Source organism: Conger conger, chromosome 3 (genome assembly GCF_963514075.1).
Source record: "Conger conger chromosome 3, fConCon1.1, whole genome shotgun sequence".
Taxonomy (NCBI): Eukaryota; Metazoa; Chordata; class Actinopteri; order Anguilliformes; family Congridae; genus Conger; species Conger conger.
In genome coordinates this window covers 50,088,290-50,160,378 of record NC_083762.1, presented here as the reverse complement: position 1 = coordinate 50,160,378, position 72,089 = coordinate 50,088,290, and positions in this window count along the sequence as shown.

Genomic DNA, 72,089 nt, shown 5'->3' with positions numbered 1-72,089 from the left:
TTTATTTTGCTTGTCATTAAACACGAATTAAGAGAACATACAATTTCGCTTGGAATTTTTGACTTAATATGAAAATACCGGATTGAGGGCAGAGACTTGGCATCTCCTTTAGATTTGGCTGAACAAATGCGTTTCAGGCAGCATAATTACCGGTGAAATGGAAAAGAATGATGCTGGCTAACTAGACGTTTAATGCAATATTGTCCGACACTTCGGAGAGAAATTATTTAACCAAGATAAAAGGAAACATACAACTTTTGGCCAATAGATGGCGGACGTGTATAAGAGGGCAGTATAGCTTAATGGTTCAGACAGTGGATTAAGACATGCAAGGTCCTCGGTTCCATCCCCGGTGCGGCCACAATAAAGTTGAATAGTTTCTTTACGCCAATGGTTTTATTTTGAGTGCATATTTATAACCGAATGACTTCTCAAGCGTAAATTGTGCCTCCCGCTGTAAAATCTATTGAAATTAATTCATCTCTGCTCTCCATACAGGACTGGAGCATATTATTACAATGTGCAAGCAAGAAGTAATTTTTGTTTCATTCTACATTGTCTGATGTGGCAGAAACTTCACACATGTTCATTTTAGGAGTGTAATCTCATCCATATACCAAGAACGGCTCAATATTATAGCGCCACCATCTGGCAACAGGAAGTGGCTTAAATTTTACTTGACATCTTCCAATTTGGCTGAAAATGTACAAATATGTTCATTATTGGAGTGTAATCAAATCCATGAACCATACACGGTTCAATATTATAGCGCCACCATCTGGCAATAGGAAGTGAGGTTTATATCATTGATGCATTCCAATAGCAGCAGCAACATCTTCATTGATCAAAGGGGAATTCCTGTGCACACTATATGTTGTCCAGGAAGGTGATTATTTCCAAAGTGTGTACATATTGTGAAAAATGTCATTGGCACAACTATGCCACCAAGCCGGTTGCGCCCATGGTGCTTGGGCCCGTTCATTGCTGCTTGCAGCTATATTTAGGGCCCAAGCACCGTAGGGTGCGAAGGACCCTATTGTTATTGGAAGGATTATTATTAGGGCCCAAGCACCGTAGGGTGCGAAGGACCCTATTGTTATTGGAAGGATTATTATTATTATTATTATTATTATTATTATTCTTTTTTTTTCAATGTTTTGTGCATTTTTGAGGTGCTTGCCATGGATGAAAACTCACAGAATTTTGCACACACATCAGAAGTGGTGGCTGTCAGGTTGGGTCAGATGCTCAGACCTGGGCGTGGCTGAGGGACTCCACAGCGCCCCCTATCGCATTGTCATCTATTGTGGGCAGGCACTTTGAGCTACCTTCACAAAATTTAGTACGCATATAGCACTCCTCGGTCCAAACACATTTCTCATTCGCATCTAATCAAATATACAAACAGGAAGTCAGCCATTTTGGATTTTGTGCGTTTTACACGTACTGCACTTTTAAGTACTCCTCCTAGGGGGTTCATCACATTCACACCACCTGTGGTCAGAATGGTCTCAGGATATTCATGATGCTAAATTGCCAGGATATTTTTGATAGCTCAAACGGGACGGTCCTGGGGAGGCGTAGAATTTTTATGTCACGCCACGCCAACAGGAAGTGGCCGTAATTTCATGGTTTACATCGTCTGATCTGGCTGATATTTTAGAAATACGTTTATTTTTGGAGTATAATCACATCCATATCCCAAGAACGGGTCAATGTTATAGCGCCACCATCTGGCAACAGGAAGTGAGGTCTTTATCATATTTGTATGCCTTCCTGCTAGGGCATTCATCACATTCACACGAAATGTGGTCCGCATGATCTTAGGATAGTCATGACCATAAGCTGTGAAGGGATTTTTGATATCTCAAACGGTATGGATATGGCGAGTCGTACAGTACACATATTGCGTGCAAAAAAATGACTTTTTTTTTGACATCGTCCGATCTGGCTGATATTTTACAAATATGTTCACTGTTGGAGTACAATATTAAATATATACATATCATTCGGGGCGTGGCTAGACAGCGCCCCCTATAATTATTATTCTCTTTTTTTTCAATGTATTTTGCATTTTTGAGGTGCTTGCCATGGATAAAAACTCACAGAATTTTGCACACACATGAGAAGTGTTGGCTGTCAGGATGTATCAGATGCTCAGACCTGGGCGTGGCCGAGGGACACCACAGCGCCCCCTAATGCTTTGTCTTTTATTGTGGACAGGCACTTTGAGCTACCTTCACCTAATTTGGTATGCATGTGGGCCTCCTCTGGACAAACACATTTCTCATTCGCATCGAATAAAATATGTGAACAGGAAGTCAGCCATTTTGAATTTTGTGCATTTTACACGTACTACACTTTTAAGTACTCCTCCTAGGGGGTTCATTGCATTCACACGAAATGTGGTCAAAGTGGTCTCACGATAGTCATGATACTAATTCCAAAGGATAATTTTGATATCTCAAACGGTATGGTCATGGCGAGGCGTAAAATTTTCATGTCACGCCGCGCCAACAGGAAGTAGCCATAAATTCATGGTCTACATTGTCTGATCTGGCTGATATTTTACAAATATGTTCACTGTTAGAGTGTAATCACATCCATATACCAAGAAGAAATCAATGTTATAGCGCCACCATCTGGCAACGGAAGTGTGGTTTTTATCATGTTTGTATGCGTTCCTGCTAGAGTATTCATCACATTCACACCAAATGTAGTCATCACGATCTGAGAATAGTCCTGACCCTACATGACGAAAGGATTTTTGATATCTCAAACGGTTTGGCAATGGCGAGGCGTATAATACACACGTTACACCCAAAAACAGGAAGTGGGCTTAATTCCGTTCTACATCATCTGATCGGGCTGATATTTTACAAATATATTCACTTTTGGAGTGCAATCACATCCATATCCACATTCATCTGGGCGTGGCTACACAGCGCCCCCTATGGCTTTTTTCTAATATTGTGGACATATACTTTCACGTAAATGCACCATGTCTGGTTGGCATAAGGGTCTCCTCAAGACAGACACATTTCTCATTTGCATCCCTTAACTTTTCCCAACAGGAAGTGAGCTATTTTGGATTTTGTGTGTTTTTAAGTGTTTTTTCACATACCAAACTTTGAAATACTCTTCCTAGGGGGTTCATCACATTCACACAAAATGTGGTCAGCATGATATTATAGCCCTGACACACAACTATGAACTGATTTTTAATATCTTGGAATGGTATGGCTATGGTCAGCCTTAAAATTAACTTGTAATGCTGCCCAAACAGGAAAATTATGTATTAAATCATTTCAAAAAGGTATTGAATTCTACATTGCCTGATTTTGAGGCTACAACTTTTCACATATGTTCATTGTTGGAGTGTCATCACATGCATTAAGCAATAATAGTTCACTATTTTCGCTGGAGACCCATTATATCCAGTCTTAAAACTTCAACGCAAGTCGCAACTGACTCTCCCATTTCTAATACGCGACTGCCATCTACTGGCAAAGGTTGGTATTGTTTCTCTTTTTCTTGGATAAAGTGATTGTTTCTTTTTGCGAGCCAGTAACCATAACGATGTATGAGTAACAGCGGCAGCCTACGTGACAAAATGTACTGACATCACCCAGCCCACAGCAACGTTTTTTCTCATCTACCTTAATTATATGGATTGAATAACTAAAATAAAAGACAGGCTTTTACTGGCAGGAAAGAATTATATATTTAAAAGATTAACACATATAATGCATATCTTGCATTGACGTTCAATGTTATTTGGTTTAAAAAAAAACGTAGTGTAGCATTTTAAGGACTCAACACAAAACAGCTTTTCGGAAAGTTGGCTAGAAAACCAAGAACCCTTATAAAGGAATTCGAGCCGTTTCTATTTGACTTCATTCGATTGAAGTGAATGCCGTAACCCAATTAAATGTAATTCGCGTCGGAATACACATAATAGCCTACACTGTCAACGTGAAATAAAAATATATAGATGTTTAAATCGATCCTATATTAGGACATCTGTTATGATGGCTGGGGCAACGGGCATTTTCGGTACCGTTGACCATAATCGAATGCTAGCATTTATATCATTACACTGACCAATTCCTGTTAAAAAGCACATTTTTGGTTCATTTGTGGAAACAGTGAATTTGTCTACACAATCTATTCTACTCACAGACTAACTGCGTCGCTGTAACTCCCCCCTATTTCTGATACGGGGATTCCATTTATCTGCAAAAAGTGGTACTTTGATTTTTTTCTTCATTCAAGTGATTTTTCAACGATAGGTTTTTGTTTTTTTCTAGCGAACCAATAGGCAGACCGATGTATGATTTACAGCTGCACCCTACGTGACAAAATGTATTGACAACACCCAGCCCGACGTTTCTTTGCATCTATTTTCATTATATGAATTGAATAACTAAAATAAATATTAAAGACATTTAAAGACTTAAAGACAGGCTTTAACTGGCAGGAAAGTATCATATATTTAAAAGATTAACACATATAATGCATATCTTGCATTGACGTTCAATGTTATTTGGTTTAAAAAAAAACGTAGTGTAGCATTTTAAGGACTCAACACAAAACAGCTGTTCGGAAAGTTGGCTTGAAAACCAAGAACCCTTATAAAGGAATTCGAGCCGTTTCTATTTGACTTCATTCGATTGAAGTGAATGCCGTAACCCAATTAAATGTAATTCGCGTCGGAATACACATAATAGCCTACACTGTCAACGTGAAATAAAAATATATAGATGTTTAAATCGATCCTATATTAGGACATCTGTTATGATGGCTGGGGCAACGGGCATTTTCGGTACCGTTGACCATAATCGAATGCTAGCATTTATATCATTACACTGACCAATTCCTGTTAAAAAGCACATTTTTGGTTCATTTGTGGAAACAGTGAATTTGTCTACACAATCTATTCTACTCACAGACTAACTGCGTCGCTGTAACTCCCCCCCATTTCTGATACGGGGATTCCATTTATCTGCAAAAAGTGGTACTTTGATTTTTTTCTTCATTCAAGTGATTTTTTCAACGATAGGTTTTTGTTTTTTTCTAGCGAACCAATAGGCAGACCGATGTATGATTTACAGCTGCACCCTACGTGACAAAATGTATTGACAACACCCAGCCCGACGTTTCTTTGCATCTATTTTCATTATATGAATTGAATAACTAAAATAAATATTAAAGACATTTAAAGACTTAAAGACAGGCTTTAACTGGCAGGAAAGTATCATATATTTAAAAGATTAACACATATAATGCATATCTTGCATTGACGTTCAATGTTATTTGGTTTAAAAAAAAACGTAGTGTAGCATTTTAAGGACTCAACACAAAACAGCTGTTCGGAAAGTTAGCTTGAAAACCAAGAAGCCTTATTAAGGAATTCGAGCCGTTTCTATTTGACTTCATTCGATTGAAGTGAATGCCGTAACCCAATGCAATGGAATTCGCGTCGGAATACACATAATAGCCTACACTGTCAACGTGAAATAAAAATATATAGAGGTTTAAATCGATCCTATATTGGGACATTTGTTATGATGGCTGGTGCAACGGGCGTTTTCGGTACCGTTGACCATAATCGAATGCTAGCATTTATATCATTACACTGACCAAGTCCTGTTAAAAAGCACATTTTTGGTTCATTTGTGGAAACAGTGAAGTTGTCTACACAATCTATTCTACTCACAGACTAACTGCGTCGCTGTAACTTCCCCCCATTTCTGATCCGGGGATTCCATTTATTGGCAGAAAGTGGAACTTTTATATTTTTCTTCCTTCAAGTGATTTTTCAACGATAGGTTTTTTTTTTTTTTTCTAGCAAGCCAGTAGGCATAACGATGTATGATTTACAGCTGCAGCCTACGTGACAAAATGTATTGACAACACCCAGCCCGACGTTTCTTTGCATCTATTTTCATTTTTGAATAGAATATCTGAAATAAATATTAAAGACATTTAATGACTGTCTTTAACTGGCAGGAGAGTAGCATGTATTTAAAAGAGTCAAAAGTCAAAAAGAAACGTTAACGTTTGAGATGGCTCTGGTCGAACTCTGTGTTAACATGAGACCGTTATGTTCAACAAAGGTATGGCATGCAGGTCGTTGCGAGATGACGCGCATTGGCTAACAGCAGCCAGCCTGTCCACTGTCTATGTGAGTCAAAAAACAGGTCAGCTACGTTTGTTTACATGAATAGAAAACTTTCAGTTAAATCGCCAGATATGTAAGTTTATTTTGCTTGTCATTAAACACGAATTAAGAGAACATACAATTTCGCTAGGAAATTTTGACTTAATATGAAAATACTGGATTGAGGGCAGAGACTTGGCATCTCCTTTAGATTTGGCTGAACAAATGCATTTCAGGCAGCATAATTACCGGTGAAATGGAAAAGAATGATGCTGGCTAACTCGACGTTTAATGCAATATTATCCGACACTTCGGAGAGAAATTATTTAACCAGGATTAAAGGAAACATACAACTTTTGGCCAATAGATGGCGTACGTGTATAAGAGGGCAGTATAGCTTAATGGTTCAGACAGTGGATTAAGACATGCAAGGTCCGCGGTTCCATCCCCGGTGCGGCCACAATAAAGTTGAATAGTTTCTTTACGCCAATGGTTTTATTTTGAGTGCATATTTATAACCGAATGACTTCTCAAGCGTAAATTGTGCCTCCCGCTGTAAAATCTATTGAAATTAATTCATCTCTGCTCTCCATACAGGACTGGAGCATATTATTACACTGTGCAAGCAAGAAGTAATTTTTGTTTCATTCTACATTGTCTGATGTGGCAGAAACTTCACACATTTTCATTTTTGGAGTGTAATCTCATCCATATACCAAGAAAGGCTCAATGGCATAGCGCCACCATCTGGGAACAGGAAGTGATTTTAATTTTACTTGACATCTTCCAATTTGGCTGAAAATGTACAAATATGTTAATTATTGGAGTGTAATCAAATCCATAAACCATACACGGCTAAATATTATAGCGCCACCATCTGGCAACAGGAAGTGGCTTAAATTTTACTTGACATCTTTCAATTTGGCTGAAAATGTACAAATATGTTAATTATTGGAGTGTAATCAAATCCATGAACCATACACGGCTCAATATTATAGCGCCACCATCTGGCTATAGGAAGTGAGGCTTATATCATTGATGCATTCCAATAGCAGCAGCAACATCTTCATTGATCAAAGGGGAATTCCTGTGCACACTATACGTTGTCCTGGAAGGTGATTATTTCCAAAGTGTGTACATATTGTGAAACATGTCATTGGCACAACTATGCCACCAAGGCGGTTGCGCCCATGGTGCTTGGGCCCGTTCATTGCTGCTTGCAGCTATATTTATTATTATTATTCTTTTTCTTCAGGCAAATGGGCTTTTTTGAGGGCCTTGCCATGCGTAAAAAGTCTTGACATTTTGTCCACACATCAGAAGTGGTTGCTGTCAGGAGCTCTCAGATGCTCAGACCTGGGCGTGGCCGAGGGACTCCACAGCGCCCCCTATCGCATTGTCTTCTATTGTGGGCAGGCACTTTGAGCTACCTGCACCTAATTTGGTGGCCAAATAGCGCTCCTCGGTCCAAACACATTTCTCATTCGGATCTAATCAAATATCCAAACAGGAAGTCAGCCATTTTGGATTTTCTGAGTTTTACACGTACTACACTTTTAAGTACTCCTCCTAGGGGGTTCATCGCATTCACACCAACTGTGGTCAGAATGGTCTCAGGATAGTCATGATGCTAAATTGCCAGGATATTTTTGATAGCTCAAACGGGACAGTCACGGGGAGGATTACAATTTTTATGTCACGCCACGCCAACAGGAAGTGGCCATAATTTCATGGTCTACATTGTCTGATCTGGCTGATATTTTAGAAATTTGTTTATTGTTGGAGTGTAATCACATCCATATCCCAAGAACAGGTCAGTGTTATAGCGCCACCATCTGGCAATAGGAAGTGAGGTCTTTAACATATTTGTATGCATTCCTGCTAGGGCATTCAGCACATTCACACCAAATGCGGTCAGCATGATCGTAAGATAGTCCTTACACTAAGTTGTGAAGGGATTTTTGATATCTCAAACGGTATGGAAATGGCGAGTCGTACAGTACACATATTGCGTGCAAAAAAATGACTTTTTTTTCGACATCGTCCGATCTGGCTGATATTTTACAAATATGTTCACTGTAGCAGTACAATATCAGATATATACATATCAATCGGGGCGTGGCTAGACAGCGCCCCCTATAATTATTATTCTCTTTTTTTTCAATGTATTTTGCATTTTTGAGGTGCTTGCCATGGATGGAAACTCACAGAATTTTGCACACACATGAGAAGTGTTGGCTGTCAGGATGTATCAGATGCTCAGACCTGGGCGTGGCCAAGGGACTCCACAGCGCCCCCTAATGCTTTGTCTTCTATTGTGGACAGGCACTTTGAGCTACCTTCACCTAATTTGGTATGCATGTGGGACTCCTCTGGACAAACACATTTCTCATTCGCATCAAATCAAATATGTAAACAGGAAGTCAGCCATTTTGAATTTTGTGCATTTTACACGTACTACACTTTTAAGTACTCCTCCTAGGGGGTTCATTGCATTCACACCAAATGTGGGCAAATTGGTCTCAGGATAGTCATGATACTAATTCCAAAGGATATTTTTGATATCTCAAACGGTATGGTCATGGCGAGGCGTATAATTTTCATGTCACGCCGCGCCAACAGGAAGTTGCCATAAATTCATGGTCTACATTGTCTGATCTGGCTGATATTTTACAAATATGTTCACTGTTAGAGTGTAATCACATCCAAATACCAAGAAGAAATCAATGTTATAGCGCCACCATCTGGCAACGGACGTGAGGTTTTTATCATGTTTGTATGCGTTCCTGCTAAGGTATTCATCACATTCACACCAAATGTAGTCATCATGATCTTAGAATAGTCCTGACCCTAAATGACGAAAGGATTTTTGATATCTCAAACGGTTTGGCAATGGCGAGGCGTATAATACACACGTTACGCCCAAAAACAGGAAGTGGGCTTAATTCCGTTCTACATCATCTGATCGGGCTGATATTTTACAAATATATTCACTTTTGGAGTGCAATCACATCCATATCCACATTCATCTGGGCGTGGCTACACAGCGCCCCCTATGGCTTTTTTCTAATATTGTGGACATATACTTTCACGTAAATGCACCACGTCTGGTAGGCATAAGGGTCTCCTCAAGACACACACATTTATCATTTGCATCCCTTAACTTTTCCCAACAGGAAGTGAGCTATTTTGGATTTTGTGTGTTTTTAAGTGTTTTTTCACGTACCAAACTTTGAAATACTCTTCCTAGGGGGTTCATCACATTCACACAAAATGTGGTCAGCATGATATTATAGCACTGACACACAACTATGAACTGATTTTTAATATCTTGGAATGGTATGGCTATGGTCAGCCTTAAAATTAACTTGTAATGCTGCCCAAATAGAAAAATTATATATTAAATAATTTCAAAAAGGTATTAAATTCTACATTGCCTGATTTTGAGGCTACATCTTTTCACATATGTTCATTGTTGGAGTGTCATCACATCCATTAAGCAATAATAGTTTACTATTTTCGCTGGAGACTCATTATCTCCAGTCTTAAAACTTCAACTCAAGTCGCAACTGACTCTCCCATTTCTAATACGCGACTGCCATCTAGTGGCAAAGGTTAGTATTCTTTCTAATTTTCTCTTTTTCTTGGATAAAGTGATTTCTCAACGACAAGTTTTGTTTCTTTTTGCGAGCCAGTAACCATAACGATGTATGAGTAACAGCGGCAGCCTACATGACAAAATGTACTGAAAACACCCAGCCCACAGCAACGTTTTTTCTCATCTATCTTAATTAACTCGATTGAATAACTAAAATAAAAAACAGGCTTTTACTGGCAGGAAAGTATCATATATTTTAAAGATTAACACATATAATGCAAAAATTGCTTTGACGTTCAATGTTATTTGGATTTTAAAAAAACCGTATTGTAGCATTTTAAGGACTCAATACAAAACAGCTGTTCGGAAAGTTGGCTTGAAAACCAAGAAGCCTTATTAAGGAATTCGAGCCGTTTCTATTTGACTTCATTCGATTGAAGTGAATGCCGTAACCCAATTAAATGTAATTCGCGTCGGAATACACATAATAGCCTACACTGTCAACGTGAAATAAAAATATATAGAGGTTTAAATCGATCCTGTATTGGGACATTTGTTATGATGGCTGGTGCAACGGGCATTTTCGGTACCGTTGGCCATAATCGAATGCTAGCATTTATATCATTACACTGACCAAGTCCTGTTAAAAAGCACATTTTTGGTTCCTTTGTGGAAACAGTGAAGTTGTCTACACAATCTGTTCTACTCACAGACTAACTGCGTCGCTGTAACTTCCCCCCATTTCTGATACGGCGATTCAATTTATTGGCAGAAAGTGGTACTTTCATTTTTTTCTTCCTTCAAGTGATTTTTCAACGATAGGTTTTTGTTTTTTTCTAGCGAGCCAGTAGGCATAACGATGTATGATTTACAGCTGCAGCCTACGTGACAAAATGTATTGACAACACCCAGCCCGACGTTTCTTTGCATCTATTTTCATTACATGAATTGAATAACTAAAATAAATATTAAAGACATTTAAAGACTTAAAGACAGGCTTTAACTGGCAGGAGAGTATCATATTTTTAAAAGATTAACACATGAAGTCAAAAAGAAACTTTAGCGTCTGAGGTGGCTCTGCTCGAACGCTGTGTTAACATGAGACCGTTTTGTTCAACAAAGGTATCACATGCAGGTCGTGCGAGATGACACGCACGGGCTAACAGCTGCCAGCCAGTCCACTGTCTGTGTGAGTCAAAAAACAGGTCAGCTACGTTGGTTTACATGAATAGAAAACTTTCAGTTAAATCGCCAGCTATGTTAGTTTATTTTGCTTGTCATTAAACACGAATTAAGAGAACATACAATTTCGCTAGGAATGGTAAATTAATATGAAAATACTGTATTGAGGGCAGAGAGTTTGGCATCTCTTTTAGATTTGGCTGAACAAATACGTTTCAGGCAGCATAATTACCAGTGAAATGGAAAAGAATGATGCTGGTTAACTAGACGTTTCGTGCAGTATTATCCGACACTTCGTAGAGAAATTATTAAACCAAGATAAAAGGAGACATTTGGCCAATAGATGGCACCCGTGTATAAGCGGGCAGTATAGCGTAATGGTTAGGGCGGTGGATTAAGGCACGCAAATTCAGCCATTCGATCCCCGCTGCAGTCACAATGAATTTGAACAGTTTCTTGAAGCCAATTGTTTTCATTTTGAGTGCATATTTATGGCCTAATGACTTTTCAAGCATAAATTGTGCCTCCCCGTGTAAAAACTATGGAAATTAATTAATCTCTGCTCTCCATACAGGACTGTAGCATGTTATCACAATGTGCAAGCAAGACGTTATTTTTATTTCATTCTACATTGTCTGATGTGGCTGAAACTTCACACGTTCATTTTTGGAGTGTAATCTCATCCATTTTCCAATAAAGGCTAAATGGCAAAGCGCCACCCGCTGGCAACAGGAAGTGAGCCTTATATTGCATTCTTAAGCATTATTTTTCAATGGGTTCATGACATTCACGGTAAATGTGGTCAGCATGATGCTAGGATGGTCCTGACAAAACAGATTTTTGATTTACTGGGATGATATAGCTATGGTCAGGCACATAAAAAACACATCATGCCAGACAAACAGGAAGTGGTCATACTTAAATTTTCCATTGTCTGATGTGACTGCAACTTTACACAGATGCTCAGTGTTGGAGTGTAATCAAATCCATATTCCAAAAACGACTCAATGTTATAGCAGCATCATCTGGAAACAGGAATTGACCTCAATTTCGCTGAACATCTTCCGATGTGGCTGAAAATGTACAAATATGTTTATTTCTGGAGTGTAATCAAATTAAAAAAACATACACGGATCAATAATATAGCGCCACCATCTGGCAACAGGAAGTGAGGCTTATATCATTGATGCATTCCAATAGCAGCGCCAACATCTTCATTGATCAAAGGGAAATTCCTGTGCACACTATACGTTGTCCAGGAAGGTGATTATTTCCAAAGTGTGTACATGTTGTGAAACATGTCATTGGCAGAACTATGCCACCAAGGCGGTTGCCCCCATGGGGCTTGGGCCCGTTCATTGCTGCTTGCAGCTATATTTATTATTATTATTATTATTATTATTCTTTTTTTTTCAATGTTTTGTGCATTTTTGAGGTGCTTGCCATGGATGAAAACTCACAGAATTTTGCACACACATCAGAAGTGGTGGCTGTCAGGTTGTCTCAGATGCTCAGACCTGGGCGTGGCTGAGGGACTCCACAGCGCCCCCTATCGCATTGTCATCTATTGTGGGCAGGCACTTTGAGCTACTTTTACAAAATTTAGTACGCATATAGCACTCCTCGGTCCAAACACATTTCTCATTCGCATCTAATCAAATATACAAACAGGAAGTCAGCCATTTTGGATTTTGTGCGTTTTACACGTACTGCACTTTTAAGTACTCCTCCTAGGGCGTTCATCACATTCACACCACCTGTGGTCAGAATGGTCTCAGGATAGTCATGAATCTAAATTGCCAGGATATTTTTGATAGCTCAAACGGGACGGTCCTGGGGAGGCGTAGAATTTTTATGTCACGCCATGCCAACAGGAAGTGGCCGTAATTTCATGGTCTACATTGTCTGATCTGGCTGATATTTTAGAAATACGTTTATTGTTGGAGTATAATCACATACATATCCCAAGAATGGGTCAATGTTATAGCGCCACCATCTGGCAACAGGAAGTGTGGTCTTTATCATATTTGTATGCCTTCCTGCTAGGGCATTCATCACATTCACACGAAATGTGGTCCGCATGATCTTAAAAAAGTCATGACCATAAGCTGTGAAGGGATTTTTGATATCTCAAACGGTATGGAAATGGCGAGTCGTACAGTACACATATTGCGTGCAAAAAAATGACTTTTTTTTTGACATCGTCCGATCTGGCTGATATTTTAGAAATATGTTCACTGTTGGAGTACAATATGAAATATATACATATCAATCGGGGCGTGGCTAGACAGCGCCCCCTATAATTATTATTCTCTTTTTTTTCAATGTATTTTGCATTTTTGAGGTGCTTGCCATGCATGAAAACTCACAGAACTTTGCACACACATGAGAAGTGTTGGCTGTCAGGATGTATCAGATGCTCAGACCTGGGCGTGGCCGAGGGACTTTACAGCGCCCCCTAATGCTTTGTCTTCTTTTGTGGACAGGCACTTTGAGCTACCTTCACCTAATTTGGTAGGCATGTGGGACTCCTCTGGACAAACACATTTTTCATTCGCATCGAATGAAATATGTGAACAGGAAGTCAGCCATTTTGAATTTTGTGCATTTTACACGTACTACACTTTTAAGTACTCCTCCTAGGGGGTTAATTGCATTAACACGAAATATGGTCAAAGTGGTCTCAGGATAGTGATGATACTAATTCCAAAGGATATTTTTGATATATCAAACGGTATGGTCATGGCGAGGCGTAAAATTTTCATGTCACGCCGCGCCAACAGGAAGTAGCCATAAATTCATGCTCTACATTGTCTGATCTGGCTGATATTTTACAAATATGTTCACTGTTAGAGTGTAATCACATCCAAATACCAAGAAGAAATCAATGTTATAGCGCCACCATCTGGCAACGGAAGTGAGGTTTTTATCATGTTTGTATGCGTTACTGCTAGGGTATTCATCACATTCACACCAAATGTAGTCATCATGATCTTAGAATAGTCCTGACCCTAAATGACGAAAGGATTTTTGATATCTCAAACGGTTTGGCAATGGCGAGGCGTATAATACACACGTTACGCCCAAAAACAGGAAGTGGGCTTAATTCCGTTCTACATCATCTGATCGGGCTGATATTTTACAAATATATTCACTTTTGGAGTGCAATCACATCCATATCCGCATTCATCTGGGCGTGGCTACACAGCGCCCCCTATGGCTTTTTTCTAATATTGTGGACATATACTTTCACGTAAATGCACCACGTCTGGTAGGCATAAGGGTCTCCTCAAGACACACACATTTCTCATTTGCATCCCTTAAGTTTTCCCAACAGGAAGTGAGCTATTTTGGATTTTGTGTGTTTTTAAGTGTTTTTTCACGTACCAAACTTTGAAATACTCTTCCTAGGGGGTTCATCACATTCACACAAAATGTGGTCAGCATGATATTATAGCCCTGACACACAACTATGAACTAATTTTTAATATCTTGGAATGGTATGGCTATGGTCAGCCTTAAAATTAACTTGTAATGCTGCCCAAATAGGAAAATTATATATTAAATAATTTCAAAAAGGTATTAAATTCTACATTGCCTGATTTTGAGGCTACATCTTTTCACATATGTTCATTGTTGGAGTGTCATCACATCCATTAAGCAATAATAGTTTACTATTTTCGCTGGAGACTCAATATCTCCAGTCTTAAAACTTCAACTCAAGTCGCAACTGACTCTCCCATTTCTAATACGCGACTGCCATCTAGTGGCAAAGGTTAGTATTCTTTCTAATTGTCGGTATTGTTTCTCTTTTTCTTGGATAAAGTGATTTCTCAACGACAAGTTTTGTTTCTTTTTCCGAGCCAGTAACCATAACGATGTATGAGTAACAGCGGCAGCCTACATGACAAAATGTACTGAAAACACCCAGCCCACAGCAACGTTTTTTCTCATCTATCTTAATTAACTCGATTGAATAACTAAAATAAAAAACAGGCTTTTACTGGCAGGAAAGTATCATATATTGAAAAGATTAACACATATAATGCATATATTGCTTTGACGTTCAATGTTATTTGGATTAAAAAAAAACCGTATTGTAGCATTTTAAGGACTCAATACAAAACAGCTGTTCGGAAAGTTGGCTTGAAAACCAAGAAACCTTATTAAGGAATTCGAGCCGTTTCTATTTGACTTCATTCGATTGAAGTGAATGCCGTAACCCAATTAAATGTAATTCGCGTCGGAATACACGTAATAGCCTACACTGTCAACGTGAAATAAAAATATATAGAGGTTTAAATCGATCCTGTATTGGGACATTTGTTATGATGGCTGGTGCAACGGGCATTTTCGGTACCGTTGACCATAATCGAATGCTAGCATTTATATCATTACACTGACCAAGTACCGTTAAAAAGCATATTTTAAGCTCCCTTCTGGAATCAGTGAAGTTGTCTACACGGTCTACTCTAATCACAGACTAACTGCATCGCTGTAACTTCCCCCATTTCTGATACGGGGATTCCATTCATTGGCAAAAAATGGTACTTTCATTTTTTTCTTCCTTCAAGTGATTTTTCAACGATAGGTTTTTTTTATTTTCATAGCGTGCCAGTATGCATAACGATGTATGATTTACAGCTGCAGCCTACGTGACAAAATGTAATGACAACACCCAGCCCGACGTTTCTTTGCATCTATTTTCATTATATGAATTGAATAACTAAAATAAATATTAAACACATTTAAAGACTTAAAGACAGGCTTTAACTGGCACGAGAGTATCATATATTTAAAAGATGAACACATGAAGTCAAAAAGAAACGTCAGCGTTTGAGGTGTCTCTGCTCGAACGCTGTGTTAACATGAGACCGTTATGTTCAACAAAGGTATCGCATGCAGGTCGTTGCCAGATGACACGCACGGGGTAACAGCAGCCAACCTGTCCACTGTTTGTGTGAGTCAAAAAACAGGTCAACTACGTTGGTTTACATGAATATAAAACTTTCAGTTAAATCGCCAGCTATGTTAGTTTATTAGGCTTGTCATTAAACACGAATTAAGAGAACATACAATTTCGCTAGGAATGGTAACTTAATATGAAAATACTGTATTGAGGGCAGAGAGTTGGCATCTCTTTTAGATTTGGCTGAACAAATGCGTTTCAGGCAGCATAATTACCGGTGAAATGGAAAAGAATGATGCTGGCTAACGAGACGTTTCATGCAATATTATCCGACACTTCGAAGAGAAATAATTTAACCAAGATAAAAGGAAACATACAACTTTTGGCCAATAGATGGCACCCGTGTATCAGCGTGCAGTGCAGCGTAATGGTTCGGGCGGTGGATTAAGGCACGCAAATTCAGCGGTTCCATCCCCGGTGCAGCCACAATAAAATTGAACAGTTTCTTGAAGGTAATGGTTTTATTTTGAGTGCATATCTATAGCCTAATGACTTTTCAAGCATAAATTGTGCCTCCCCGTGTAAAAACTATGGAAATTAATTAATCTCTGCTCTCCATACATGACTGTAGCATGTTATCACAATGTTCAAGCTAGAAGTTATTTTTGTTTCATTCTACATTGTCTCATGTGGCTGAAACTTCACTCATGTTCATTTTTGGAGTGTAATCTCATCCATATCCCAATAAAGGCTCAATGGCATAGCACCACCTCCTGGGATCAGGAAGTGTGGCTTCATTTCATTTCACATCGTCTGATTTTGCTGACGCTTTAGAGCAGGGGTCACCAACCTTTTTGAAACTGAGAGCTACTTCATGGGTACTGAGTCATACTAAGCGCTACCAGTTTGTTTTGTCACGTGCACAATACTGACCTTTGAACTAGAGTAGGTCAGAGTTCACCTAAACTTTTCAACTTCATGGATAGTAAACATATTTTTAAGATATTGTCATTTTTAAATCTATATAAATGCAAGTGTGATTAAAAAAAAATAGCAACAGAATAAAATTAAATTTTAGATGCAGCTCACTAGTGAGTTGCTATTTTTAGAACCGGCCTGCGGGCGACTCATGTGGTCCTTGGGGGCGACCTGGTGCCCGTGGGCACCGTGTTGGTGACCCCTGCTTTAGAGATATGTTCCATGTTGGATTATAATCACATCCATGTTCCAATAAATGCTCAATGTCACATCGCCACCTGCTGGCAACAGGAAGCGGCCTTAATTTCACTCAACATCTTCTGATGTGGCTTAGAATTTAGAAATAGGTTTATTATTGGAGTGTAATCAAATTCAAAAACCATACATGGTTCAATATTATAGCGCCAGCATCTGGCAACAGGAAGTGAGGCTTATATCATTGATGCATTCCAATAGCAGCACCAACATCTTCATTGATCAAAGGGGAATTCCTGTGCACACTATACGTTGTCCAGGAAGGTGATTATTTCCAAAGTGTGTACATGTTGTGAAACATGTCATTGGCACAACTATGCCACCAAGGCGGATGCGCCCATTGTGCTTGGGCCCGTTCATTGCTGCTTGCAGCTATATTTATTATTATTATTGTTATTATTATTCTTTCTCTTCCGTCAAATGGGCATTTTTGAGGGCCTTGCCATTGCTAAAAAGTCTTGAAATTTTGCAGACACATCAGAAGTGGTGGCCGTCAGGATCTATCAGATGCTCAGACCTGGGTGTGGCCGAGGGACTCCACAGCGCCCCCTATTGCGCTGACCCCCCCCCCCCCCTTCATTGTTGTCTATTGTGGGCAGGCACTTTGAGCTACATGAACCTAATTTGGTATGCATGTGTGGCTCCTCAATTGAAACACATTCCTAATTCGCATTGCTGCAAAAATGCGAACAGGAAGTCAGCCATTTTGAATTTTGTGCGTTTTCACATGTACTACACTTTTAAGTACTCCTCCTAGGCGGTTCATCGCATTCACACCAAATGGGGTAAGAATGGTCTCAAGATAGTCATGATTCTAAATTGCCAGGATATTTTTGATATCTGAAACGGTATGGTCATGGCGAGGCGTACAATTTTTATGTCACGCCGCGCCAAAAGGAAGTGGCCATAATTTTGTGGTTTACATCGTCTGATCTGGCTGATATTTTACAAATATGTTCATTATGTGAGTATACTCACATCCATGTCCCAAGAAAAAGTCAATGTTATAGCGCCACCATCTGGCAACAGGAAGTGAGGTTTTTATCATATTTGTATGCGTTCCTGCTAGGGTATTCATCACATTCACACCAAATGTAGTCAGCATGATCTTAGGATAGTCCTGACTCTAAAAGCCAAAGGGATTTTTGATATCTCAAACGGTTTGGCAATGGCGAGGCGTACAATACACACGTTACGAGCGAAAACAGGAAGTGGGCTTAATTCCGTTGTACATCGTCTGATTGGGCTGATATTTTACAGATATATTCACTGTTGGAGTGCAATCACATCCATATCCACATACATCTGGGCGTGGCTACGCAGCGCCCCCTATGGTTCTTTTCTAACATTGTGGACATATACTTTCACGTAAATTCACCGAATATTTTATGCATATGCGTCTCCTCAAGACACACACATTTCTCATTTGCATCCCTTAACTTTTCCAAACAGGAAGTGAGCTATTCTGGATTTTGTGTGTTTTTAAGTGTTTTTACACGTACCAAACTCTGAAATACTCCTCCTAGGGAGTTCATCACATTCACACAAAATGTGGTCAGCATGATATTATAGCCCTGACACACAACTATCAACTGATTTTTAATATCTTGGAATGGTATGGCTAAGGTCAGCCTTAAAATTAACTTGTAATGCTGCCCAAACAGTTCATGTTTTAATACAATTATGTATTAAATAATTTCAAAAAGGTATTAAATTCTACATTGCCTGATTTTGAGGCTACAACTTTTCACATATGTTCATTGTTGGAGTGTCATCACATCCATTAAGCAATAATAGTTCACTATTTTCGCTGGAGACTCATTATATCCAGTCTTAAAACTTCAACTCAAGTCGCAAATGACTCTCCCATTTCTAATACGCGACTGCCATCTACTGGCAAAAGTTGGTATTGCATATATCTTGCAATGACGTTCAATGTTATTTGGTTTTAAAAAAAACCGTGTTGTAGCATTTTAAGGACTCAATACAAAACAGCTGTTCGGAAAGTTGGCTTGAAAACCAAGAAGCCTTATTAAGGAATTCGAGCCGTTTCTATTTGACTTCATTCGGTTGAAGTGAATGCCGTAATGCCGAATGCCGGAATACACATAATAGCCTACACTGTCAACGTGAAATAAAAATATATAGAGGTTTAAATCGATCCTATATTGGGACATTTGTTATGATGGCTGGTGCAACGGGCATTTTCGGTACCGTTGACCATAATCGAATGCTAGCATTTGTATCATTACACTGACCAAGTCCTGTTAAAAAGCACATCACCTTTGTGGAAAAAGTGAAGTTGTCTACACAATCTATTCTACTCACAGACTAACTGCGTCGCTGTAACTTCCCCCCATTTCTGATACGGGGATTCCATTTATTGGCAGAAAGTGGAACTTTTATATTTTTCTTCCTTCAACAGATTTTTCAACGATAGGTTTTTGTTTTTTTTCTAGCGAGCCAGTAGGCATAACGATGTATGATTTACAGCTGCAGCCGACGTGACAAAATGTATTGACAACACCCAGCCCGACGTTTCTTTGCATCTATTTTCATTTTTGAATAGAATATCTGAAATAAATATTAAAGACATTTAATGACTGTCTTTAACTGGCAGGAGAGTAGCATTTATTTAAAAGAGTCAAAAGTCAAAAAGAAACGTTAACGTTTGAGATGGCTCTGGTCGAACTCTGTGTTAACATGAGACCGTTATGTTCAACAAAGGTATGGCATGCAGGTCGTTGCGAGATGACGCGCATTGGCTAACAGCAGCCAGCCTGTCCACTGTCTGTGTGAGTCAAAAAAACAGGTCAGCTACGTTTGTTTACATGAATAGAAAACTTTCAGTTAAATCGCCAGATATGTTAGTTTATTTTGCTTGTCATTAAACACGAATTAAGAGAACATACAATTTCGCTAGGAATTTTTGACTTAATATGAAAATACCGGATTGAGGGCAGAGACTTGGCATCTCCTTTAGATTTGGCTGAACAAATGCGTTTCAGGCAGCATAATTACCGGTGAAATGGAAAAGAATGATGCTGGCTAACTCGACGTTTAATGCAATATTATCCGACACTTCGGAGAGAAATTATTTAACCAGGATTAAAGGAAACATACAACTTTTGGCCAATAGATAACGTACGTGTATAAGAGGGCAGTATAGATTAATGGTTCAGACAGTGGATTAAGACATGCAAGGTCCGCGGTTCCATCCCCGGTGCGGCCACAATAAAGATGAATAGTTTCTTTACGCCAATGGTTCTATTTTGAGTGCATATTTATAACCGAATGACTTCTCAAGCGTAAATTGTGCCTCCCGCTGTAAAATCTATTGAAATTAATTAATCTCTGCTCTCCATACAGGACTGGAGCATATTATTACACTGTGCAAGCAAGAAGTAATTTTTGTTTCATTCTACATTGTCTGATGTGGCAGAAACTTCACACATGTTCATTTTTGGAGTGTAATCTCATCCATATACCAAGAAAGGCTCAATGGCATAGCGCCACCATCTGGCAACAGGAAGTGGATTTAATTTTACTTGACATCTTCCAATTTGGCTGAAAATGTACAAATATGTTAATTATTGGAGTGTAATCAAATCCATGAACCATACACGGCTCAATATTATAGTGCCACCGTCTGGCAACAGGAAGTGGCTTAAATTTTACTCGACATCTTCCAATTTGGCTGAAAATGTACAAATATGTTCATTTTTGGAGTGAAATCAAATCCATAAACCATACACAGCTCAATATTATAGCGCCACCATCTGGCAATAGGAAGTGAGGCTTATATCATTGATGCATTCCAATAGCAGCAGCAACATCTTCATTGATCAAAGGGGAATTCCTGTGCACACTATACGTTGTCCAGGAAGGTGATTATTTCCAAAGTGTGTACATATTGTGAAACATGTCATTGGCACAACTATGCCACCAAGGCGGTTGCGCCCATGGTGCTTGGGCCCGTTCATTGCTGCTTGCAGCTATATTTATTATTATTATTCTTTTTTTTTCAATGTTTTGTGCATTTTTGAGGTGCTTGCCATGAATGAAAACTCACGGAATTTTGCACACACATCAGAAGTGGTGGCTGTCAGGATATCTCAGATGCTCAGACCTGGGCGTCGCTGAGGGACTCCACAGCGCCCCCTATCGCATTGTCTTCTATTGTGGGCAGGCACTTTGAGCTACCTGCACCATATTTAGTATGCATATAGCACTCCTCAGGCCAAACACATTTTAAATTCGCATCTAATCAAATATGCGAACAGGAAGTCAGCCATTTTGGATTTTGTGCGTTTTACACGTTCTACACTTTTAAGTACTCCTCCTAGGGGGTTCATCGCATTCACACCAACTGTGGTCAGAATGGTCTCAGGATAGTCATGATACTAAATTGCCAGGATATTTTTGATAGCTCAAACGGGACAGTCACGGGGAGGATTACAATTTTTATGTCACGCCACGCCAACAGGAAGTGGCCGTAATTTCATGGTCGACATCGTCTGATCTGGCTGATATTTTAGAAATACGTTTATTGTTGGAGTATAAACACATCCATATCCCAAGAACGGGTCAATGTTATAGCGCCACCATCTGGCAACAGGAAGTGTGGTCTTCATCATATTTGTATGCCTTCCTGCTAGGGCATTGATCACATTCACACCAAATGTGGTCAGCATGATCTTAAGATAGTCCTTACACTAAATTGCGAAGGGATTTTTGATATCTCAAACAGTATGGAAATGGCGAGTCGTAGAGTAGACATAGTGCGTGCAAAAAAATGACTTTTTTTTTGATATCGTCCGATCAGGCTGATATTTTAGAAATATGTTCACTCTTGGAATACAATATCAAATATATACATATCAATCGGGGCGTGGTTAGACAGCGCCCCCTATAATTATTATAATCTTTTTTTTCTATGTTTTGTGCATTTTTGAGGTGCTTGCCATGGATGAAAACTCACGGAATTTTGCACACACATGAGAAGTGGTGTCTCTCAGGAACTGTCAGATGCTCAGACCTGGGCGTAGCCAAGGGACTCCACAGCGCCCCCTATTGCTTTGTCTTCTATTGTGGACAGGCACTTTGAGCTACCTTCACCTAATTTTGTAGGGTTGAGGGGCTCCTCTGCCCAAACACAATTCTCATTCGCATCGAATCAAATATGTAAACAGGAAGTCAGCCATTTTGAATTTTGTGCGTTTTACACGTACTACACTTTTAAGTACTCCTCCTAGGAGGTTCATCACATTCACACCACATGTGGTCAAAGTGGTCTGAGGATAGTTATGATACTAATTCCGAAGGATATTTTTGATATCTCAAACGGTATGGTCATGGCGAGGAGTACAATTTTCATGTCACGCCACGCCAACAGGAAGTAGCCATAAATTCATGGTCTACATTGTCTGATCTGGCTGATATTTTACAAATATGTTCACTGTTAGAGTGTAATCACATCCATATACCAAGAAGAAGTCAATGTTATAGCGCCACCATCTGGCAACAAAAAGTGAGGTTTTTATCATATTTGTATGCCTTCCTGCTAGGGTATTCTTCACATTCACACCAAATGGAGTAATCATGATCTGAGAATAGTCCTGACCCTAAATGACGAAAGGATTTTTGATATCTCAAACGGTTTGGCAATGGCGAGGCGTATAATACACACGTTACGCCCAAAAACAGGAAGTGGGCTTAATTCCGTTCTACATCATCTGATCGGGCTGATATTTTACAAATATATTCACTTTTGGAGTGCAATCACATCCATATCCACATTCATCTGGGCGTGGCTACACAGCGCCCCCTATGGCTCTTTTCTAATATTGTGGACATATACTTTCACATAAATGCACCACGTCTGGTAGGCATAAGGGTCTCCTCAAGACACACACATTTCTCATTTGCATCCCTTAACTTTTCCCAACAGGAAGTGAGCTATTTTGGATTTTGTGTGTTTTTAAGTGTTTTTTCACGTACCAAACTTTGAAATACTCTTCCTAGGGGGTTCATCACATTCACACAAAATGTGGTCAGCATGATATTATAGCCCTGACACACAACTGTGAACAGATTTTTAATAACTTGGAATGGAATGGCTATGGTCAGCCTTAAAATTAACTTGTAATGCTGCCCAAACAGGAAAATTATGTATTAAATCATTTCAAAAAGGTATTAAATTCTACATTGCCTGATTTTGAGGCTACAACTTTTCACATATGTTCATTGTTGGAGTGTCATCACATCCATTAAGCAATAATAGTTCACTATTTTCGCTGGAGACTCATTATATCCAGTCTTAAAACTTCAACGCAAGTCGCAACTGGCTCTCAAATTTATAATACGCGACTGCCATCTACTGGCAAAAGTTGGTATTGTTTCTCAAGTAATTCATCAATGACAAGTTTTGTTTCTTTTTGCGAGCCAGTAACCATAACGATGTATGAGTAACAGCGGCAGCCTACGTGAGAAAATGTACTGACAACACCCAGCCCATAGCAACGTTTTTTTCATCTACCTTAATTATATGGATTGAATAACTAAAATAAAAGACAGGCTTTTACTGGCAGGAAAGTATCATATATTTAAAAGATTAACACATATAATGCAGATCTTGCATTGAAGTTCAATGTTATTTGGTTTAAAAAAAAACGTAGTGTAGCATTTTAAGGACTCAACACAAAACAGCTGTTCGGAAAGTTGGGTTGAAAACCAAGAAGCCTTATTAAGGAATTCGAGCCGTTTCTATTTGACTTCATTCGATTGAAGTGAATGCCGTAACCCAATTAAATGTAATTCGCGTCGCAATACACACAATCGCCTATACTGTCAACGTGAAATAAAAATATATAGAGGTTTAAATCGATCCTATATTGGGACATTTGTTATGATGGCTGGTGCAACGGGCATTTTCGGTACCGTTGACCATAATCGAATGCTAGCATTTATATCATTAAACTGACCAAGTCCTGTTAAAAAGCACATTTTAGACTCCTTTGTGGAAACAGTGAAGTTGTCTACACAATATATTCTACTCACAGACTAACTGCGTCGCTGTAACTTCCCCCCCATTTCTGAAACGGGGATTCCATTTATTGGCAAAAAGTGGTACTTTCATTTTTTTCTTCCTTCTAGTGATTTTTCAACGATAGGTTTTCGTTTTTTATATCGAGCCAGTAGGCATAACGATGTATGATTTACAGCTGCAGCCTACGTGACAAAATGTATTGACAACACCCAGCCCGACGTTTCTTTGCATCTATTTTCATTATTTTAATTGAATATCTAAAATAAATATTAAAGACATTTAATGACTGTCTTTAACTGGCAGGAGAGTGTCATATATTTAAAAGAGTAACACATGAAGTCAAAAAGAAACGGTAGCGTTTGAGGTGGCTCTGCTCGAACGCTGTGTTAACAAGAGACCGTTATGTTCAACAAAGGTATCGCATGCACGTGGTTGCGTAGCCTTTCCACTGTCTGTGTGAGTCAAAAAACAGGTCAGCTACGTTGGTTTACATGAATAGAAAACTTTCAGTTAAATCGCCAGCTATGTTCGTTTATTTTGCTTGTCATTAAACACGAATTAAGAGAACATACAATTTCGCTAGGAATTTTTGACTTAATATGAAAATACCGGATTGAGGGCAGAGACTTGGCATCTCCTTTAGATTTGGCTGAACAAATGCGTTTCAGGCAGCATAATTACCGGTGAAATGGAAAAGAATGATGCTGGCTAACTAGACTTTTAATGCAATATTATCCGACACTTCGGCGAGAAATTATTTAACCAAGATGAAAGGAAACATACAACATTTGGCCAGTAGATGACGCCCGTGTATAAGAGGGCAGTATACCTTAATGGTTTAGGCAGTGGATTAAGACATGCAAGGTCGGCGGTTCTATCCCCAGTGCGGTCACAATGAAGTTGAATAGTTTGTTTAAGCCAATGGTTTTATTTTGAGTGCATATTTATAACCGAATGACTTTTCAAGCATAAAATGTGCCTCTCGCTGTAAAATCTATGGAAATTAATTCATCTCTGCTCTCCATACAGGACTGTAGCACGTTATCACAATGTGTTTGTTGTTTTTGTTTCATTCTACATTGTCTGATGTGGCTGAAACTTCACACATGTTCATTTTTGGAGTGTAATCTAATCCATATACCAATAAAGGCTCAATGGCATAGCGCCACCATCTGGCAACAGGAAGTGGCCTTAATTTCACTCGACATCTTCCGATGTGGCTGAAAATGTAGAAATATTTTTATTATTGGAGTGTAATTAAATCCTTATACCAAAAATGGCTCAATGTTATAGCTCCACCATCTGGCAAAAGGAAGTGACTTTAATTTTACTCGACATCTTCCAATTTGGCTGAAAATGTACAAATATGTTAATTATTGGAGTGTAATCAAATCCATAAACCATACACGGCTCAATATTATAGCGCCACCATCTGGCAACAGGAAGTGAGGCTTATATCATTGATGCATTCCAATAGCAGCAGCAACATCTTCATTGATCAAAGGAGAATTCCTGTGCACACTATACGTTGTCCAGGAAGGTGATTATTTCCAAAGTGTGTACATATTGTGAAACATGTCATTGGCACAACTATGCCACCAAGGCGGTTGCGCCCCTGGTGCTTGGGCCCGTTCATTGCTGCTTGCAGCTATATTTAGGGCCCAAGCACCGTAGGGTGCGAAGGACCCTATTGTTATTGGAAGGATTATTATTATTATTATTATTATTATTATTATTATTAGGGCCCAAGCACCGTAGGGTGCGAAGGACCCTATTGTTATTGTAAAGATTATTATTATTATTATTATTATTATTATTATTATTAGGGCCCAAGCACCGTAGGGTGCGAAGGACCCTATTGTTATTGGAAGGATTATTATTATTATTATTATTATTAGGGCCCAAGCACCGTAGGGTGCGAAGGACCCTATTGTTATTGGAAGGATTATTATTATTATTATTATTATTATTATTATTATTATTATTATTCTTTTTTTTTCAATGTTTTGTGCATTTTTGAGGTGCTTGCCATGGATGAAAACTCACAGAATTTTGCACACACATCAGAAGTGGTGGCTGTCAGGTTTTCTCAGATGCTCAGACCTGGGCGTGGCTGAGGGACTCCACAGCGCCCCCTATCGCATTGTCATCTATTGTGGACAGGCACTTTGAGCTACCTTCACAAAATTTAGTACACATATAGCACTCCTCGGTCCAAACACATTTCTCATTCGCATCTAATCAAATATACAAACAGGAAGTCAGCCATTTTGGATTTTGTGCGTTTTACACGTACTGCACTTTTAAGTACTCCTCCTAGGGGGTTCATCCCATTCACACCACCTGTGGTCAGAATGGTCTCAGGATATTCATGATGCTAAATTGCCAGGATATTTTTGATAGCTCAAACGGGACGGTCCTGGGGAGGCGTAGAATTTTTATGTCACGCCACGCCAACAGGAAGTGGCCGTAATTTCATGGTTTACATGGTCTGATCTGGCTGATAATTTAGAAATACGTTTATTGTTGGAGTATAATCACATCCATATCCCAAGAACGGGTCAATGTTATAGCGCCACCATCTGGCAACAGGAAGTGAGGTCTTTATCATATTTGTATGCCTTCCTGCTAGGGCATTCATCACATTCACACGAAATGTGGTCCGCATGATCTTAGGATAGTCATGACCATAAGCTGTGAAGGGATTTTTGATATCTCAAACGGTATGGAAATGGCGAGTCGTACAGTACACATATTGCGTGCAAAAAAATGACTTTTTTTTTGACATCGTCCGATCTGGCTGATATTTTACAAATATGTTCAGTGTTGGAGTACAATATGAAATATATACATATCAATCGGGGCGTGGCTAGACAGCGCCCCCTATAATTATTATTCTCTTTTTTTTCAATGTATTTTGCATTTTTGAGGTGCTTGCCATGGATGAAAACTCACAGAACTTTGCACACACATGAGAAGTGTTGGCTGTCAGGATGTATCAGATGCTCAGACCTGGGCGTGGCCGAGGGACTCCACAGCGCCCCCTAATGCTTTGTCTTCTATTGTGGACAGGCACTTTGAGCTACCTTCACCTAATTTGGTATGCATGTGAGCCTCCTCTGGACAAACACATTTTTCATTCGCATCGAATGAAATATGTGAACAGGAAGTCAGCCATTTTGAATTTTGTGCATTTTACACGTACTACACTTTTAAGTACTCCTCCTAGGGGGTTCATTGCATTCACACGAAATATGGTCAAAGTGGTCTCAGGATAGTCATGATACTAATTCCAAAGGATATTTTTGATATCTCAAACGGTATGGTCATGGCGAGGCGTAAAATTTTCATGTCACGCCGCGCCAACAGGAAGTAGCCATAAATTCATGGTCTACATTGTCTGATCTGGCTGATATTTTACAAATATGTTCACTGTTAGAGTGTAATCACATCCAAATACCAAGAAGAAATCAATGTTATAGCGCCACCATCTGGCAACGGAAGTGAGGTTTTTATCATGTTTGTATGCGTTACTGCTAGGGTATTCATCACATTCACACCAAATGTAGTCATCATGATCTTAGAATAGTCCTGACCCTAAATGACGAAAGGATTTTTGATATCTCAAACGGTTTGGCAATGGCGGGGCGTATAATACACACGTTACGCCCAAAAACAGGAAGTGGGCTTAATTCCGTTCTACATCATCTGATCGGGCTGATATTTTACAAATATATTCACTTTTGGAGTGCAATCACATCCATATCCACATTCATCTTGGCGTGGCTACACAGCGCCCCCTATGGCTTTTTTCTAATATTGTGGACATATACTTTCACGTAAATGCACCACGTCTGGTAGGCATAAGGGTCTCCTCAAGACACACACATTTCTCATTTGCATCCCTTAACTTTTCCCAACAGGAAGTGAGCTATTTTAGATTTTGTGTGTTTTTAAGTGTTTTTTCACGTACCAAACTTTGAAATACTCTTCCTAGGGGGTTCATCACATTCACACAAAATGTGGTCAGCATGATATTATAGCCCTGACACACAACTATGAACTGATTTTTAATATCTTGGAATGGTATGGCTATGGTCAGCCTTAAAATTAACTTGTAATGCTGCCCAAATAGGAAAATTATATATTAAATAATTTCAAAAAGGTATTAAATTCTACATTGCCTGATTTTGAGGCTACATCTTTTCACATATGTTCATTGTTAGAGTGTCATCACATACATTAAGCAATAATAGTTTACTATTTTCGCTGGAGACTCATTATCTCCAGTCTTAAAACTTCAACTCAAGTCGCAACTGACTCTCCCATTTCTAATACGCGACTGCCATCTAGTGGCAAAGGTTAGTATTCTTTCTAATTTTCGGTATTGTTTCTCTTTTTCTTGGATAAAGTGATTTCTCAACGACAAGTTTTGTTTCTTTTTGCGAGCCAGTAACCATAACGATGTATGAGTAACAGCGGCAGCCTACGTGACAAAATGTACTGAAAACACCCAGCCCACAGCAACGTTTTTTCTCATCTATCTTAATTAACTCGATTGAATAACTAAAATAAAAAACAGGCTTTTACTGGCAGGAAAGTATCATATATTTAAAAGATTAACACATATAATGCATATATTGCTTTGACGTTCAATGTTATTTGGATTTTGAAAAAACCGTATTGTAACATTTTAAGGACTCAATACAAAACAGCTGTTCGGAAAGTTGGCTTGAAAACCAAGAAGCCTTATTAAGGAATTCGAGCCGTTTCTATTTGACTTCATTCGATTGAAGTGAATGCCGTAACCCAATTAAATGTAATTCGCGTCGGAATACACATAATAGCCTACACTGTCAACGTGAAATAAAAATATATAGAGGTTTAAATCGATCCTGTATTGGGACATTTGTTATGATGGCTGGTGCAACGGGCATTTTCGGTACCGTTGACCATAATCGAATGCTAGCATTTATATCATTACACTGACCAAGTCCTGTTAAAAAGCACATTTTTGGTTCCTTTGTGGAAACAGTGAAGTTGTCTACACAATCTGTTCTACTCACAGACTAACTGCGTCGCTGTAACTTCCCCCCATTTCTGATACGGCGATTCAATTTATTGGCAGAAAGTGGTACTTTCATTTTTTTCTTCCTTCAAGTGATTTTTCAACGATAGGTTTTTGTTTTTTTCTAGCGAGCCAGTAGGCATAACGATGTATGATTTACAGCTGCAGCCTACGTGACAAAATGTATTGACAACACCCAGCCCGACGTTTCTTTGCATCTATTTTCATTACATGAATTGAATAACTAAAATAAATATTAAAGACATTTAAAGACTTAAAGACAGGCTTTAACTGGCAGGAGAGTATCATATTTTTAAAAGATTAACACAAGAAGTCAAAAAGAAACTTTAGCGTCTGAGGTGGCTCTGCTCGAACGCTGTGTTAACATGAGACCGTTTTGTTCAACAAAGGTATCACATGCAGGTCGTTGCGAGATGACACGCACGGGCTAACAGCAGCCAGCCAGTCCACTGTCTGTGTGAGTCAAAAAACAGGTCAGCTACGTTGGTTTACATGAATAGAAAACTTTCAGTTAAATCGCCAGCTATGTTAGTTTATTAGGCTTGTCATTAAACACGAATTAAGAGAACATACAATTTCGCTAGGAATGGTAAATTAATATGAAAATACTGTATTGAGGGCAGAGAGTTGGCATCTCTTTTAGATTTGGCTGAACAAATGCGTTTCAGGCAGCATAATTACCAGTGAAATGGAAAAGAATGATGCTGGTTAACTAGACGTTTCGTGCAATATTATCCGACACTTCGTAGAGAAATTATTAAACCAAGATAAAAGGAAACATACAACTTTTGGCCAATAAATGGCGTACGTGTATAAGAGGGCAGTATATTTTAATGGTTCAGGCAGTGGATTAAGACATGCAAGGTCCGTGGTTCCATCCCCGGTGCGGCCACAATAAAGTTGAATAGTTTCTTTAAGCCAATGGTTTTATTTTGAGTGCATATTTATAACCGAATGACTTTTCAAGCATAAATTGTGCCTCCCGCTGTAAAATCTATGGAAATTAATTCATCTCTGCTCTCCATACAGGACTGTAGCATGTTATCACAATGTGCAAGCAAGAAGTTGTTTTTGTTTCATTCTACATTGTCTGATGTGGCTGAAACTTCACACCTGTTCATTTTTGGAGTGTAATCTCATCCATATACCAAGAACGGCTCAATGGCATAGCGCCACCATCTGGCAACAGGAAGTGGCCTTAATTTCACTCGACATCTTCCGATGTGGCTGAAAATGTAGAAATATTTTTATGATTGGAGTGTAATTAAATCCATAAACCATACACGGCTCAATATTATACCGCCACCATCCGGCAACAGGAAGTGACTTAAATTTTACTTGACATCTTCCAATTTGGCTGAAAAAGTACAAATATGTTAATTTTTGGAGTGAAATCAAATACATAAACCATACCCGGCTCAATATTATAGCGCCACCATCTGGAAATAGGAAGTGAGGCTTATATCATTGATGCATTCCAATAGCAGCAGCAACATCTTCATTGATCAAAGGGGAATTCCTGTGCACACTATACATTGTCCAGGAAGGTGATTATTTCCAAAGTGTGTACATATTGTGAAACATGTCATTGGCACAACTATGCCACCAAGGCGGTTGCGCCCATGGTGCTTGGGCCCGTTCATTGCTGCTTGCAGCTATATTTATTATTATTATTCTTTTTCTTCAGGCAAATGGGCTTTTTTGAGGGCCTTGCCATGCGTAAAAAGTCTTGACATTTTGCACACACATCAGAAGTGGTTGCTGTCAGGAGCTCTCAGATGCTCAGACTTGGGCGTGGCCGAGGGACTCCACAGCGCCCCCTATTGCATTGTCTTCTATTGTGGGCAGGCACTTTGAGCTACCTGCACCTAATTTGGTGGCCAAATAGCGCTCCTCGGTCCAAACACATTTCTCATTCGGATCTAATCAAATATCCAAACAGGAAGTCAGCCATTTTGGATTTTCTGAGTTTTACACGTACTACACTTTTAAGTACTCCTCCTAGGGGGTTCATCGCATTCACACCAACTGTGGTCAGAATGGTCTCAGAATAGTCATGATGCTAAATTGCCAGGATATTTTTGATAGCTCAAACGGGACAGTCACGGGGAGGATTACAATTTTTATGTCACGCCACGCCAACAGGAAGTGGCCATAATTTCATGGTCTACATTGTCTGATCTGGCTGATATTTTAGAAATTTGTTTATTGTTGGAGTGTAATCACATCCATATCCCAAGAACAGGTCAGTGTTATAGCGCCACCATCTGGCAATAGGAAGTGAGGTCTTTAACATATTTCTATGCATTCCTGCTAGGGCATTCAGCACATTCACACCAAATGCGGTCAGCATGATCGTAAGATAGTCCTTACACTAAGTTGTGAAGGGATTTTTGATATCTCAAACGGTATGGAAATGGCGAGTCGTACAGTACACATATTGCGTGCAAAAAAATGACTTTTTTTTCGACATCGTCCAATCTGGCTGATATTTTACAAATATGTTCACTGTTGCAGTACAATATCAGATATATACATATCAATCGGGGCGTGGCTAGACAGCGCCCCCTATAATTATTATTCTCTTTTTTTTTAATGTATTTTGCATTTTTGAGGTGCTTGCCATGGATGGAAACTCACAGAATTTTGCACACAGATGAGAAGTGTTGGCTGTCAGGATGTATCAGATGCTCAGACCTGGGCGTGGCCAAGGGACTCCACAGCGCCCCCTAATGCTTTGTCTTCTATTGTGGACAGGCACTTTGAGCTACCTTCACCTAATTTGGTATGCATGTGGGGCTCCTCTGGACAAACACATATCTCATTCGCATCGAATCAAATATGTGAACAGGAAGTCAGCCATTTTGAATTTTGTGCGTTTTACACGTACTACACTTTTAAGTACTCCTCCTAGGGGGTTCATCGCATTCACACCACATGTGGTCAAAGTGGTCTGAGGATAGTTATGATACTAATTCCGAAGGATATTTTTGATATCTCAAACGGTATGGTCATGGCGAGGAGTACAATTTTCATGTCACGCCACGCCAACAGGAAGTAGCCATAAATTCATGGTCTACATTGTCTGATCTGGCTGATATTTTACAAATATGTTCACTGTTAGAGTGTAATCACATCCATATACCAAGAAAAAGTCAATGTTATAGCGCCACCATCTGGCAACAGGAAGTGAGGTTTTTATCATATTTGTATGCCTTCCTGCTAGGGTATTCTTCACATTCACACCAAATGGAGTCATCATGATCTGAGAATAGTCCTGACCCTAAATGACAAAAGGATTTTTGATATCTCAAACGGTTTGGCAATGGCGAGGCGTATAATACACACGTTACGCCCAAAAACAGGAAGTGGGCTTAATTCCGTTCTACATCATCTGATCGGGCTGATATTTTACAAATATATTCACTTTTGGAGTGCAATCACATCCATATCCACATTCATCTGGGCGTGGCTACACAGCGCCCCCTATGGCTCTTTTCTAATATTGTGGACATATACTTTCACGTAAATGCACCACGTCTGGTAGGCATAAGGGTCTCCTCAAGACACACACATTTTTCATTTGCATCCCTTAACTTTTCCCAACAGGAAGTGAGCTATTTTGGATTTTGTGTGTTTTTAAGTGTTTTTTCACGTACCAAACTTTGAAATACTCTTCCTAGGGGGTTCATCACAGTCACACAAAATGTGGTCAGCATGATATTATAGCCCTGACACACAACTGTGAACTGATTTTTAATAACTTGGAATGGAATGGCTATGGTCAGCCTTAAAATTAACTTGTAATGCTGCCCAAACAGGAAAATTATGTATTAAATCATTTCAAAAAGGTATTAAATTCTACATTGCCTGATTTTGAGGCTACAACTTTTCACATATGTTCATTGTTGGAGTGTCATCACATCCATTAAGCAATAATAGTTCACTATTTTCGCTGGAGACTCATTATATCCAGTCTTAAAACTTCAACGCAAGTCGCAACTGACTCTCCCATTTCTAATACGCGCCTGCCATCTAGTGGTAAAGGTTAGTATTCTTTCTAATTTTCTTGGATAAAGTGATTTCTCAATGACAAGTTTTGTTTCTTTTTGCGAGCCAGTAACCATAACGATGTATGAGTAACAGCGGCAGCCTACGTGAGAAAATGTACTGACAACACCCAGCCCATAGCAACGTTTTTTTCATCTACCTTAATTATATGGATTGAATAACTAAAATAAAACACAGGCTTTTACTGGCAGGAAAGTATCATATATTTAAAAGATTAACACATATAATGCAGATCTTGCATTGAAGTTCAATGTTATTTGGTTTAAAAAAAAACGTAGTGTAGCATTTTAAGGACTCAACAAAAAAACAGCTGTTCGGAAAGTTGGGTTGAAAACCAAGAAGCCTTATTAAGGAATTCGAGCCGTTTCTATTTGACTTCATTCGATTGAAGTGAATGCCGTAACCCAATTAAATGTAATTCGCGTCGCAATACACACAATCGCCTACACTGTCAACGTGAAATAAAAATATATAGAGGTTTAAATCGATCCTATATTGGGACATTTGTTATGATGGCTGGTGCAACGGGCATTTTCGGTACCGTTGACCATAATCGAATGCTAGCAATTATATCATTACACTGACCAAGTCCTGTTAAAAAGCACATTTTTGGTTCCTTTGTGGAAACAGTGAAGTTGTCTACATAATCTATTCTACTCACAGACTAACTGCGTCGCTGTAACTTCCCCCCATTTCTGATACGGGGATTCCATTTATTGGCAGAAATTGGTACTTTTATTTTTTTCTTCATTCAAGTGATTTTTCAACGATAGGTTTTTGTTTTTTTCTAGCGAGCCAGTAGGCATAACGATGTATGATTTACAGCTGCAGCCTACGTGACAAAATGTATTGACAACACCCAGCCCGACGTTTCTTTGCATCTATTTTCATTATATGAATTGAATATCTAAAATAAATATTAAAGACATTTAAAGACTTAAAGACAGGCTTTAACTGGCAGGAGAGTATCATATATTTAAAAGATTTACATATATAATGCATATCTTGCATTGACGTTAAATGGTATTTTGTTAAAAAAAAACGTATTGTAGCATTTTCAGGACTCAATACAAAACTGCTGTTCGGAAAGTTAGCTTGAAAACCAAGAAGCCTTATTAAGGAATTCGCGCCGTTTCTATTTGACTTCATTCGATTGAAGTGAATGCCGTAACCCAATTAAATGGAATTCGCGTCGGAATACACATAATAGCCTACATTGTCAACGTGAAATAAAAATATATAGAGGTTTAAATCGATCCTATATTGGGACTTTTGTTATCATGGCTGGTGCAACGGGCATTTTCGGTACCATTGACCATAATCGAATGCTAGCATTTATATCATTAAACTGACCAAGTCCTGTTAAAAAGCACATTTTTGACTCCTTTGTGGAAACAGTGAAGTTGTCTACACAATATATTCTACTCACAGACTAACTGCGTCGCTGTAACTTCCCCCCATTTCTGAAACGGGGATTCCATTTATTGGCAAAAAGTGGTACTTTGATTTTTTTCTTCCTTCTAGTGATTTTTCAATGATAGGTTTTCGTTTTTTATATCGAGCCAGTAGGCATAACGATGTATGATTTACAGCTGCAGCCTACGTGACAAAATGTATTGACAACACCCAGCCCGACGTTTCTTTGCATCTATTTTCATTATTTTAATTGAATATCTAAAATAAATATTAAAGACATTTAATGACTGTCTTTAACTAGCAGGAGAGTGTCATATATTTAAAAGAGTAACACATGAAGTCAAAAAGAAACGGTAGCGTTTGAGGTGGCTCTGCTCGAACGCTGTGTTAACAAGAGACCGTTATGTTCAACAAAGGTATCGCATGCACGTCGTTGCGTAGCCTTTCCACTGTCTGTGTGAGTCAAAAAACCGGTCAGCTACGTTGGTTTACATGAATAGAAAACTTTCAGTTAAATCGCCAGCTATGTTCGTTTATTTTGCTTGTCATTAAACACGAATTAAGAGAACATACAATTTCGCTAGGAATTTTTGACTTAATATGAAAATACCGGATTGAGGGCAGAGACTTGGCATCTCCTTTAGATTTGGCTGAACAAATGCGTTTCAGGCAGCATAATTACCGGTGAAATGGAAAAGAATGATGCTGGCTAACTAGACTTTTAATGCAATATTATCCGACACTTCGGCGAGAAATTATTTAACCAAGATGAAAGGAAACATACAACATTTGGCCAATAGATGGCGCCCGTGTATAAGAGGGCAGTATACCCTAATGGTTTAGGCAGTGGATTAAGACATGCAAAGTCGGCGGTTCTATCCCCAGTGCGGTCACAATGAAGTTGAATAGTTTGTTTAAGCCAATGGTTTTATTTTGAGTGCATATTTATAACCGAATGACTTTTCAAGCATAAAATGTGCCTCTCGCTGTAAAATCTATGGAAATTAATTCATCTCTGCTCTCCATACAGGACTGTAGCACGTTATCACAATGTGTTTGTTGTTTTTGTTTCATTCTACATTGTCTGATGTGGCTGAAACTTCACACATGTTCATTTTTGGAGTGTAATCTCATCCATATACCAATAAAGGCTCAATGGCATAGCGCCACCATCTGGCAACAGGAAGTGGCCTTCATTTCACTCGACATCTTCCGATGTGGCTGAAAATGTAGAAATATTTTTATTATTGGAGTGTAATTAAATCCATATACCAAAAATGGCTCAATGTTATAGCTCCACCATCTGGCAAAAGGAAGTGACTTTAATTTTACTCGACATCTTCCAATTTGGCTGAAAATGTAAAAATATGTTAATTATTGGAGTGTAATCAAATCCATAAACCATACACGGCTCAATATTATAGCGCCACCATCTGGCAACAGGAAGTGAGGCTTATATCATTGATGCATTCCAATAGCAGCAGCAACATCTTCATTGATCAAAGGAGAATTCCTGTGCACACTATACGTTGTCCAGGAAGGTGATTATTTCCAAAGTGTGTAAATATTGTGAAACATGTCATTGGCACAACTATGCCACCAAGGCGGTTGCGCCCCTGGTGCTTGGGCCCGTTCATTGCTGCTTGCAGCTATATTTAGGGCCCAAGCACCGTAGGGTGCGAAGGACCCTATTGTTATTGGAAGGATTATTATTATTATTATTATTATTATTATTATTATTCTTTTTCATCAGGCAAATGGGCTTTTTTGAGGGCCTTGCCATGCGTAAAAAGTCTTGACATTTTGCACACACATCAGAAGTGGTTGCTGTCAGGAGCTCTCAGATGCTCAGACCTGGGCGTGGCCGAGGGACTCCACAGCGCCCCCTATCGCATTGTCTTCTATTGTGGGCAGGCACTTTGAGCTACCTGCACCTAATTTGGTGGCCAAATAGCGCTCCTCGGTCCAAACACATTTCTCATTCGGATCTAATCAAATATCCAAACAGGAAGTCAGCCATTTTGGATTTTCTGAGTTTTACACGTACTACACTTTTAAGTACTCCTCCTAGGGGGTTCATCGCATTCACACCAACTGTGGTCACAATGGTCTCAGGATAGTCATGATGCTAAATTGCCAGGATATTTTTGATAGCTCAAACGGGACAGTCACGGGGAGGATTACAATTTTTATGTCACGCCACGCCAACAGGAAGTGGCCATAATTTCATGGTCTACATTGTCTGATCTGGCTGATATTTTAGAAATTTGTTTATTGTTGGAGTGTAATCACATCCATATCCCAAGAACAGGTCAGTGTTATAGCGCCACCATCTGGCAATAGGAAGTGAGGTCTTTAACATATTTGTATGCCTTCCTGCTAGGGCATTCAGCACATTCACACCAAATGCGGTCAGCATGATCGTAAGATAGTCCTTACGCTGAGTTGTGAAGGGATTTTTGATATCTCAAACGGTATGGAAATGGCGAGTCGTACAGTACACATATTGCGTGCAAAAAAATGACTTTTTTTTCGACATCGTCCGATCTGGCTGATATTTTACAAATATGTTCATTGTAGCAGTACAATATCAGATATATACATATCAATCGGGGCGTGGCTAGACAGCGCCCCCTATAATTATTATTCTCTTTTTTTTCAATGTATTTTGCATTTTTGAGGTGCTTGCCATGGATGGAAACTCACAGAATTTTGCACACACATGAGAAGTGTTGGCTTTCAGGATGTATCAGATGCTCAGACCTGGGCGTGGCCAAGGGACTCCACAGCGCCCCCTAATGCTTTGTCTTCTATTGTGGACAGGCACTTTGAGCTACCTTCACCTAATTTGGTATGCATGTGGGACTCCTCTGGACAAACACATTTCTCATTCGCATCGAATCAAATATGTAAACAGGAAGTCAGCCATTTTGAATTTTGTGCATTTTACACGTACTACACTTTTAAGTACTCCTCCTAGGGGGTTCATTGCATTCACACGAAATGTGGTCAAATTGGTCTCAGGATAGTCATGATACTAATTCCAAAGGATATTTTTGATATCTCAAACGGTATGGTCATGGCGAGGCGTACAATTTTCATGTCACGCCGCGCCAACAGGAAGTTGCCATAAATTCATGGTCTACATTGTCTGATCTGGCTGATATTTTACAAATATGTTCACTGTTAGAGTGTAATCACATCCAAATACCAAGAAGAAATCAATGTTATAGCGCCACCATCTGGCAACGGACGTGAGGTTTTTATCATGTTTGTATGCGTTCCTGCTAAGGTATTCATCACATTCACACCAAATGTAGAGATCATGATCGTAGAATAGTCCTGACCCTAAATGACGAAAGGATTTTTGATATCTCAAACGGTTTGGCAATGGCGAGGCGTATAATACACACGTTACGCCCAAAAACAGGAAGTGGGCTTAATTCCGTTCTACATCATCTGATCGGGCTGATATTTTACAAATATATTCACGTTTGGAGTGCAATCACATCCATATCCACATTCATCTGGGCGTGGCTACACAGCGCCCCCTATGGCTTTTTTCTAATATTGTGGACATATACTTTCACGTAAATGCACCACGTCTGGTAGACATAAGGGTCTCCTCAAGACACACACATTTCTCATTTGCATCCCTTAACTTTTCCCAACAGGAAGTGAGCTATTTTGGATTTTGTGTGTTTTTAAGTGTTTTTTCACGTACCAAAGTTTGAAATACTCTTCCTAGGGGGTTCATCACATTCACACAAAATGTGGTCAGCATGATATTATAGCCCTGACACACAACTATGAACTGATTTTTAATATCTTGGAATGGTATGGCTATGGTCAGCCTTAAAATTAACTTGTAATGCTGCCCAAACAGTTCATGTTTTAATACAATTATGTATTAAATAATTTCAAAAAGGTATTAAATTCTACATTGCCTGATTTTGAGGCTACAACTTTTCACATATGTTCCTTGATTGAGTGTCATCACATCCATTAAGCAATAATAGTTCACTATTTTCGCTGGAGACTCATTATATCCAGTCTTAAAACTTCAACGCAAGTCGCAAATGACTCTCCCATTTCTAATACGCGACTGCCATCTACTGGCAAAAGTTGGTATTGTATATATCTTGCAATGACGTTCAATGTTATTTGGTTTATAAAAAACCGTGTTGTAGCATTTTAAGGACTCAATACAAAACAGCTGTTCGGAAAGTTGGCTTGAAAACCAAGAAGCGTTATTAAAGAATTCGAGCCGTTTCTATTTGACTTCATTCGATTGAAGTGAATGCCGTAACCCAATTAAATGTAATTCGCGTCGGAATACACACAATCGCCTACACTGTGAACGTGAAATAAAAATATATAGAGGTTTAAATCGATCCTATATTGGGACATTTGTTATGATGGCTGGTGCAACGGGCATTTTCGGTACCGTTGACCATAATCGAATGCTAGCATTTATATCATTACACTGACCAAGTCCTGTTAAAAAGCACATTTTTGGTTCCTTTGTGGAAACAGTGAAGTTGTCTACATAATCTATTCTACTCACAGACTAACTGCGTCGCTGTAACTTCCCCCCATTTCTGATACGGGGATTCCATTTATTTGCTGAAAGTGGTACTTTTTTTTTTTCTTCCTTCAAGTGATTTTTCAACGATAGGTTTTTGTTTTTTTCTAGCAGCAGTAGGCATAACGATGTATGATTTACAGCTGCAGCCTACGTGACAAAATGTATTGACAACACCCAGCCCGACGTTTCTTTGCATCTATTTTCATTATATGAATTGAATATCTGAAATAAATATTAAAGACATTTAATGACTGTCTTTAACTGGCAGGAGAGTAGCATATATTTAAAAGAGTCAAAAGTCAAAAAGAAACGTTAACGTTTGAGATGGCTCTGGTCGAACTCTGTGTTAACATGAGACCGTTATGTTCAACAAAGGTATGGCATGCAGGTCGTTGCGAGATGACGCGCATTGGCTAACAGCAGCCAGCCTGTCCACTGTCTGTGTGAGTCAAAAAAACAGGTCAGCTACGTTTGTTTACATGAATAGAAAACTTTCAGTTAAATCGCCAGATATGTTAGTTTATTAGGCTTGTCATTAAACACGAATTAAGAGAACATACAATTTCGCTAGGAATTTTTGACTTAATATGAAAATACCGGATTGAGGGCAGAGACTTGGCATCTCCTTTAGATTTGGCTGAACAAATGCGTTTCAGGCAGCATAATTACCAGTGAAATGGAAAAGAATGATGCTGGCTAACTCGACGTTTAATGCAATATTATCCGACACTTCGGAGAGAAATTATTTAACCAGGATGAAAGGAAACATACAACTTTTGGCCAATAGATAACGTACGTGTATAAGAGGGCAGTATAGCTTAATGGTTCAGACAGTGGATTAAGACATGCAAGGTCCGCGGTTCCATCCCCGGTGCGGCCACAATAAAGTTGAATAGTTTCTTTACGCCAATGGTTTTATTTTGAGTGCATATTTATAACCGAATGACTTCTCAAGCGTAAATTGTGCCTCCCGCTGTAAAATCTATTGAAATTAATTAATCTCTGCTCTCCATACAGGACTGGAGCATATTATTACACTGTGCAAGCAAGAAGTATTTTTTGTTTCATTCGACATTGTCTGATGTGGCAGAAACTTCACACATGTTCATTTTTGGAGTGTAATCTCATCCATATACCAAGAAAGGCTCAATGGCATAGCGCCACCATCTGGCAACAGGAAGTGGCTTTAATTTTACTTGACATCTTCCAATTTGGCTGAAAATGGACAAATATGTTAATAATTGGAGTGTAATCAAATCCATGAACCATACACGGCTCAATATTATACCGCCACCATCTGGCAACAGGAAGTGGCTTAAATTTTACTTGACATCTTCCAATTTGGCTGAAAATGTACAAATATGTTAATTATTGGAGTGAAATCAAATCCATGAACCATACACGGCTCAATATTATAGCGCCACCATCTGGCAATAGGAAGTGAGGCTTATATCATTGATGCATTCCAATAGCAGCAGAAACATCTTCATTGATCAAAGGGGAATTCCTGTGCACACTATACGTTGTCCAGGAAGGTGATTATTTCCAAAGTGTGTACATGTTGTGAAACATGTCATTGGCAGAACTATGCCACCAAGGCGGTTGCGCCCATGGTGCTTGGGCCCGTTCATTGCTGCTTGCAGCTATATTTATTATTATTATTCTTTTTTCTATATGCAAATGGGCCTTTTTGAGGTGCTTGCCATGCATAAAAAGTCTGGGAATTTTGCACACACATCAGAAATGAGGACCTTCAGGATCGATTAGATGCTCAGACCTGGGCGTGGCCGAGGGACTCCACAGCGCCCCCTATCGCATTGTCATCTATTGTGGGCAGGCACTTTGTGCTACCTTCACCAAATTTAGTACGCATATAGCACTCCTCGGACCAAACACAATTCTAATTTGCATCTAATCAAATATACAAACAGGAAGTCAGCCATTTTGGATTTTGTGCGTTTTACACGTACTGCACTTTTAAGTACTCCTCCTAGGGGGTTCATCACATTCACACCACCTGTGGTCAGAATGGTCTCCGGATATTCATGATGCTAAATTGCCAGGATATTTTTGATAGCTCAAACGGGACAGTCATGGGGAGGAGTACAATTTTTATGTCACGCCGCGCCAACAGGAAGTGGCCGTAATTTCATGGTCAACATTGTCTGATCTGGCTGATATTTTAGAAATACGTTTATTGTTGGAGTATAATCACATCCATATCCCAAGAACGAGTCAATGTTATAGCGTCACCATCTGGCAACAGGAAGTGAGGTCTTTATCATATTTGTATGCCTTCCTGCTAGGGCTTTCATCACATTCACACGAAATGTGGTCAGCATGATCTTAGGATAGTTATGACCATAAGCTGTGAAGGGATTTTTGATATCTCAAACGGTATGGAAATGGCGAGTCGTACAGTACACATATTGCGTGCAAAAAAAAGACTTTTTTTTCGACATCGTCCGATCTGGCTGATATTTTATAAATATGTTCACTGTTGGAGTACAATATGAAATGTATACATATCAATCGGGGCGTGGCTAGACAGCGCCCCCTATAATTATTATTCTCTTTTTTTTCAATGAATTTTGCATTTTTGAGGTGCTTGCCATGGATGAAATCTCACGGAATTTTGCACACACATGAGAAGTTTTGGCTGTCAGGATGTATCAGATGCTCAGACCTGGGCGTGGCCGAGGAACTCCACAGCGCCCCCTAATGCTTTGTCTTCTATTGTGGACAGGCACTTTGAGCTACCTTCACTTAATTTGGTATGCATGTGGGCCTCCTCTGGAAAAACACATTTGTCATTCACATTGAATCAAATATGTGAACAGGAAGTCAGCCATTTTGAATTTTGTGCATTTTACATGTACTACACTTTTAAGTACTCCTCCTAGGGGGTTCATTACATTCACACGAAATGTGGTTAAAGCGGTCTCAGGATAGTCATGATACTAATTCCAAAGGATATTTTTGATATCTCAAACGGTATGGTCATGGCGAGGCATACAATTTTCATGTCACGCCGCGCCAACAGGAAGTAGCCATAAATTCATGGTCTACATTGTCTGATCTGGCTGATATTTTAGAAATACGTTTATTGTTGGAGTATAATCACATCCATATCCCAAGAACGGGTCAATATTATAGCGTTACCATCTGGCAACGGAAGTGAGGTTTTTATCATGTTTGTATGCGTTCCTGCTAGGGTATTCATCACATTCACACCAAATGTAGTCATCATGATCTTAGAATAGTCCTGACCCTAAATGACGAAAGGATTTTTGATATCTCAAACGGTTTGGCAATGGCGAGGCGTATAATACACACGTTACGCCCAAAAACAGGAAGTGGGCTTAATTCCGTTCTACATCATCTGATCGGGCTGATATTTTACAAATATATTCACTTTTGGAGTGCAATCACATCCATATCCACATTCATCTGGGCGTGGCTACACGGCGCCCCCTATGGCTTTTTTCTAATATTGTGGACATATACTTTCACGTAAATGCACCACGTCTGGTAGGCATAAGGGTCTCCTCAAGACACACACATTTCTCATTTGCATCCCTTAACTTTTCCCAACAGGAAGTGAGCTATTTTTGATTTTGTGTGTTTTTAAGTGTTTTTTCACGTACCAAACTTTGAAATACTCTTCCTAGGGGGTTCATCACATTCACACAAAATGTGGTCAGCATGATATTATAGCCCTGACACACAACTATCAACTGATTTTTAATATCTTGGAATGGTATGGCTAAGGTCAGCCTTAAAATTAACTTGTAATGCTGCCCAAACAGTTCATGTTTTAATACAATTATGTATTAAATAATTTCAAAAAGGTATTAAATTCTACATTGCCTGATTTTGAGGCTACAACTTTTCACATATGTTCATTGTTGGAGTGTCATCACATCCATTAAGCAATAATAGTTCACTATTTTCGCTGGAGACTCATTATATCCAGTCTTAAAACTTCAACTCAAGTCGCAAATGACTCTCCCATTTCTAATACGCGACTGCCATCTACTGGCAAAAGTTGGTATTGCATATATCTTGCAATGACGTTCAATGTTATTTGGTTTTAAAAAAAACCGTGTTGTAGCATTTTAAGGACTCAATACAAAACAGCTGTTCGGAAAGTTGGCTTGAAAACCAAGAAGCCTTATTAAGGAATTCGAGCCGTTTCTATTTGACTTCATTCGGTTGAAGTGAATGCCGTAATGCCGAATGCCGGAATACACATAATAGCCTACACTGTCAACGTGAAATAAAAATATATAGAGGTTTAAATCGAGTTTCTTTGCATCTATTTTCATTTTTGAATAGAATATCTGAAATAAATATTAAAGACATTTAATGACTGTCTTTAACTGGCAGGAGAGTAGCATATATTTAAAAGAGTCAAAAGTCAAAAAGAAACGTTAACGTTTGAGATGGCTCTGGTCGAACTCTGTGTTAACATGAGACCGTTATGTTCAACAAAGGTATGGCATGCAGGTCGTTGCGAGATGACGCGCATTGGCTAACAGCAGCCAGCCTGTCCACTGTCTGTGTGAGTCAAAAAAACAGGTCAGCTACGTTTGTTTACATGAATAGAAAACTTTCAGTTAAATCGCCAGATATGTTAGTTTATTTTGCTTGTCATTAAACACGAATTAAGAGAACATACAATTTCGCTAGGAATTTTTGACTTAATATGAAAATACCGGATTGAGGGCAGAGACTTGGCATCTCCTTTAGATTTGGCTAAACAAATGCGTTTCAGGCAGCATAATTACCGGTGAAATGGAAAAGAATGATGCTGGCTAACTCGACGTTTAATGCAATATTATCCGACACTTCGGAGAGAAATTATTTAACCAGGATAAAAGGAAACATACAACTTTTGGCCAATAAATGGCGTACGTGTATAAGAGGGCAGTATAGCTTAATGGTTCAGACAGTGGATTAAGACATGCAAGGTCCGCGGTTCCATCCCCGGTGCGGCCACAATGAAGTTGAATAGTTTCTTTACGCCAATGGTTTCATTTTGAGTGCATATTTATAACCGAATGACTTCTCAAGCGTAAATTGTGCCTCCCGCTGTAAAATCTATTGAAATTAATTCATCTCTGCTCTCCATACAGGACTGTAGCACGTTATCACAATGTGTTTGTTGTTTTTGTTTCATTCTACATTGTCTGATGTGGCTGAAACTTCACACATGTTCATTTTTGGAGTGTAATCTCATCCATATACCAATAAAGGCTCAATGGCATAGCGCCACCATCTGGCAACAGGAAGTGGCCTTAATTTCACTCGACATCTTCCGATGTGGCTGAAAATGTAGAAATATTTTTATTATTGGAGTATAATTAAATCCATATACCAAAAATGGCTCAATGTTATAGCTCCACCATCTGGCAAAAGGAAGTGACTTTAATTTTACTCGACATCTTCCAATTTGGCTGAAAATGTACAAATATGTTAATTATTGGAGTGTAATCAAATCCATGAACCATACACGGCTCAATATTATAGCGCCACCATCTGGCAACAGGAAGTGAGGCTTATATCATTGATGCATTCCGATAGCAGCAGCAACATCTTCATTGATCAAAGGAGAATTCCTGTGCACACTATACGTTGTCCAGGAAGGTGATTATTTCCAAAGTGTGTACATATTGTGAAACATGTCATTGGCACAACTATGCCACCAAGGCGGTTGCGCCCCTGGTGCTTGGGCCCGTTCATTGCTGCTTGCAGCTATATTTAGGGCCCAAGCACCGTAGGGTGCGAAGGACCCTATTGTTATTGGAAGGATTATTATTATTATTATTATTATTATTATTATTATTATTATTCTTTTTTTTTCAATGTTTTGTGCATTTTTGAGGTGCTTGCCATGGATGAAAACTCACAGAATTTTGCACACCCATCAGAAGTGGTGGCTGTCAGGTTGTCTCAGATGCTCAGACCTGGGCGTGGCTGAGGGACTCCACAGCGCCCCCTATCGCATTGTCATCTATTGTGGGCAGGCACTTTGAGCTACCTTCACAAAATTTAGTCCGCATATAGCACTCCTCAGGCCAAACACATTTCTAATTCGGATCTAATCAAATATGCAAACAGGAAGTCAGCCATTTTGGATTTTGTGCGTTTTACACGTACTGCACTTTTAAGTACTCCTCCTAGGGGGTTCATCACATTCACACCACCTGTGGTCAGAATGGTCTCAGGATATTCATGATGCTAAATTGCCAGGATATTTTTGATAGCTCAAACGGGACGGTCCTGGGGAGGAGTACAATTTTTATGTCACGCCACGCCAACAGGAAGTGGCCGTAATTTCATGGTCTACATCGTCTGATCTGGCTGATATTTTAGAAATACGTTTAGTGTTGGAGTATAATCACATCCATATCCCAAGAACGGGTCAATGTTATAGCGCCACCATCTGGCAACAGGAAGTGAGGTCTTTATCATATTTGTATGCCTTCCTGCTAGGGCATTCAACACATTCACACGAAATGTGGTCCGCATGATCTTAGGATAGTCATGACCATAAGCTGTGAAGGGATTTTTGATATCTCAAACGGTATGGAAATGGCGAGTCGTACAGTACACATATTGCGTGCAAAAAAATGACTTTTTTTTTGACATCGTCCGATCTGGCTGATATTTTACAAATATGTTCACTGTTGGAGTACAATATGAAATATATACATATCAATCAGGGCGTGGCTAGACAGCGCCCCCTATAATTATTATTCTCTTTTTTTTCAATGTATTTTGCATTTTTGAGGTTCTTGCCATGGATGAAAACTCACAGAATTTTGCACACACATGAGAAGTGTTGGCTGTCAGGATGTATCAGATGCTCTGACCTGGGCGTGGCCGAGGGACTCCACAGCGCCCCCTAATGCTTTGTCTTCTATTGTGGACAGGCACTTTGAGCTACCTTCACCTAATTTGGTATGCATGTGGGCCTCCACTGGACAAACACATTTCTCATTCAGATCGAATGAAATATTTGAACAGGAAGTCAGCCATTTTGAATTTTGTGCATTTTATAAGTACTACACTTTTAAGTACTCCTCCTAGGGGGTTCATTGCATTCACACGAAATGTGGTCAAAGTGGTCTCAGGATAGTCATGATACTAATTCCAAAGGATATTTTTGATATCTCAAACGGTATGGTCATGGCGAGGCGTAAAATTTTCATGTCACGCCGCGCCAACAGGAAGTTGCCATAAATTCATGGTCTACATTGTTTGATCTGGCTGATATTTTACAAATATGTTCACTGTTAGAGTGTAATCACATCCATATACCAAGAAGAAATCAATGTTATAGCGCCACCATGTGGCAACGGAAGTTAGGTTTTTATCATGTTTTTATGCGTTCCTGCTAGGGTATTCATCACATTCACACCAAATGTAGTCATCATGATCTGAGAATACTCCTGACCCTAAATAATGAAAGGATTTTTGATATCTCAAACGGTTTGGCAATGGCGAGGTGTATAATACACACGTTACGCCCAAAAACAGGAAGTGGGCTTAATTCCGTTCTACATCATCTGATCGGGCTGATATTTTACAAATATATTCACTTTTGGAGTGCAATCACATCCATATCCACATTCATCTGGGCGTGGCTACACAGCGCCCCCTATGGCTTTTTTCTAATATTGTGGACATATACTTTCACGTAAATGCACCACGTCTGGTAGGCATAAGGGTCTCCTCAAGACACACACATTTTTCATTTGCATCCCTTAACTTTTCCCAACAGGAAGTGAGCTATTTTGGATTTTGTGTGTTTTTAAGTGTTTTTTCACGTACCAAACTTTGAAATACTCTTCCTAGGGGGTTCATCACATTCACACAAAATGTGGTCAGCATGATATTATAGCCCTGACACACAACTATGAACTGATTTTTAATATCTTGGAATGGTATGGCTATGGTCAGCCTTAAAATTAACTTGTAATGCTGCCCAAACAGTTCATGTTTTAATACAATTATGTATTAAATAATTTCAAAAAGGTATTAAATTCTACATTGCCTGATTTTGAGGCTACAACTTTTCACATATGTTCATTGTTGGAGTGTCATCACATCCATTAAGCAATAATAGTTCACTATTTTCGCTGGAGACTCATTATATCCAGTCTTAAAACTTCAACGCAAGTCGCAAATGACTCTCCCATTTCTAATACGCGACTGCCATCTACTGGCAAAAGTTGGTATTGTATATATCTTGCAAAGACGTTCAATGTTATTTGGTTTAAAAAAAACCGTGTTGTAGCATTTTAAGGACTCAATACAAAACAGCTTTTCGGAAAGTTGGCTTGAAAACCAAGAAGCGTTATTAAAGAATTCGAGCCGTTTCTATTTGACTTCATTCGATTGAAGTGAATGCCGTAACCCAAGTAAATGTAATTCGCGTCGGAATACACATAATAGCCGACACTGTGAACGTGAAATAAAAATATATAGAGGTTTAAATCGATCCTGTATTGGGACATTTGTTATGATGGCTGGTGCAACGGGCATTTTCGGTACCGTTGACCATAATAGAATGCTAGCATTTATATCATTACACTGACCAAGTCCTGTTAAAAAGCACATTTTTGGTTCCTTTGTGGAAACAGTGAAGTTGTCTACACAATCTATTCTACTCACAGACTAACTGCGTCGCTGTAACTTCCCCCCATTTCTGATACGGGGATTCCATTTATTTCCAGGAAGTGGAACTTTTATTTTTTTCTTACTTCAAGTGATTTTTCAACGATAGGTTTTTGTTTTTTTCTAGCAGCAGTAGGCATAACGATGTATGATTTACAGCTGCAGCCTACGTGACAAAATGTATTGACAACACCCAGCCCGACGTTTCTTTGCATCTATTTTCATTATATGAATAGAATATCTGAAATAAATATTAAAGACATTTAATGACTGTCTTTAACTGGCAGGAGAGTAGCATATATTTAAAAGAGTCAAAAGTCAAAAAGAAACGTTAACGTTTGAGATGGCTGTGGTCGAACTCTGTGTTAACATGAGACCGTTATGTTCAACAAAGGTATGGCATGCAGGTCGTTGCGAGATGACGCGCATTGGCTAACAGCAGCCAGCCTGTCCACTGTCTGTGTGGGTCAAAAAACAGGTCAGCTACGTTTGTTTACATGAATAGAAAACTTTCAGTTAAATCGACAGACATGTTAGTTTATTTTGCTTGTCATTAAACACGAATTAAGAGAACATACAATTTCGCTAGGAATTTTTCACTTAATATGAAAATACCGGATTGAGGGCAGAGACTTGGCATCTCCTTTAGATGTGGCTGAACAAATGCGTTTCAGGCAGCATAATTACCGGTGAAATGGAAAAGAATGATGCTGGCTAACTAGACGTTTAATGCAATATTATCCGACACTTAGGAGAGAAATTATTTAACCAAGATAAAAGGAAACATACAACTTTTGGCGAATAGATGGCGTACGTGTATAAGAGGGCAGTATAGCTTAATGGTTCAGACAGTGGATTAACACATGCAAGGTCCGCGGTTCCGCCCCCGGTGCGGCTACAATAAAGTTGAATAGTTTCTTTACGCCAAATGGTTTTATTTTGAGTGCATATTTGTAACCGAATGACTTCTCAAGCGTAAATTGTGCCTCCCGCTGTAAAATCTATGGAAATTAATTCATCTCTGCTCTCCATACAGGACTGGAGCATATTATTACAATGTGCAAGCAAGACGTAATTTTTGTTTGATTCTACATTGTCTGATGTGGCAGAAACTTCACACATGTTCATTTTTGGAGTGTAATCTCATCCATATACCAAGAAAGGCTCAATGGCATTGCGCCACCATCTGGCAACAGGAAGTGGATTTAATTTTACTTGACATCTTCCAATTTGGCTGAAAATGTACAAATATGTTAATTATTGGAGTGTAATCAAACCCATAAACCATACACGGCTCAATATTAAAGCGCCACCATCTGGCAACAGGAAGTGGCTTTAATTTTACTCGACATCTTCCAATTTGGCTGAAAATTTACAAATATGTTCATTTTTGGAGTGAAATCAAATCCATTAACCATACACAGCTCAATATTATAGCGCCACCATCTGGCAATAGGAAGTGAGGCTTATATCATTGATGCATTCCAATAGCAGCACCAACATCTTCATTGATCAAAGGGGAATTCCTGTGCACACTATACGTTGCCAAGGAAGTTGATTATTTCCAAAGTGTGAACATATTGTGAAACATGTCATTGGCACAACTGTGCCACCAAGGCGGTTGCGCCCATGGTGCTTGGGCCCGTTCATTGCTGCTTGCAGCTATATTTATTATTATTATTCTTTTTTCTATATGCAAATGGGCCTTTTTGAGGTGCTTGCCATGGATAAAAAGTCTGGGAATTTTGCACACACATCAGAAATGAGGACCTTCAGGATCGATTAGATGCTCAGACCTGGGCGTGGCCGAGGGACTCCACAGCGCCCCCTATCGCATTGTCATCTATTGTGGGCAGGCACTTTGAGCTACCTTCACAAAATTAAGTACGCATATAGCACTCCTCGGAACAAACACATTTCTAATTTGCATCTAATCAAATATACAAACAGGAAGTCAGCCATTTTGGATTTTGTGCGTTTTACACGTACTGCACTTTTAAGTACTCCTCCTAGGGGGTTTATCACATTCACACCACCTGTGGTCAGAATGGTCTCCGGATATTCATGATGCTAAATTGCCAGGATATTTTTGATAGCTCAAACGGGACAGTCATGGGGAGGAGTACAATTTTTATGTCACGCCGCGCCAACAGGAAGTGGCCGTAATTTCATGGTCTACATTGTCTGATCTGGCTGATATTTTAGAAATACGTTTATTGTTGGAGTATAATCACATGCATATCCCAAGAACGAGTCAATGTTATAGCGCCACCATCTGGCAACAGGAAGTGAGGTCTTTATCATATTTGTATGCCTTCCTGCTAGGGCATTCATCACATTCACACGAAATGTGGTCAGCATGATCTTAGGATAGTTATGACCATAAGCAGTGAAGGGATTTTTGATATCTCAAACGGTATGGAAATGGCGAGTCGTACAGTACACATATTGCGTGCAAAAAAAAGACTTTTTTTTCGACATCGTCCGATCTGGCTGATATTTTATAAATATGTTCACTGTTGGAGTCCAATATGAAATATATACATATCAATCGGGGCGTGGCTAGACAGCGCCCCCTATAATTATTATTCTCTTTTTTTTCAATGTATTTTGCATTTTTGAGGTGCTTGCCATGGATGAAAACTCACGGAATTTTGCACACACATGAGAAGTTTTGGCTCTCAGGATGTATCAGATGCTCAGACCTGGGCGTGGCCGAGGGACTCCACAGCGCCCCCTAATGCTTTGTCTTCTATTGTGGACAGGCACTTTGAGCTACCTTCACCTAATTTGGTATGCATGTGGGCCTCCTCTGGAAAAACACATTTGTCATTCGCATCGAATCAAATATGTGAACAGGAAGTCAGCCATTTTGAATTTTGTGCATTTTACATGTACTACACTTTTAAGTACTTCTCCTAGGGGGTTCATTACATTCACACGAAATGTGGTGAAAGCGGTCTCAGGATAGTCATGATACTAATTCCAAAGGATATTTTTGATATCTCAAACGGTATGGTCATGGCGAGGCGTACAATTTTCATGTCACGCCGCGCCAACAGGAAGTAGCCATAAATTCATGGTCTACATTGTCTGATCTGGCTGATATTTTGCAAATAAGTTCACTGTTAGAGTGTAATCACATCCATATACCAAGAAGAAATCAATGTTATAGCGCCACCATCTGGCAACGGAAGTGAGGTTTTTATCATGTTTGTATGCGTTCCTGCTAGGGTATTCATCACATTCACACCAAATGTAGTCATCATTTTCTTAGAATAGTCCTGACCCTAAATGACGAAAGGATTTTTGATATCTCAAACGGTTTGGCAATGGCGAGGCGTATAATACACACGTTACGCCCAAAAACAGGAAGTGGGCTTAATTCCGTTCTACATCATCTGATCGGGCTGATATTTTACAAATATATTCACTTTTGGAGTGCAATCACACCCATATCCACATTCATCTGGGCGTGGCTACACAGCGCCCCCTATGGCTTTTTTCTAATATTGTGGACATATACTTTCTCGTAAATGCACCACGTCTGGTAGGCATAAGGGTCTCCTCAAGACACACACATTTCTCATTTGCATCCCTTAACTTTTCCCAACAGGAAGTGAGCTATTTTGGATTTTGTGTGTTTAAGTGTTTTTTCACGTACCAAACTTTGAAATATTCTTCCTAGGGGGTTCATCACATTCACACAAAATGTGGTCAGCATGATATTATAGCCCTGACACACAACTATGAACTGATTTTTAATATCTTGGAATGGTATGGCTATGGTCAGCCTTAAAATTAACTTGTAATGCTGCCCAAACAGTTCATGTTTTAATACAATTATGTATTAAATAATTTCAAAAAGGTATTACATTCTACATTGCCTGATTTTGAGGCTACAACTTTTCACATATGTTCATTGTTGGAGTGTCATCACATCCATTAAGCAATAATAGTTCACTATTTTCGCTGGAGACTCATTATATCCGGTCTTAAAACTTCAACGCAAGTCGCAAATGACTCTCCCATTTCTAATACGCGACTGCCATCTACTGGCAAAAGTTGGTATTGCATATATCTTGCAATGACGTTCAATGTTATTTGGTTTAAAAAAAACCGTGTTGTAGCATTTTAAGGACTCAATACAAAACAGCTGTTCGGAAAGTTAGCTTGAAAACCAAGAAGCCTTATTAAGGAATTCGAGCCGTTTCTATTTGACTTCATTCGATTGAAGTGAATGCCGTAACCCAATTAAATGTAATTCGCGTCGGAATACACATAATAGCCTACACTGTCAACGTGAAATAAAACTATATAGAGGTTTAAATCGATCCTATATTGGAACATTTGTTATGATGGCTGGTGCAACGGGCATTTTCGGTACCGTTGACCATAATCGAATGCTAGCATTTGTATCATTACACTGACCAAGTCCTGTTAAAAAGCACATTTTTGGTTCCTTTGTGGAAACAGAGAAGTTGTCTACACAATCTATTCTACTCGCAGACTAACTGCGTCGCTGTAACTTCCCCCCATTTCTGATACGGGGATTCCATTCATTGGCAGAAAGTGGAACTTTTATATTTTTCTTCCTTCAAGTGATTTTTCAACGATATGTTTTTTTTTTTTTTCTAGCGAGCCAGTAGGCATAACGATGTATGATTTACAGCTGCAGCCTACGTGACAAAATGTATTGACAACACCCAGCCCGACGTTTCTTTGCATCTATTTTCATGATATGAATAGAATATCTGAAATAAATATTAAAGACATTTAATGACTGTCTTTAATTGGCAGGAGAGTAGCATATATTTAAAAAAGTCAAAAGTCAAAAAGAAACGTTAACGTTTGAGATGGCTGTGGTCGAACTCTGTGTTAACATGAGACCGTTATGTTCAACAAAGGTATGGCATGCAGGTCGTTGCGAGATGACGCGCATTGGCTAACAGCAGCCAGCCTGTCCACTGTCTGTGTGAGTCAAAAAACAGGTCAGCTACGTTTGTTTACATGAATAGAAAACTTTCAGTTAAATCGCCAGCTATGTTAGTTTATTTTGCTTGTCATTAAACACGAATTAAGAGAACATACAATTTCGCTAGGAATTTTTGACTTAATATGAAAATACCGGATTGAGGGCAGAGACTTGGCATCTCCTTTAGATTTGGCTGAACAAATGCGTTTCAGGCAGCATAATTACCGGTGAAATGGAAAAGAATGATGTTGGCTAACGAGACGTGTAATGCAATATTATCCGACACTTCGGAGAGAAATTATTTAACCAAGATAAAAGGAAACATACAACTTTTGGCCAATAGATGGCGTACGTGTATAAGAGGGCAGTATAGCTTAATGGTTCAGACAGTGGATTAAGACATGCAAGGTCCGCGGTTCCATCCCCGGTGCGGCCACAATAAAGTTGAATAGTTTCTTTACGCCAATGGTTTTATTTTGAGTGCATATTTATAACCGAATGACTTCTCAAGCGTAAATTGTGCCTCCCGCTGTAAAATCTATTGAAATTAATTCATCTCTGCTCTCCATACAGGACTGGAGCATATTATTACAATGTACAAGCAAGAAGTAATTTTTGTTTCATTCTACATTGTCTGATGTGGCAGAAACTTCACACATGTTCATTTTTGGAGTGTAATCTCATCCATATACCAATAAAGGCTCAATGGCATAGCGCCACCATCTGGCAACAGGAAGTTTCCATAATTTCACTCGACATCTTCCGATGTGGCTGAAAATGTACAAATATGTTAATTATTGGAGTGTAATCAAATCCATAAACCACATACGGCTCAATATTATAGTGCCACCATCTGGCAATAGGAAGTGAGGCTTATATCATTGATGCATTCCAATAGCAGCAGCAACATCTTCATTGATCAAAGGGGAATTCCTGTGCACACTATACGTTGTCCAGGAAGGTGATTATTTCCAAAGTGTGTACATATTGTGAAACATGTCATTGGCACAACTATGCCACCAAGGCGGTTGCGCCCATGGTGCTTGGGCCCGTTCATTGCTGCTTGCAGCTATATTTAGGGCCCAAGCACCGTAGGGTGCGAAGGACCCTATTGTTATTGGAAGGATTATTAGGGCCCAAGCACCGTAGGGTGCGAAGGACCCTATTGTTATTGGAAGGATTATTATTATTATTATTATTATTATTATTCTTTTTTTTTCAATGTTTTGTGCATTTTTGAGGTGCTTGCCATGGATGAAAACTCACAGAATTTTGCACACACATCAGAAGTGGTGGCTGTCAGGTTGTCTCAGATGCTCAGACCTGGGCGTGGCTGAGGGACTCCACAGCGCCCCCTATCGCATTGTCATCTATTGTGGGCAGGCACTTTGAGCTACCTTCACAAAATTTAGTACGCTTATAGCACTCCTCGGTCCAAACACATTTCTCATTCGCATCTAATCAAATATACAAACAGGAAGTCAGCCATTTTGGATTTTGTGCGTTTTACACGTACTGCACTTTAAAGTACTCCTCCTAGGGGGTTCATCACATTCATACCACCTGTGGTCAGAATGGTCTCAGGATATTCATGATGCTAAATTGCCAGGATATTTTTGATAGCTCAAACGGGACGGTCCTGGGGAGGCGTATAATTTTTATGTCACGCCACGCCAACAGGAAGTGGCCGTAATTTCATGGTCTACATCGTCTGATCTGGCTGATATTTTAGAAATACGTTTATTGTTGGAGTATAATCACATCCATATCCCAAGAACGGGTCAATGTTATAGCGCCACCATCTGGCAACAGGAAGTGAGGTCTTTATCATATTTGTATGCCTTCCTGCTAGGGCATTCATCACATTCACACCAAATGTGGTCAGCATGATCTTAGGATAGTCATGACCATAAGCTGTGAAGGGATTTTTGATATCTCAAACGGTATGGAAATGGCGAGTCGTACAGTACACATATTGCGTGCAAAAAAATGACTTTTTTTTTGACATCGTCCGATCTGGCTGATATTTTACAAATATGTTCACTGTTGGAGTACAATATGGAATATATACATATCAATCGGGGCGTGGCTAGACAGCGCCCCCTATAATTATTATTCTCTTTTTTTTCAATGTATTTTGCATTTTTGAGGTGCTTGCCATGGATGAAAACGCACAGAATTTTGCACACACATGAGAAGTGTTGGCTGTCAGAATGTATCAGATGCTCAGACCTGGGCGTGGCCGAGGGACTCCACAGCGCCCCCTAATGCTTTTTCTTCTATTGTGGACAGGCACTTAGAGCAACCTTCACCTAATTTGGTATGCATGTGGGGCTCCTCTGGACAAACACATTTCTCTTTCGCATCCAATCAAATATGTGAACAGGAAGTCAGCCATTTTGAATTTTGTGCATTTTACACGTACTACACTTTTAAGTACTCCTCCGAGGGGGTTCATTGCATTCACACGAAATGTGGTGAAAGCGGTCTCAGGATAGTCATGATACTAATTCCAAAGGATATTTTTGATATCTCAAACGGTATGGTCATGGCGAGGCGTACAATTTTCATGTCACGCCGCGCCAACAGGAAGTAGCCATAAATTCATGGTCTACATTGTCTGATCTGGCTGATATTTTACAAATATGTTCACTGTTCGAGTGTAATCACATCCATATACCAAGAAGAAGTCAATGTTATAGCGCCACCATCTGGCAACAGGAAATGAGGTTTTTATCATGTTTGTATTCGTTCCTGCTAGGGTATTCATCACATTCACACCAAATGTAGTCAGCATGATCTTAGAATAGTCCTGACCCTAAATGACGAAAGGATTTTTGATATCTCAAACGGTTTGGCAATGGCGAGGCGTATAATACACAAGTTACACCCAAAAACAGGAAGTGGGTTTAATTCCATTCTACATCATCTGATCGGGCTGATATTTTGCAAATATATTCACTTTTGGAGTGCAATCACATCCATATCCACATTCATCTGGGCGTGGCTACACAGCGCCCCCTATGGCTTTTTTCTAATATTGTGGACACATACTTTCACGTAAATGCACCACGTCTGGTAGGCATAAGGGTCTCCTCAAGACACACACATTTCTCATTTGCATCCCTTAACTTTTCCCAACAGGAAGTGAGCTATTTTGGATTTTGTGTGTTTTTAAGTGTTTTTTTTCACGTACCAAACTTTGAAATACTCTTCCTAGGGGGTTAATCACATTCACACAAAATGTGGTCAGCATGATATTATAGCCCTGACACACAACTATGAACTGATTTTTTATATCTTGGAATGGTATGGCTATGGTCAGCCTTAAAATTAACTTGTAATGCTGCCCAAACAGGAAAATTATATATTAAATAATTTCAAAAAGGTATTAAATTCTACATTGCCTGATTTTGAGGCAACAACTTTTCACATATGTTCATTGTTGGAGTGTCATCACATCCATTAAGCAATAATAGTTCACTATTTTCGCTGGAGACTCATTATATCCAGTCTTAAAACTTCAACGCAAGTCGCAAATGACTCTCCCATTTCTAATACGCGACTGCCATCTACTGGCAAAAGTTGGTATTGTATATATCTTGCAATGAAGTTCAGTGTTATTTGGTTTAAAAAAACCGTGTTGTCGCATTTTAAGGACTCAATACAAAACAGTTGATCGGAAAGTTAGCTTGAAAACCAAGAAGCCTTATTAAGGAATTCGAGCCGTTTCTATTTGACTTCATTCGATTGAAGTGAATGCCGTAACCCAATTAAATGTAATTCGCGTCGGAATACACATAATTGCCTACACTGTCAACGTGAAATAAAAAAATATAGAGGTTTAAATCGATCCTATATTGGGACATTTGTTATGATGGCTGGTGCAACGGGCATTTTCGGTACAGTTGACCATAATCGAATGCTAGCATTTATATCATTACACTGACCAAGTCCTGTTAAAAAGCATTTTTGGTTCCTTTGTGGAAACAGTGAAGTTGTCTACACAATCTATTCTACTCACAGACTAACTGCGTCGCTGTAACTTCCTCCCATTTTTGATACGGGGATAGGTTTTTGTTTTTTTTCTAGCAGCAGTAGGCATAACGATGTATGATTTACAGCTGCAGCCTACGTGACAAAATGTATTGACAACACCCAGCCCGACGTTTCTTTGCATCTATTTTCATTATATGAATAGAATATCTGAAATAAATATTAAAGACATTTAATGACTGTCTTTAACTGGCAGGAGAGTAGCATATATTTAAAAGAGTCAAAAGTCAAAAAGAAACGTTAACGTTTGAGATGGCTCTGGTCGAACTCCGTTATGTTCAACAAAGGTATGGCATGCAGGTCGTTGCGAGATGACGCGCATTGGCTAACAGCAGCCAGCCTGTCCACTGTCTGTGTGAGTCAAAAAACAGGTCAGCTACGTTTGTTTACATGAATAGAAAACTTTCAGTTAAATCGCCAGATATGTTAGTTTATTTTGCTTGTCATTAAACACGAATTAAGAGAACATACAATTTCGCAAGGAATTTTTGACTTAATATGAAAATACCGGATTGAGGGCAGAGACTTGGCATCTCCTTTAGATTTGGCTGAACAAATGCGTTTCAGGCAGCATAATTACCGGTGAAATGGAAAAGAATGATGCTGGCTAACTCGACGTTTAATGCAATATTATCCGACACTTCGGAGAGAAATTATTTAACCAGGATAAAAGGAAACATACAACTTTTGGCCAATAGATGGCGTACGTGTATAAGAGGGCAGTATAGCTTAATGGTTCAGACAGTGGATTAAGACATGCAAGGTCCGCGGTTCCATCCCCGGTGCGGCTACAATAAAGTTGAATAGTTTCTTTACGCCAATGGTTTTATTTTGAGTGCATATTTATAACCGAATGACTTCTCAAGCGTAAATTGTGCCTCCCGCTGTAAAATCTTTGGAAATTAATTCATCTCTGCTCTCCATACAGCACTGGAGCATATTATTACAATGTGCAAGCAAGAAGTAATTTTTGTTTCATTCTACATTGTCTGATGTGGCAGAAACTTCACACATGTTCATTTTTGGAGTGTAATCTCATCCATATACCAAGAAAGGCTCAATGGCATAGCGCCACCATCTGGGAACAGGAAGTGGCTTTAATTTTACTTGACATCTTCCAATTTGGCTGAAAATGTACAAATATGTTAATTATTGGAGTGTAATCAAATCCATGAACCATACACGGCTCAATATTATAGCGCCACCATCTGGCAATAGGAAGTGAGGCTTATATCATTGATGCATTCCAATAGCAGCAGCAACATCTTCATTGATCAAAGGGGAATTCCTGTGCACACTATACGTTGTCCAGGAAGGTGATTATTTCCAAAGTGTGTACATATTGTGAAACATGTCATTGGCACAACTATGCCACCAAGGCGGTTGCGCCCATGGTGCTTGGGCCCGTTCATTGCTGCTTGCAGCTATATTTATTATTATTATTATTATTATTATTCTTTTTCTTCAGGCAAATGGGATTTTTTGAGGGCCTTGCCATGCGTAAAAAGTCTTGACATTTTGCACACACATCAGAAGTGGTTGCTGTCAGGAGCTCTCAGATGCTCAGACCTGGGCGTGGCCGAGGGACTCCACAGCGCCCCCTATCGCATTGTCTTCTATTGTGGTCAGGCACTTTGAGCTACCTGCACCTAATTTGGTGGCCAAATAGCGCTCCTCGGTCCAAACACATTTCTCATTCGGATCTAATCAAATATCCAAACAGGAAGTCAGCCATTTTGGATTTTCTGAGTTTTACACGTACTACACTTTTAAGTACTCCTCCTAGGGGGTTCATCGCATTCACACCAACTGTGGTCAGAATGGTCTCAGGATAGTCATGATGCTAAATTGCCAGGATATTTTTGATAGCTCAAACGGGACGGTCATGGGGAGGAGTACAATTTTTATGTCACGCCGCGCCAACAGGAAGTGGCCATAATTTCATGGTTTACATTGTCTGATCTGGCTGATATTTTAGAAATTTGTTTATTGTTGGAGTGTAATCACATCCATATCCCAAGAACAGGTCAATGTTATAGCGCCACCATCTGGCAATAGGAAGTGTGGTCTTTAACATATTTGTATGCATTCCTGCTAGGGCATTCAGCACATTCACACCAAATGCGGTCAGCATGATCTTAAGATAGTCCTTACGCTAAGTTGTGAAGGGATTTTTGATATCTCAAACGGTATGGAAATGGCGAGTCGTACAGTACACATATTGCGTGCAAAAAAATGACTTTTTTTCCGACATCGTCCGATCTGGCTGATATTTTACAAATATGTTCACTGTAGCAGTACAATATCAGATATATACATATCAATCGGGGCGTGGCTAGACAGCGCCCCCTATAATTATTATTCTCTTTTTTTTCAATGTATTTTGCATTTTTGAGGTGCTTGCCATGGATGGAAACTCACAGAATTTTGCACACACATGAGAAGTGTTGGTTCTCAGAATGTGTCAGATGCTCAGACCTGGGCGTGGCCAAGGGACTCCACAGCGCCCCCTAATGCTTTGTCTTCTATTGTGGACAGGCACTTTGAGCTACCTTCACCTAATTTGGTAGGCATGTGGGGTTCCTCTGGACAAACACATTTCTCATTCGCATCGAATCAAATATGTGAACAGGAAGTCAGCCATTTTGAATTTTGTGTATTTTACACGTACTACACTTTTAAGTACTCCTCCTAGGGGGTTCATTGCATTCACACGAAATGTGGTCAAAGTGGTCTCAGGATAGTCATGATACTAATTCCAAAGGATATTTTTGAGATCTCAAACGGTATGGTCATGGCGAGGCGTACAATTTTCATGTCACGCCGCGCCAACAGGAAGTAGCCATAAATTCATGGTCTACATTGTCTGATCTGGCTGAAATTTTACAAATATGTTCACTGTTAGAGTGTAATCACATCCAAATACCAAGAAGAAATCAATGTTATAGCGCCACCATCTGGCAACGGAAGTGAGGTTTTTATCATGTTTGTATGCGTTCCTGCTAAGGTATTCATCACATTCACACCAAATGTAGTCATCATGATCTTAGAATAGTCCTGACCCTAAATGACGAAAGGATTTTTGATATCTCAAACGGTTTGGCAATGGCGAGGCGTATAATACACACGTTACGCCCAAAAACAGGAAGTGGGCTTAATTCCGTTCTACATCATCTGATCGGGCTGATATTTTACAAATATATTCACTTTTGGAGTGCAATCACATCCATATCCACATTCATCTGGGCGTGGCTACACAGCGCCCCCTATGGCTTTTTTCTAATATTGTGGACATATACTTTCACGTAAATGCACCACGTCTGGTAGGCATAAGGGTCTCCTCAAGACACACACATTTCTCATTTGCATCCCTTAACTTTTCCCAACAGGAAGTGAGCTATTTTGGATTTTGTGTGTTTTTAAGTGTTTTTTCACGTACCAAACTTTAAAATACTCTTCCTAGGGGGTTCATCACATTCACACAAAATGTAGTCAGCATGATATTATAGCCCTGACACACAACTATGAACTGATTTTTAATATCTTGGAATGGTATGGCTATGGTCAGCCTTAAAATTAACTTGTAATGCTGCCCAAATAGGAAAATTATATATTAAATAATTTCAAAAAGGTATTAAATTCTACATTGCCTGATTTTGAGGCTACATCTTTTCACATATGTTCATTGTTGGAGTGTCATCACATCCATTAAGCAATAATAGTTTACTATTTTCGCTGGAGACTCATTATCTCCAGTCTTAAAACTTCAACTCAAGTCGCAACTGACTCTCCCATTTCTAATACGCGACTGCCATCTAGTGGCAAAAGTTGGTATTGCATATATCTTGCAATGACGTTCAATGTTATTTGGTTTTAAAAAAACCGTGTTGTAGCATTTTAAGGACTCAATACAAAACGGCTGTTCGGAAAGTTAGCTTGAAAACCAAGAAGCCTTATTAAGGAATTCGAGCCGTTTCTATTTGACTTCATTCGGTTGAAGTGAATGCCGTAACCCAATTAAATGTAATTCGCGTCGGAATACACATAATAGCCTACACTGTCAACGTGAAATAAAAATATATAGAGGTTTAAATCGATCCTGTATTGGGACATTTGTTATGATAGCATTTATATCATTACACTGACCAAGTCCTGTTAAAAAGCATTTTTGGTTCCTTTGTGGAAACAGTGAAGTTGTCTACACAATCTGTTCTACTCACAGACTAACTGCGTCGCTGTAACTTCCCCCCATTTCTGATACGGCGATTCAATTTATTGGCAGAAAGTGGTACTTTCATTTTTTTCTTCCTTCAAGTGATTTTTCAACGATAGGTTTTTGTTTTTTTCTAGCGAGCCAGTAGGCATAACGATGTATGATTTACAGCTGCAGCCTACGTGACAAAATGTATTGACAACACCCAGCCCGACGTTTCTTTGCATCTATTTTCATTACATGAATTGAATAACTAAAATAAATATTAAAGACATTTAATGACTGTCTTTAACTGGCAGGAGAGTATCATATATTTAAAAGAGTAAGACATGAAGTCAAAAAGAAACGTGAGCGTTTGAGGTGGCTCTGGTCGAACTCTGTGTTAACATGAGACCGTTATGTTCAACAAAGGTATGGCGTGCAGGTCGTTGCGAGATGACGCGCATTGGCTAACAGCAGCCAGCCTGTCCACTGTCTGTGTGAGTCAAAAAACAGGTCAGCTACGTTTGTTTACATGAATAGAAAACTTTCAGTTAAATCGCCAGCTATGTTAGTTTATTTTGCTTGTCATTAAACACGAATTAAGAGAACATACAATTTCGCTAGGAATTTTTGACTTAATATGAAAATACCGGATTGAGGGCAGAGACTTGGCATCTCCTTTAGATTTGGCTGAACAAATGCGTTTCAGGCAGCATAATTACCGGTGAAATGGAAAAGAATGATGCTGGCTAACGAGACGTTTAATGCAATATTATCAGACACTTCATAGAGAAATTATTTAACCAAGATAAAAGGAAACATACAACTTTTGGCCAATAAATGGCGTACGTGTATAAGAGGGCAGTATAGTTTAATGGTTCAGGCAGTGGATTAAGACATGCAAGGTCCGCGGTTCCATCCCCGGTGCGGCCACAATAAAGTTGAATAGTTTCTTTAAGCCAATGGTTTTATTTTGAGTGCATATTTATAACCGAATGACTTTTAAAGCATAAATTGTGCCTCCCGCTGTAAAATCTATGGAAATTAATTCATCTCTGCTCTCCATACAGGAATGTAGCATGTTATCACAATGTGCAAGCAAGAAGTTGTTTTTGTTTCATTCTACATTGTCTGATGTGGCTGAAACATCACACATGTTCATTTTTGGAGTGTAATCTCATCCATATACCAATAAAGGCTCAATGGCATAGCGCCACCATCTGGCAACAGGAAGTGGCCTTAATTTCACTCGACATCTTCCGATGTGGCTGAAAATGTAGAAATATTTTTATTATTGGAGTGTAATTAAATCCATATACCAAAAATTGCTCAATGTTATAGCGCCACCATCTGGCAACAGGAAGTGGCTTTAATTTTACTCGACATCTTCCAATTTGGCTGAAAATGTACAAATATGTTAATTTTTGGAGTGAAATCAAATACATAAACCATACCCGGCTCAATATTATAGCGCCACCATCTGGAAATAGGAAGTGAGGCTCATATCATTGATGCATTCCAATAGCAGCAGCAACATCTTCATTGATCAAAGGGGAATTCCTGTGCACAGTATACATTGTCCAGGAAGGTGATTATTTCCAAAGTGTGTACATATTGTGAAACATGTCATTGGCACAACTATGCCACCAAGGCGGTTGCGCCCATGGTGCTTGGGCCCGTTCATTGCTGCTTGCAGCTATATTTAGGGCCCAAGCACCGTAGGGTGCGAAGGACCCTATTGTTATTGGAAGGATTATTATTATTATTATTATTATTATTATTATTATTATTCTTTCTCTTCCGTCAAATGGGAATTTTTGAGGGCCTTGCCCTGGCTAAAAAGTCTTGAAATTTTGCAGACACATCAGAAGTGGTGGCCGTCAGGATGTATCAGATGCTCAGACCTGGGTTTGGCCGAGGGACTCCACAGCGCCCCCTATTGCACTGCCCCCCCCCCCCCCCCCTGCATTGTTGTCTATTGTGGGCAGGCACTTTGAGCTACATGAACCTAATTTGGTAGGCATGTGTGGCTCCTCAATTGAAACACATTTCTCATTCGCATTGATGCAAATATGCGAACAGGAAGTCAGCCATTTTGAATTTTGTGCGTTTTCACATGTACTACACTTTTAAGTACTCCTCCTAGGCGGTTCATCGCATTCACACCAAATGGGGTTAGAATGGTCTCAAGATAGTCATGATTCTAAATTGCCAGGATATTTTTGATATCTCAAACGGTATGGTCATGGCGAGGCGTACAAGTTTTATGTCACGCCGCGCCAAAAGGAAGTGGCCATAATTTTGTGGTTTCCATCGTCTGATCTGGCTGATATTTTACAAATATGTTCATTGTGTGAGTATACTCACATCCATGTCCCAAGAAGTCGTCAATGTTATAGCGCCACCATCTGGCAACAGGAAGTGAGGTTTTTATCATATTTGTATGCGTTCCTGCTAGGGTATTCATCACATTCACACCAAATGTAGTCAGCATGATCTTAGGATAGTCCTGACCCTAAAAGCCAAAGGGATTTTTGATATCTCAAACAGTTTGGCAATAGCGAGGCGTACAATACACACGTTATGAGCGAAAACAGGAAGTGGGCTTAATTCCGTTCTACATCGTCTGATTGGGCTGATATTTTACAGATATATTCACTGTTGGAGTGCAATCACATCCATATCCACATACATCTGGGCGTGGCTACGCAGCGCCCCCTATGGTTCTTTTCTAATATTGTGGACATATACTTTCACGTAAATTCACCGAATATGGTATGCATATGGGTCTCCTCAAGACACACACATTTCTCATTTGCATCCCTTAACTTTTCCAAACAGGAAGTGAGCTATTCTGGATTTTGTATGTTTTTAAGTGTTTTTACACGTACCAAACTCTGAAATACTCTTCCTAGGGGGTTCATCACATTCACACAAAATGTGGTCAGCATGATATTATAGCCCTGACACACAACTATGAACTGATTTGTAATATCTTGGAATGGTATGGCTATGGTCAGCCTTAAAATTAACTTGTAATGCTGCCCAAACAGTTCATGTTTTAATACAATTATGTATTAAATAATTTCAAAAAGGTATTAAATTCTACATTGCCTGATTTTGAGGCTACAACTTTTCACATATGTTCATTGTTGGAGTGTCATCACATCCATTAAGCAATAATAGTTTACTATTATCGCTGGAGACTCATTATCTCCAGTCTTAAAACTTCAACTCAAGTCGCAACTGACTCTCCCATTTCTAATACGCGACTGCCATCTAGTGGCAAAGGTTAGTATTCTTTCTAATTTTCGGTATTGTTTCTCTTTTTCTTGGATAAAGTGATTTCTCAACGACAAGTTTTGTTTCTTTTTGCGAGCCAGTAACCATAACGATGTATGAGTAACAGCGGCAGCCTACGTGACAAAATGTATTGACAACACCCAGCCCGACGTTTCTTTGCATCTATTTTCATTTTTGAATAGAATATCTGAAATAAATATTAAAGACATTTAATGACTGTCTTTAACTGGCAGGAGAGTAGCATATATTTAAAAGAGTCAAAAGTCAAAAAGAAACGTTAACGTTTGAGATGGCTGTGGTCGAACTCTGTGTTAACATGAGACCGTTATGTTCAACAAAGGTATGGCATGCAGGTCGTTGCGAGATGACGCGCATTGGCTAACAGCAGCCAGCCTGTCCACTGTCTGTGTGAGTCAAAAAAACAGGTCAGCTACGTTTGTTTACATGAATAGAAAACTTTCAGTTAAATCGCCAGATATGTTAGTTTATTTTGCTTGTCATTAAACACGAATTAAGAGAACATACAATTTCGCTAGGAATTTTTGACTTAATATGAAAATACCGGATTGAGGGCAGAGACTTGGCATCTCCTTTAGATTTGGCTGAACAAATGCGTTTCAGGCAGCATAATTACCGGTGAAATGGAAAAGAATGATGCTGGCTAACTCGACGTTTAATGCAATATTATCCGACACTTCGGAGAGAAATTATTTAACCAGGATTAAAGGAAACATACAACTTTTGGCCAATAGATAACGCACGTGTATAAGAGGGCAGCATAGCTTAATGGTTCAGACAGTGGATTAAGACATGCAAGGTCCGCGGTTCCATCCCCGGTGCGGCCACAATAAAGATGAATAGTTTCTTTACGCCAATGGTTCTATTTTGAGTGCATATTTATAACCGAATGACTTCTCAAGCGTAAATTGTGCCTCCCGCTGTAAAATCTATTGAAATTAATTCATCTCTGCTCTCCATACAGGACTGGAGCATATTATTACACTGTGCAAGCAAGAAGTAATTTTTTGTTTCATTCTACATTGTCTGATGTGGCAGAAACTTCACACATGTTCATTTTTGGAGTGTAATCTCATCCATATACCAAGAAAGGCTCAATGGCATAGCGCCACCATCTGGCAACAGGAAGTGGCTTTAATTTTACTTGACATCTTCCAATTTGGCTGAAAATGGACAAATATGTTAATTATTGGAGTGTAATCAAATCCATGAACCATACACGGCTCAATATTATACCGCCACCATCTGGCAACAGGAAGTGGCTTAAATTTTACGTGACATCTTCCAATTTGGCTGAAAATGTACAAATATGTTAATTATTGGAGTGAAATCAAATCCATAAACCATACACGGCTCAATATTATAGCGCCACCATCTGGCAATAGGAAGTGAGGCTTATATCATTGATGCATTCCAATAGCAGCAGAAACATCTTCATTGATCAAAGGGGAATTCCTGTGCACACTATACGTTGTCCAGGAAGGTGATTATTTCCAAAGTGTGTACATATTGTGAAACATGTCATTGGCACAACTATGCAACCAAGGCGGTTGCGCCCATGGTGCTTGGGCCCGTTCATTGCTGCTTGCAGCTATATTTAGGGCCCAAGCACCGTAGGGTGCGAAGGACCCTATTGTTATTGTAAAGATTATTATTATTATTAGGGCCCAAGCACCGTAGGGTGCGAAGGACCCTATTGTTATTGTAAAGATTATTATTATTATTATTATTATTATTATTATTATTATTATTCTTTCTCTTCCGTCAAATGGGCATTTTTGAGGGCCTTGCCATGGCTAAAAAGTCTTGAAATTTTGCAGACACATCAGAAGTAGTGGCCGTCAGGATCTATCAGATGCTCAGACCTGGGTGTGGCCGAGGGACTCCACAGCGCCCCCTATTGCGCTGCCCCCCCCCCCCCCCCCCGCATTGTTGTCTATTGTGGGCAGGCACTTTGAGCTACATGAACCTAATTTGGTATGCATGTGTGGCTCCTCAGTTGAAACACATTTCTCATTCGCATTGATGCAAATATGCGAACAGGAAGTGAGCTATTTTGGATTTTGTGTGTTTTACACGTACTACACTTTTACGTACTCCTCCTAGGGGGTTCATCGCATTCACACCCACTGTGGTCAGAATGGTCTCAGGATATTCATGATGCTAAATTGCCAGGATATTTTTGATAGCTCAAACGGGATGGTCATGGCGAGGCGTGCAATTTTTATGTCACGCCGCGCCAACAGGAAGTGGCCATAATTTCATGGTCAACATCGTCTGATCTGGCTGATATTTTAGAAATATGTTTAGTGTTGGAGTATAATCACATCCATATCCCAAGAACGGGTCAATGTTATAGCGCCACCATCTGGCAACAGGAAGTGAGGTCTTTATCATATTTGTATGCCTTCCTGCTAGGGCATTCATCACATTCACACGAAATGTGGTCAGCATGATATTAGGATAGTCATGACCATAAGCTGTGAAGGGATTTTTGATATCTCAAACGGTATGGAAATGGCGAGTCGTAGAGTACACATATTTCGTGCAAAAAAAAGACTTTTTTTTCGACATCGTCCGATCTGGCTGATATTTTACAAATATGTTCACTGTTGGAGTACAATATGAAATATATACATATCAATCGGAACGTGGCTAGACAGCGCCCCCTATAATTATTATTCTCTTTTTTTTCAATGTATTTTGCATTTTTGAGGTGCTTGCCATGGATGGAAGCTCACGGAATTTTGCACACACATGAGAAGTGTTGGCTGTCAGGATGTATCAGATGCTCAGACCTGGGCGTGGCCGAGGGACTCCACAGCGCCCCCTAATGCTTTGTCTTCTATTGTGGACAGGCACTTTGAGCTATCTTCACCTAATTTGGTATGCATGTGGGGCTCCTCTGGACAAACACATTTCTCTTTCGCATCGAATCAAATATGTGAACAGGAAGTCAGCCATTTTGAATTTTGTGCATTTTACACGTACTACACTTTTAAGTACTCCTCCTAGGGGGTTCATTGCATTCACACGAAATGTGGTGAAATTGGTCTCAGGATAGTCATGATACTAATTCCAAAGGATATTTTTGATATCTCAAACGGTATGGTCATGGCGAGGCGTACAATTTTCATGTCACGCCGCGCCAACAGGAAGTAGCCATAAATTCATGGTCTACATTGTCTGATCTGGCTGATATTTTACAAATATGTTCACTGTTAGAGTGTAATCACATCCAAATACCAAGAAGAAATCAATGTTATAGCGCCACCATCTGGCAACGGAAGTGAGGTTTTTATCATGTTTGTATGCGTTCCTGCTAGGGTATTCATCACATTCACACCAAATGTAGTCATCATGATCTTAGAATAGTCCTGACCCTAAATGACGAAAGGATTTTTGATATCTCAAACGGTTTGGCAATGGCGAGGCGTATAATACACACGTTACGCCCAAAAACAGGAAGTGGGCTTAATTCCGTTCTACATCATCTGATCGGGCTGATATTTTACAAATATATTCACTTTTGGAGTGCAATCACATCCATATCCACATTCATCTGGGCGTGGCTACACAGCGCCCCCTATGGCTCTTTTCTAATATTGTGGACATATACTTTCACGTAAATGCACCACATCTGGTAGGCATATGGGTCTCCTCAAGACACACACATTTCTCTTTTGCATCCCTTAACTTTCCCCAACAGGAAGTGAGCTATTTTGGATTTTGTGTGTTTTTAAGTGTTTATTCACGTACCAAACTTTGAAATACTCTTCCTAGGGGGTTCATCACATTCACACAAAATGTGGTCAGCATGATATTATAGCCCTGACACACAACTTTGAACTGATTTTTAATATCTGGGAATGGTATGGCTCTGGTCAGCCTTAAAATTAACTTGTAATGCTGCCCAAACAGTTCATGTTTTAATACAATTATGTATTAAATAATTTCAAAAAGGTATTAAGTTCTACATTGCCTGATTTTGAGGCTACAACTTTTCACATATGTTCATTGTTGGAGTGTCATCACATCCATTAAGCAATAATAGTTCACTATTTTCGCTGGAGACTCATTATATCCAGTCTTAAAACTTCAACGCAAGTTTCAAATGACTCTCCCATTTCTAATACGCGACTGCCATCTACTGGCAAAAGTTGGTATTGTTTCTCTTTTTCTTGGATGAAGTGATTTCTCAATGAAAAGTTTTGTTTCTTTTTGCGAGCCAGTAACCATAACGATGTATGAGTAACAGCGGCAGCCTACGTGACAAAATGTACTGACAACACCCAGCCCACAGCAACGTTTTTTCTCATCTACCTTAATTATATGGATTGAATAACTAAAATAAAAGACAGGCTTTTACTGGCAGGAAAGTATCATATATTTAAAAGATTAACACATATAATGCATATCTTGCAATGACGTTCAATGTTATTTGGTTTTAAAAAAACCGTGTTGTAGCATTTTAAGGACTCAATACAAAACAGCTGTTCTGAAAGTTAGCTTGAAAACCAAGAAGCCTTATTAAGGAATTCGAGCCGTTTCTATTTGACTTCATTCGATTGAAGTGAATGCCTTAACCCAATGCAATGGAATTCGCGTCGGAATACACATAATAGCCTACACTGTCAACGTGAAATAAAAATATATAGAGGTTTAAATCGATCCTATATTGGGACATTTGTTATGATGGCTGGTGCAACGGGCATTTTCGGTACCGTTGACCATAATCGAATGCTAGCATTTATATCATTACACTGACCAAGTCCTGTTAAAAAGCACATTTTTGGTTCCTTTGTGGAAACAGTGAAGTTGTCTACACAATCTATTCTACTCACAGACTAACTGCGTCGCTGTAACTTCCCCCCATTTCTGATACGGGGATTCCATTTATTGGCAGAAAGTGGAACTTTTATATTTTTCTTCCTTCAAGTGATTTTTCAACGATAGGTTTTTGTTTTTTTTCTAGCGAGCCAGTAGGCATAACGATGTATGATTTACAGCTTTACGTGACAAAATGTATTTACAACACCCAGCCCGACGTTTCTTTGCATCTATTTTCATTATATGAATAGAATATCTGAAATAAATATTAAAGACATTTAATGACTGTCTTTAACTGGCAGGAGAGTAGCATATATTTAAAAGAGTCAAAAGTCAAAAAGAAACGTTAACGTTTGAGATGGCTCTGGTCGAACTCTGTGTTAACATGAGACCGTTATGTTCAACAAAGGTATGGCATGCAGGTCGTTGCGAGATGACACGCATTGGCTAACAGCAGCCAGCCTGTCCACTGTCTGTGTGAGTCAAAAAACAGGTCAGCTACGTTTGTTTACATGAATAGAAAACTTTCAGTTAAATCGCCAGATATGTTAGTTTATTTTGCTTGTCATTAAACACGAATTAAGAGAACATACAATTTCGCTAGGAATTTTTGACTTAATATGAAAATACCGGATTGAGGGCAGAGACTTGGCATCTCCTTTAGATTTGGCTGAACAAATGCGTTTCAGGCAGCATAATTACCGGTGAAATGGAAAAGAATGATGCTGGCTAACTAGACGTTTAATGCAATATTATCCGACACTTCAGAGAGAAATTATTTAACCAGGATAAAAGGAAACATACAACTTTTGGCCAATAGATGGCGTACGTGTATAAGAGGGCAGTATAGCTTAATGGTTCAGACAGTGGATTAAGACATGCAAGGTCCGCGGTTCCATCCCCGGTGCGGCCACAATAAAGTTGAATAGTTTCTTTACGCCAATGGTTTTATTTTGAGTGCATATTTATAACCGAATGACTTCTCAAGCGTAAATTGTGCCTCCCGCTGTAAAATCTATGGAAATTAATTCATCTCTGCTCTCCATACAGGACTGGAGCATATTATTACACTGTGCAAGCAAGAAGTAATTTTTGTTTCATTCTACATTGTCTGATGTGGCAGAAACTTCACACATGTTCATTTTTGGAGTGTAATCAAATCCATAAACCATACACGGCTCAATATTATAGCGCCACCATCTGGCAACAGGAAGTGGCTTTAATTTTACTCGACATCTTCCAATTTGGCTGAAAATGTAGAAATATGTTCATTTTTGGAGTGAAATCCAATCCATAAACCATACACAGCTCAATATTATAGCGCCACCATCTGGCAATAGGAAGTGAGGCTTATATCATTGATGCATTCCAATAGCAGCAGCAACATCTTCATTGATCAAAGGGGAATTCCTGTGCACACTATTCGTTGTCCCGGAAGGTGATTATTTCCAAAGTGTGTACATATTGTGAAACATGTCATTGGCACAACTGTGCCACCAAGGCGGTTGCGCCCATGGTGCTTGGGCCCGTTCATTGCTGCTTGCAGCTATATTTATTATTATTATTATTATTATTATTATTATTCTTTCTCTTCCGTCAAATGGGCATTTTTGAGGGCCTTGCCATGGATAAAAAGTCTTGAAATTTTGCAGACACATCAGAAGTGGTGGCCGTCAGGATGTATCAGATGCTCAGACCTGGGTGTGGCCGAGGGACTCCACAGCGCCCCCTATTGCGCTGACCCCCCCCCCCCCCCCGCATTGTTGTCTATTGTGGGCAGGCACTTTGAGCTACATGAACCTAATTTGGTAAGCATGTGTGGCTCCTCAGTTGAAACACATTTCTCATTCGCATTGATGCAAATATGCGAACAGGAAGTGAGCTATTTTGGATTTTGTGTGTTTTACACGTACTACACTTTTACGTACTCCTCCTAGGGGGTTCATCGCATTCACACCCACTGTGGTCAGAATGGTCTCAGGATATTCATGATGCTAAATTGCCAGGATATTTTTGATAGCTCAAACGGGATGGTCATGGCGAGGCGTGCAATTTTTATGTCACGCCGCGCCAACAGGAAGTGGCCATAATTTCATGGTCTACATCGTCTGATCTGGCTGATATTTTAGAAATATGTTTAGTGTTGGAGTATAATCACATCCATATCCCAAGAACGGGTCAATGTTATAGCGCCACCATCTGGCAACAGGAAGTGAGGTCTTTTTCATATTTGTATGCCTTCCTGCTAGGGCATTCATCACATTCACACAAAATGTGGTCAGCATGATCTTACGATAGTCATGACTATAAGCTGTGAAGGGATTTTTTATATCTCAAATAGTATGGAAATGGCGAGTCGTACAGTACACATATTTAGTGCAAAAAAATGACTTTTTTTTCGACATCGTCCGATCTGGCTGATATTTTACAAATATGTTCACTGTTGGAGTACAATATGAAATATATACATATCAATCGGAGCGTGGCTAGACAGCGCCCCCTATAATTATTATTCTCTTTTTTTTCAATGTATTTTGCATTTTTGAGGTGCTTGCCATGGATGGAAACTGACGGAATTTTGCACACACATGAGAAGTGTTGGCTGTCAGGATGTATCAGATGCTCAGACCTGGGCGTGGCCGAGGGACTCCACAGCGCCCCCTAATGCTTTGTCTTCTATTGTGGACAGGCACTTTGAGCTACCTTCACCTAATTTGGTATGCATGTGGG